Raw genomic sequence first — 72,089 nt, 5'->3', positions numbered from 1 at the left:
AATCCTCAGATATTGTTAGAGCATGAAAACAAGATTGTTGTGTAACGTAAGAGAAAACCACAATTGTATTAATATAATTGGAGCGTTAAAAGAATTGACAATGCTTAAGATGGAAGTAAGCTCATTAGTACACAGCGCAGCAAAATGCCAGTAAAATAAAGGCACTGATTGGTGTGTTTAGGAGCCTTACCTAATGGTAATCCAAACTACATTGCAGCGTGCATTCCGCGCAAGTCCCGACTATCGTTTCCAATGGAAAGGGGGAAGGGACTAACTTTCTCTTTTTCTCTTCTCTCCACCTCTTCCATTATCTCTGCCCACTTGTGTGCTTCACTGTTCTCCTTGCAACCAGCTACTTCCTTACTCACCCCTCCTGTTTCCTCCGCTTTCGTCCTGTCTAACTTCAAGGGTATTTGACCTCCCACCCACTTGTTCAATGCTATATTCGCCAGCCCCTCCCGTGTGCTTGCCTGGGTCTCGCTGTGCACCCCTTTTCCACCTCCTGCTGGTGTGACCCCTTTCTGCACGGTGGAGATGTGAATGTTGGATTTGTGTACGCCTCATCTGCTTTCAATTCTCGTATAGGGTATAGTCCCTGATCTCCAGCTGCAGCCCATTCGTTCCCATGTTCAGGAGGAGGTGGGGAAGCAGGGGGCCGAGGGCTTTTTGCCCGGGGTCTCATGTTGTCTTAGCATCCATTGACACCTCGCCACATCCCCTCCATCATCCTGAAACATTTTGTAGAGCTCAAGTATTGCCATACGATTGCTCAAATTTTTTCCCCTTATAAACCTCTTGTAAATGTGTGTGCAACGGTTGCTGCACATATTTGGAGAAGCTCCCGCCCTTTGGCCATGGTTTAGACAATTTACCTTCTGTGCTTTTAGTTCATTCCATGCGATATTTCCAATTCTTGTCCTTATATCGTGGAAGGGCCTTACATAGAGGCTGTAGGGGCGTGTCCCCCGCACCTTTTCCACAATGCATTGCTCTTTAATACTTACTTGACCTCAATTTGAGGCTTTTGACACTTCCGTTGTTATTCAGACATAAAAATACAGTTAACAGTCTTATTTTTCTCCTACTTTACAGATACCAGTTCTGGACACAAATATCACATGCCTCTCTGGCGCCCAAGCAACTTCTCAGGTGTGCTCCGCGCACTGCCCTTCTGCAATTTTCGACCTCCTCTAGCACACCCACCAATGTCACGCACATGGCACAGAACAGCTTGTTCCATCAATTTTTCATTGCCAAAATCGATTTCTGTGTAGTTAACCATTCCTCTGCTACCACTTGTTTGGGTATGCAGGAGGACCGGGGTGCACTGTTCCAAGCACCCAGGGCCCAATGAACCCTCCCCCAGTATACAGACGGAGGACTCAGCCAAGGCAAGTTAAAATTGTCCTTTATTTTCCCTAACAGACAGGGATCATACAGGAAATGCAAAGTCTCCAGTAATCACAGCTCCTGAGCCCATGTCAGGGACTTTTGCTGAGGTCTGATGTCACAAGTCAGGGTTCTTCCCCCAAAACCTATGAGCTTACACGATTGTGTGGCTGGTGTGGTAGTGCCTATAGCCGGCACCTATAGATGTTAGCTAACTGGCCCTCTCATCTCAGGTGACTTTTCCCTAGCCTTCCCCAGAAACTATCTATTACATTGTTGCAGGGTTGCAGGATTATCATTGGCCCTTTCCCTTTGCCATCCACCCCTGAATTAGTATTCCCTGATTGGCTGGAGCTGGTCTCCTCAGGCCTGGGACCCAGTTCTGTTCTCAGCGCTACATGTATTTTCTCAAGGTTATGAGAAAGACTATGTTTCCCCATTGTTGCCATTAGTATAACCACTTTGCCTTACAGAGAACCTGCAGGTTGCAACGTGGCAAAAAAACACATGTATCACTTCTTGTCTGCCTGGCTGGGAGCTGCTCCTCTTACCACCGTGGTAAATGGCTATTGTTCGGCTCAACCGGATCACGTCTGTTATGACTGCAAAACTGAGCTTTCTGGTCTGCAATTAGCAAGGATTTATTATTTTATTTTGCAGGTGGCTCCTTGTCTCTGGGGCCAGGAATATTCTGCTCATCTCTGACCTTGGTTGCGAACACCAGCCCTAGACTGTGCTGCAAAATCTGTTTTCTTTTCATCCCTTATTCTGAGGCCTGTGGCTTCATGTAATTCTACTATGGTTAATGCTATGATTTTTATGTGTCTGTAGTATAGTACTTTCCTTATGGGTTAGTGGTACTTGGTCCTTCCAGGTTCCTTATACGATCCTGTAGTTCCATATGGTTAGTTGCAATAAGCTTCTGCAAGCTTGGTCTGCATCTCTTGCTTTCTTGTGTTTCTGCATTTCTGCATTTGGCTAATGAGAGAAAATAATAAAGGCTTTCAACAGTATCTATATGTATCTGTCCTCTAACTACAGAACTGTGTAAGCATGTTCTTCGTGTGCGCATGTGTGTGTCCGTGTACCTTTGTGCAGGGATGCAAGTTTGCTTCATGGCTAACAATACTATGTTGTGGCGTCTCTTATGACGTCAGCATAGCTGGATATCTGTCATTAGTCAATCAGGTCCAGTGAGGCACCTGCATCCATGAGGACGTCAGCTGGATAAGGTTTGAATGATTGTCTGAGAGAATATCTGTTTGCATGTGTGGATGTCACTGGCCCTCCTGGGGGCTGTCAAAACAGTGACTGGCATCTTGCATTTCTGGCTCTTCGGGCGGTCATGCTTATGGGGGCCCAGAGGGGCATTCCAGGGACCCTCTCTTCAAGACTCATCCAATTGGACGGACAGTTGTCCTGACTATTACTGAAACCTCCTAGGATGGTATACAAACAGGGACATTTTCCTGACCATCTAGTGAAGGAAGAAAAAAAGAAGAGACACAAAAATGTATTCAGAAACCAAAAATAGGCACATTTCCATGCGTTTACTTCCAGATCTACAATACAATTATCCGGGGTGATTCTATAAGACACTCCCTGACAGGCTGGAAAATCAAATGACGCCACTTTGTGACATGTGACACACAGAACGTCATTTATGGCCTCAGATACTATGTGGGACAAAGAACATGCAAAGCCAAGGAATGTTGGTGGAACATATGTCCAACCTACGTACTGGCAACAAGAAATCTCCTCTTTACAGATACTTTCATGAGCATAAACACAACATCTCACAACTGAGATGTGTTATACTACAGGTTGCACACTAATTTCCAGGGGGAAATGATATTAACAAAAAATTATCCCAAAGGTAGATGTTCTGGATTGACCAACTTGATTCTCTTTACCCGCTTAGAATGAATGAGGAATTTCCCTTTCATGCTTTCTTGTGATGTTTCTTATACAATGCGTTATTCATATTGTTACGTCTTGCAGAATTAGTATTTGATCAGGTTTGACAGACTTCATTATGTGGACTACTTCATTAGTAACGTGAGGTTCATATTTTATACAATGAGTGATTCACACTCCCACATCTTGAAAAATTGGTAGTTAATCAGGTTTTACAGATTTCATCATGTAGTAATATGAGGTTCCTTTTTTCCTAATGATATTGAAGAGTTAAGTTTGGAGTTACCACAATTTGTGATGCGCTTCATATGAGTCTAAGTAATATCATAATTTTTCGTTATCAATTAAACATGTGATATTGGGCCTCATTACAGGGTAGGCGGAGGACCAAGGTGCTATTAGCACCTTGGTCCATGCCGGTAAAATACCGGCACCGCCTTGGAGGAAAGGGGAATTACTGCTCTATTCCAAGGTTGGTGGGGCGGTAATTCCCCCTTCCCCCTTTGCCCTTCCCCATTCCCATTTTTGCCCCATAGGGCTCTATGGGAATGGGGAAGGCGCTAATTACGGTGCCGCAAATTGCGGTACCGTAATTAGCACCCTGGTCCCTTTGCGGGTTGGTTTTTAACGCCTGCTAAACAGCAGGCGTTAAAGTACCAACCCGCAAAGGGACCTCGTAGTAAGGCGGTAAGGGTTTACCAGTACCTGTGCCCTTACTGGTACCGGTAAACCCTTACCGCCGTCCGTGTAATGAGGCCCATTGTCTCCAATTGTGCTATATTTAGCAAGTTTATTTCAGGTTGATGCCCTGAATTAACCATATGAGATGTTTTAGTCTGTAAACATGAGAACGTATACTTAATTCACCTTCAGGGCATGTGTATGGAAACCATGGTTTCACAGTAAGACGACAGACACAAGTGATCACAGTTCAAGGGTGTTTATTGACTTAAAACGGGTTTGAAAAACACCTATCTAATTCTAAATTTACAGATGGGAGCAAGCAACGACCATCAAATAATAATAACGCAGTCCTAGTGTTGTCTTGTCAAAATCAAAGTGCCTATACTAATAAATCTATTGCTAATCCTTACCTCTAAATAAAAATAGTGTGTGATAGTGTTTATGACAAAAGAAAGAAGTGATTAAAAATGTTATGTCAGGATGTCCAGGCCATTGGTCTCCCTTCCACGCATTTTCAACACGGGATAAGGCGGTTCGCTCGAGCGTAGCACAGTCTATGTATTCTTTAGCACGGAGATACAGTTCGATCATTAGCATCAGGACCTCCTGAGTGCAAGTCTCTTTGCTTCTCAGAGTCTTTTCATTCAGAGGGCCTGATGGAAATAAACAAAGTGACAAGTTATTTTCTTCTGTGGATTTTCACAATTATTCACGTTAGGTGATTCACTATTCACCCGCATCCCCCTAAATTGGGCTCAGATCTCTATAGAACAATGTCAGTTTCCTTTGGATCCCCCGCATCCGGGCTCAGATGCCTTTTTCACAATGTTTGCAGGATATACTTTTTTGGATCACTCACGGTCCAAACCGCAATCCCCTCAGCCGGGCTCAGATCCCTTTTTAACACATTTAGTATCCCTCAGCTGGGCTGGGACCAATTTTAATCAAGCATCGAAAGACTTTCAAATGTGCACAGGGTTTGGTTAGACCCATTGCAGGACCACTTTGATTCACAACTTATTAAATGCAAGGCCTTTTAGTACTTGTAGTTTTCATAAAGCAAAGTTCACATTCAATGTTACAAGCACTCCAAGCCACAGAATGGACTTTTTGTTGCTTCAATTAACTCAGCGGCTGGGTTTAAGAGTCTCCCTTTATCGCATCTGTTTGATGTTGGAGTCAAAGGCTGTTACCCTTTATCACCTCAGTGCCTCCCCAACTCAGCCGTTCACCCAGGAGGGCCCGCTGGTAACCTTGGAGTATTGCATGCCATCTTTCTCCTTCTCTGCAGGGCTGTCTCGCATAGCCCCTTAGCTTCTAGGTGGTAGCGGTCTCTCGACAAACGGCTTTCACTCTCCAGCCTCCTGGATTCAGACCCCTGGTCTCTCGCACTCCTTCACCTCCTTTGCCTCTGCCCTGGAGGTACAGCCTTCTCTCATGCTCCGTCCGCTCTTGACTCCTCAGGGTCTCCCTCAGTTGAGCTCAGACTCCTCAGGGATATCCCTCAGTTGGGCTCAGACTCCTCAGGGGTCTCCCTCAGTCAGGGTCAGACTCCCCTTTCATGGTTATCAAAATAAATGTTTTTGGACTTCAAGTCCCATAATGCACTACTGCATATTTTGCTCAAACTTCCTTAGCTCCCCAAAACTTCACTCTCACAGTTTGGGAGCATTAGGTGCTAAAAGGGGATCTTCTGCTTTAGGTCAGGGTCCTACCTGCTCCTCAAAAGCCTGTCCTCTCTGGTTTGGTCCAGGGGAAGAGCTCTGATGTGGGTGCCACCAGGTGACCCCAGCTGCCCCTGGTTTGGCCTCCTGGATGCACAGTTTCTACTCCACACTGCAGTCTCCCCTGTGCTCACCAGTCCAGTATCTAAGCAGTTGGTCCTTTTCCAGGCCTTCCAGGTTTTCTCTGGCAAAAACAGTCTCCCTCTGGCGTCTCGTCACCCTTCACCTTCCCCAGCTGGCTAATATGGTGTTTCTGGCTGCTGCTTTTATACTCCGAGCTAGAGTTGAGTGGAGTCAGGTGTGAGTACTTATACCTCCCTGCATTACTCTGCCTGACTTCATTATCAGGACAACATGAAGACTGCCCATAGGAATCCATTGCCTATTGATTCCTATGGGTAATCCTCACGACTCCTGTTTGCCTCTTCTTTGTCCCAGTCTTTGGGAATGTCAATAGGGGAATGGGATTATGGGAATTGTGGTGTTCTACAAAAAAGGGATAACAATGTTGTAGATTTATTTCAGGAAAAGGGGTTTGAATGTAGGGTTGTCAAAAAGTGGGTTTTGAGGGGTAAAACTCATGTTGGAATTTAGGGATGGTCTTTGTTTTCCCTGATGGTTTTGCCTTTTCCTTACAGAAAGGTACTGGGGTATAATGGGACTCTGTTGACAATATCCCATGATAACTAAGGGGATGTCGGGTAGGAGTGTATCGGAACAGGAGGAATACCATGTCTCGCCTGAGGGAGTGTCTCCCATGGTCCCCAAGGACCCCTGCCCAGGTGATCCTCCCTCGCTCGTCCACCCCCAGGGTTGGGACCCAAGAGCGATGGCCCTACCCTGGCCACCTGAACAAAGGATCCCCAGGAATAGCCTGGGAGAAACGCTTCAGGTTTCTCACGCATGCTTATATCCGCCATGGGACTTCAATATTTTTAAAAAAAATAGTGTCTTCAAAAATGTTACATCATTATTCAATTTGTTACTGTAAGGGAATTACATATCATCATAGATTTTCAATGTACACTATTTGATTATACCATATCGTTGGTGGCGTATCACTGATACAAAATCATCTTATGTCACTATGACATCATTAGCGCTGTGATAACTCCTGGGCGCTACCAACAAATGAAATAAATAAATGACTCTACATGCTAGAAAATGCCACAATACCTAGGGTGGCCATTTTGGACGCACACGTTCTGTGGCATTCCCTTCAGATCGTGACTGTTTATACCCACTCCAAGATACATTTCAGGCCATTTGGTAACTAAATTCGAATAATGTATTAATGCCCTCTCCTTTTTTTAAACTCAAGGGCTTCATTTTTATGATGTTTCCACTTTTTCCATGCCAGATCATTTAGATGCGAATTAATCTACATTGCACATTTTCTAGACTTCCATTACCTCCAATTTGGAAGGCAAGCCATATTTGAGCGTACTCCCATCTGAAGCGTTGTCAATTCTTTTAAAGCTTACATTTTATTAATACAATTGTGGTTTTCTCTTACATTACTGAACAATCTTGTTTTTATGTTCCAATAATATCTGAGGATTTCTGCTATCTCTTATGGAAATAGAAATTCAAATACATCACTGAGAAAAGATGTTATCAAATTTTAAAAAAGGTAAATCAACTTACGGAATAATGCGAGTCCTACATTCATTTAAATATTGAGTATCCGCATACTTACTCTCCATACACAGAGGAGCAACTCCCCGCCAATGACCCGCACTCCAAGAGTTCCTTCATCCATCATAGAGAATACGAAGTACAAACACAACAGACATGTTAAATTCCAATCAATGTTATTTATTATCCACAATCAGATGGCAGTAAAAAAAGGAGACAGGAACAACTAACGATTTTTTTCACTCGGGTTTCGTTATGCATCCACTTCCCTGCTCCTGCAGACCTGTGAGGTAAGCTCCTGATGAAGGGATCGGCGTATCCTGAAACACATCATGACATTTCCTGGACCGTATTCTATTTAATGGACAACTCTGATGAAGATAGTTCACTTTAGATCTTTTTTGCATTACTATATGCTTTATTATTTACTTATGTCAATGTATTTAAAAAAACGTAATGGATTGTAGCATCGATAAATGCTAATATTTAAACCTTACTTGTATTCTCTAATTGGATTAACCTTTCTTAAGAATACCGTAAACATTTTTCTCAGAAAACTTGCCAATACCAACCCTTCATAGTGTGCAAGGGATGGGAATATCCTTCAATATAGGATACCTTCACAGGATTGTCGGTTTCTCCCCTACACCTTTATTTTCCAAAATCTTTCGTATTTTCTAAAGAATACCAATGGAAGCAAAGTGGTGTCGGTGGTGGAGTTGCTGCTCCTTTGTTTGCTCCGCTGTTGATTTTGCAGATAATTCCCTGGCTGCAGATGTTATCTTAAGCAATCTTATATAGCGTAACGTACACCAAGGGGCATCACAGCGCTATGGAGATCCAGCGCGAAGCAGAAGAAAAAAGAGAAATTCACAATTACTGGAATAGAACGGTGTTGAAAGACCAGATGATCTGTAATATTTTGAGGATTCAAAGGAAGCTTGTTCCATATTTGTGCAGCTGCGACAGAAAAGGCTCTACCACTGTGTGAACTCTAGGCACAGAAATATGAAAATCTGAGGAAGCGCGGAGCGGCCGAGCCAGCACATAGCGACAGAACCTTTGCTGCAAATAGTCAGAGCCTTGGCCATTAAAGGCATGGTGTACTGGACATAGCACTATTAATAAAAGAGGTAACCCGGTAGTTATTTGTCCACTACTGAGTGGAACCAAAAGACTACTCTGTCTATACCCGGGAGGGGCAAATACATCAATATATAAAGAGACAGAGCTCAATAAATCAGGTTGCACAAAACTGTGTGGTTCTTAAAATACTGTATATAAACTTTGATTAAATACACATCACAAATGTATGACTCAAACATCTACTATAAATGATTCCTATACAAAGCAATTGTATTGACTAACATATAAAAAGATAAACATCTAAAAAAAACAAAAGGATTTCATCAATTCCAAACAATTGGTGAGTTAACATGAGTTGTAAAGTACATTCAGCAAATTGCTAGCAATGTATCTGTTTCTAATCATTGTTCGATAACTCTAGTTGTTGTGTTCCTGTATATATCCAGGAAGTTGTCTCGACATGTTTCAGTTCTTTGGAGCTTTACTCAGAGAACATTCTTCAGGAGGGTTGTCCAAATCACGAAAATCCAGATTAAAATTATGAACTGTTTTATAAATAGAACAGTATATACACGTGCAACCTGTAGGTTAAAAGGAAACATAGACAGAAAAGAAACTTGTTCTATAGCTAAGGTACATCTGTCGTATTCCCCGAGGGGTGAATAAGAGAACCAGACGATGGGTTTAAAATGTACCTTTAGTGGTACTCGTGGGGGCTCACAACGTAAGTAAATCTGGTTGTGGTCAGCTACAAAAGAGCTGAAGACCTGTAATAAATACATGAAAAACCTGTATCAGTGTTTTTCAAAAGAGCTCAAAATCCTTGTTCGAGAGGTTTTATAGTTACAGAAGAAACTGGTACCGGGGTGGACAGTATGGGCTCACCTGAGTATGTAATGATCGGCAATCAGTCAATCAGTTTGAAGAGGGGAAGAACTGGATACATCCTTTACTGTTGCTCTTCTACTAATATGCACGCCGCTAGTATTGGTTGGGAATTCTTAAAGAGTAGACCAATATCCTCTCTATAAGCAAGAATGGAGTGAAATAGAGCTACATTAGTGCGTGGCTCTCACTTATCAGTGGCAATTTTATCTTCTAATGGTAGAGAAAGTTCCCAAGGTTTTAGTATCACCAGTATAGGTGGGCAATCACTATGTTACTTCTTACTTTATATGGCTGATATAAAGCAGATTAACCACGATAGTGAGCATTGACAGAGAAAGTTAGTGCATGAGCATCTATAAACAGGTTACTGCCAATTTGGATGCACGAATGTACCTCTAGAATATTATAGTTTGTGAGATGCGGAATGTCGCCCTGTCCAGACCCTCGAATCGTCGAGGGTTACTAATAATTAACCAACAAATGTTACAACCCTTAGGACCATTATACCAGATCGATAAAGATTTTATGGTCAGTAGTACGAGCAAGTGTGAAGATACCTCTCAGCTGGCGTCTTTATATTGCTGGCTTTATTGTCATGTCTAAACTGTTTGAACTTTCCGGTATAATTCACGTTCCTCGAGTGTTAGAGGGTCGGTGTCCTTAGGGTACGCTCGTTATTGGGAAAGCAATGACAAACTATGTCTCCGCTCACTCCGGCAGCATTTCGTTGTGTGGGGGAGAGTAACTTGAGGCTATGTGTATAGCTGTTGCTATGGTGATCGTGCGTGTGTACATCGTACTCGAGGCGTCGCACAGCGTGATTGGTTAATCTATCGGTCATGTTGGAACTGGTTAGGGTTTGTTATTTAGATGTATATAACGTTCCAGTTAGTAAATTTAATGGAACTTGAAGTATATATCTCTCGCCAAGTTCATTGGTCGCCATGGTGATCTCAAATGGATCTAGTGATGATATCAGCTTACGGTGTTCGGAGGCTAGTGAGTCATCCTAATTTAGACAAGATTCACATTGTTTTCTGCCTAGAGGAAATATCGGGGAGGTTCCTATCTCTTGTGGCAGGGTTACACTCATGTTATTTCATTAAAACATTTTTCTTGGCAGGTCGGATGGTTATCAATAATATATACATTAGAGCTACGTTGACATTCACATTCAGTTTTTATAGTATTGTGACATTTTACTCAAATAAAAAACTCATCCTCAAATTACATCTATTCCGTGTATTAGAATAAATTGTCTCGTGCATTAAAATAGAGGAAATCTCAGTTATTGATAAATGTTCTAGTTCACATTGACATTGTCTCAAGATCTTGTAGCATATCTTTGCCTAATATGTTTTCCAATATGCGCTAAAGGAATGCTTATACATTTATATTGACTCAAAAACAAAGGGATTATCTCGGCTGGCTATTGTGTTGAATTTAACTAATATAGGACAGAGGGCTGATTATTGGCAGATTGTATGCCATTCTACAGAGTCATTCATACCTTTTGTATCGCTCTGCATTCTATAAATCAATTCTTGTTCTTTCCTTAGGACTCTATTTTCTAATATATGTGGATTACCCCCTTTGAGTGTCAATAGTATCGTCCAGGTAAAGTCTTCATTTTCATGCTTTGCCTGGGTGAAGTGTTTAACCATTGGGGCATTCTCGGTTTTGTTTTTACGACAGCTTCGGTGTTCCATGATCCGTATCTTAACTTTGCGAATGGTTTTGCCCACATACATAAGGCCACATCTGCATTTTATTAGGTACACCACATGGTCGGTATTACAGTTTGTTAAGCTTTTCTGTATCCATGGTTTGGGCAGTCCTACATTGATCTCTTTGCTTTTGGAGTTGAGTTTGCAAACTCTGCAGGCTCCACAGGGGTAGTGGCCGCTTGTGGGTGGCAGGTCCCAAAGGGCAGTTAAGTTTGTAGTATTCAGAAGTTGTGGTTTTAGTCTACTTCCACTTATTCTATTACCAATTGTGGTGATTTTTCTGTAAGCAAACATTGGTATAGGTAGAGATGTTTTGGAAGTTTCGAAGATTTTCCATTGCTTGGTAATCACGTTTTTGATTTTGAGGCTTAGATCGGTGAATGTATTCACACATACAATTCTATAATCCTTGGGTTTCTTGGGTTTATCTTCTAGCAGTGCGTCTCTGTTATTGTTGAACGCCCGCTTGGCCGATCTCTTAATCAGTTTTTTAGGGTAACCTCTTTCTTTCAGCTTCTTGCTCAGCACTGCTGCTTCTGTTTCATAGGTACTGTTGTTTGAACTGTTCCTTTTCAAATGTAAAAATTGGCCAAACGGCAAATTGTCCCTTAGATGTTTGATATGATGGCTAGTATATTGAAGCAATGAATTCTTCTCGGTTTCCATTGTTTGGAATTGACGAAATCCTTGTGTTTTGTTAGAGGTTTATCTTTTTATATGTTAATCAATACAATTGCTTTGTATAGTAATCATTTATAGTAGATGTTTGAGTCATACATTTGTGATGTGTATTTAATTAAGGTTTATATACGGTATTTTAAGAACCACACAGTTTTGTGCAACCTGATTTATTGAGCTGTGTCTCTTTATATATTGATGTACTGGACATAGCGCCTTGAACTCAACTCGATGAGCCACCGGGAGCCAGTGGATGCTGCACTGTCCTGAAGACAGGGTCACGAAAGGAGAGGCCAAGAACAGCCCGTGCTGCAGTACTCGTAGTTGATCCAAAAGATAGAATGGTTGAGACAGACACAGCTCAATGCATAATACTCTATCCTGAGAGGGGAGGGTGTCGTTGTGTATTTTGGCTGGTCGCAGACGTGAACAAACACCCTTCATCTGACAACTTGTGTTCTTGCTGTCTCTTTATTCAGAAATCATCCATTTCTGTTTAGGATGAGGCAGTAGTGTAAGACAATGTCACAATGAGTTAGTTACTGATAATTACACAACAGAAACATAAACAACACATGCCCACGCATTTTAAAATTCAGATGTCAAAAGTTAAATGAACAGATTTTGTACATGTGATAAATGGTTTCAAGAGCTTTTAACAAATGAAATGTCAACCACATTAAGGTGTCCGGGTGCCAGGTCAGCACAGACTCTGCCATTTGCAATAAATAATAAATAAATAAATATAAATGTGGCACACAGGTGGGAAAAAGCGATGCACTAGGCATGGTGCACAAAGGGAGCTTTTACAGATAGCATTCAACAACTCTTCTCAAGTTTGCACAGTAGCCCCCACCTTCTACAACATGGCCAACCCCATAACAGAGAATTCCCTGTGATCTACTGGGACATGCATCACGGAGCCGCTGATTGGAGCCAGTGTCCCTGCATACATTGATACAAAGAATCTGGTGGAGAGCTAAAGCTTTATAGTCCCAGGTGCCAGACCTAAAAATGACAAACCAGAGCACTTATTGTCAAGGTAGAGAGTGACTTCATAACACAGAAGAGTCTTTTTGCCAACACTGTTGTGGTTTACTACATGATTGCCATGTAGAGGTGAGGAGCAGCATTGCAACAAGCTCCATTCTTTCTCACGTCTGTTGGACAGCGCTGCTCACAGCAGTGATGGAGGAAGAGAGAAGGCGGGAGAGCAGATTTCCTGCCCAGGTCTGCTCAGAGGCTGGCCAGCCCCCAGAGGGGGCGCTAGACGGACAGCCGCCATAGCGGGCTCTCCCTCTGGACACCCCTCCCAGGGATATCCAACAGCTCGCCTCCTCCTCCTCTGAGGAGGAGGAGGGGGCGTCCCCGGGTCCGGGGACCGCTCTTAGTGGGCTGGCCAGCCCCTAGCCGCCATAGCGGGCTCTCCCTCTGGACACCCCTCCCAGGGATATCCAACAGCTCGCCTCCTCCTCCTCCTCTGAGGCGGAGGGGGCGTCCCCGGGTCCGGGGACCGCTCTTAGTGGGGGGGTGTATTTGCTAATTATCTTTTTCTATTGCAGGTGGAGTGTCGGGGCAGTCCTAGCCGGAGAGGAGAACCTTGATGCTGCGGTTTCAGCCACAAGCGTTTCCGGAATGGCTGCATTGGAGCCAAAGCCGGTCGACAAGCACTGACTCCCCCCGTAGGAACAGTTGAGACTCCGTCATCTGAAATCTATGGTCCCAAAATATACTGACTGGCAGTTCATAACTAGAAGTGGACGGCCGCTACTTTGCAAATGGCGAACGGGGAGTGAAACGGGTCACCCTTGGACTAGAATCTTGTTTTTACCTATGTGGCTGGGACCGTCCCAATTTCTTTGCTCCAATAAATTGTGATCTTTGCGGTTCCAAACTTTACAACTGTTTCTGTGTTTATTATTTTGAGTACTGAATTCACTCCGGTCTCCATGCCTTGACCATATTGTAAGGGGGGTGGGGCCACAGTGGGGGATCGCCAGGCTTTGTGCCTCGCAGCCAGTAGGGAGGTACGTTCTGAGGGGAATGCCAGAGGGGTGCAAGCTGCATTAGTCACCCGCAGAAGCGAGCTAGAAGCGGTCCTCGCAATCTTGTTGTCTGTTCGGGCTCCTGCAATTCGTCTGCCGGGGGGTCACGTTTTGTCTGCGTTGGTTGTTGAAGTTGTACCGGTTTAAAAACCTCCCTCCTCTGAAGAAACTGATAGCCTGTGCAAACAAAATACAAAAATACAGATAAGCACAAACCCAAAGATAGCAACCCGTGCTATGTACATATCATGTCTCTGTGGGTCTGAGCTGGGCACCTCTCTTCTAAATCGTATAGATGCTACACATGTGGCTACTCTCACCATATGGGCAACTCTCTACCATGCAAGAGACTGCCCGGGCTCTAACAGTGTCTCTACCATGTGTTGGACTTCCTAAACTTCTCTCCAGCAGTCCGTCTTCGCTTCAGGCACCGCTCAACCATGCATGAGAGTTCCTGAGATGCCCTCCAGCAGTCTCTCTGGTCTTTAGGTACCTCTCAACCATGCGTTAGAGTTCCTGCGCTTTCCTCCAGCAGTCTCTCTGGTCTTCAGGCACCTCTCAAGCATGCGTCTGAGTTCCCGAGCTTCCCTCCAGCAGTCTCTCTGCTTTTAAGGCACCTCTCAACCATACATGAGAGTTCCTGAGCTTCCACCCAGCAGTCTCTCTGCACATCAGGCAGCTCTCAACCATGCATGAGAGTTCCCAAGCTTCCCTCCAGCAAGCTCTCTACTCTAAATGCACCTCTCAGCCATGCATGAGTGTTCCTGAGTGTCCCTGCAGCAGTCTCTCTGCTCTTCAGGCACCTCTCAACCGTGCATGAGAGTTCCCAAGCTTCCCTCCTGCAGTCTCTCTACTCTTGATGCACCTCTCAACCATGCATGAGAATTCCTGAGCTTCCCTCAAGCAGTCTCTCTGCTCTTCATGCACCTCTCAACAATGTGCGAGAGTTCCTGAGCTTCCCCCAGCAGTCTTTCTGCACATCATGCAGCTCTCAACCATGCGTGAGAGTTCCCGAGCTTCCCTCCAGCAAGCTTTCTACTCTAAATGCACCTCTCAACCATGCATGAGTGTTCCTGAGTGTCCCTGCAGCAGTCTCTCTGCTCTTCAGGCACCTCTCAACCGTGCATGAGAGGTCCCGAGATTCCCTCCTGCAGTCTCTCTACTCTTGATGCACCTCTCAACCATGCGTGAGAATTCCTGAGCTTCCCTCAAGCAGTCTCTCTGCTCTTCATGCACCTCTCAACAATGTGCGAGAGTTCCTGAGCTTCCCCCAGCAGTCTTTCTGCACATCATGCAGCTCTCAACCATGCGTGAGAGTTCCCGAGCTTCCCTCCAGCAAGCTTTCTACTCTAAATGCACCTCTCAACCATGCAGGAGAGTTCCTGAGCTTCTCTGCAGCAGTCTCTCTGCTCTTCAGGCACCTCTCAACCGTGCGTGACAGTAACTGAGCTTCCCTCACGCAGTCTCTCTACTCTTCATGCACCTCTCAAACATGCGTGAGAATTCCCGAGCTTCCCTCAAGCAGCCTCTCAGCTCTTCATGCACCTCTCAACAATGCATGAGAGTTCCTGAGCTTCCCTCCAGCAGTCCCTGTGCGCTTCAGGCACCTCTCAACTGTGCATGAGACTTCCTGAGCTTCCCTCAGTAGTCTCTCTACTCTAAAGGCACCTCTCAACCATGCGTGAGAGTTCCTGAGCTTCTCTCCAGCAGTCTCTCTGCTTTAAAGGCACCACTGAACCATGCATGAGAGTTCATGGGCTTCCCTCCAGCAGTCTCTCTGCACTTCAGGCACCTCTCAAACATGCATGAGAGTTCCTGAGCTTCTCTCCAGCAGTCTCTCTGGGCTTCAGGCACCTCTTAACCATGCGTGAGAGTTCCTCAGCTTGTCTCCAGCAGTCTCTCTACTGTTCAGGCACCTTTCAACCATGCGTGAGAGTTCCTGAACTTCCCTACAGCAGTCTCTAAGTGCTTCAGGCACCTCTCAACCATGTGTGAGAGTTCCCGAGCATCCCTCCAGCAGGCTCTCTACTCTAAAGGCACCTCTCAACCATGTGTGAGAGTTCCTGAGCTTCCCTGCAGCAGTGTCAGTGCGATTCAGGCACCTCTCAACTGTGCATGAGACTTCCTGAGCTTCCCTCCAGCAGTCTCTCTACTCTTCAGGCACCTCTCAACCATGCGTGAGAGTTCCTGAGCTTCCCTCCAGAAGTCTCAGTGCGCTTCAGGCACCTCTCAACTGTGCATGAGACTTCCTGAGCTTCCCTCCAGCAGTCTCTCTACTCTTCAGGCACCTCTCAACCATGCGTGAGAGTTCCTGAGCTTCGCTCCAGCAGTCTCTCTCTGCTCTAAAGGCACCTCTCAACCATGGATGAGAGTTCCTGTGCTTCCCTTCAGCAGTCTCTCTGCTCTTCAGGCACCTTTCAACTGTGCATGAGAGTTCCTGAACTTCCCTCCAGCAGTCTCTCTACTCTCAAGGCAACTCTCAACCATGCGAGAGAGTTCATCAGCATCTCTAGAGCAGTCTCTGTACTCTCCAGGCACCTCTTAACCATGCTTGAGAGTTCCTCAGCTTCCCTCCAGCAGTCTCCCTGCTCTTCAGGCATCTCTCAACCATGCATGAGAGTTCCTGAGCTTTCCTACGGCAGTCTCTCTACTCTTCAGACACCTCTCAACCATGCATGGGAGTTCCTGAGCTTTCCTTCAGCAGTCTCTCTGCTCTTCAGGTACCTCTCAACTGTGCATGAGAATTCCTGAACTTCCCTCCAGCAGTCTATTTGTTCTTCAGGCACCTCTCAACCATGCGTGTGAGTTCCTGAACTTCCCTCCAGCAGTCTCTCTGCTCTTCAGGCACCTCTCAACCATGCGTGAGAGTTCCTGAGCTTCCCTCGAGCAGTCTCTCTGCACTTCAGGCACCTCTCAACCATGCAAGAGAGTTCCTGAGCTTCCCTGCAGCAGTCTCTCTGCTCTTCAGGTACCTCTCAACCAGGCATAGAGTTCCTGAGCTTCCCTCTAGCAGTCTCGCTGCACTTCTGGCACCTCTCAACCATGCATGAGTGTTCCTGAGTGTCTCTCCAGCAGTCTGTCTGTGCACATCTCCACCATGCGTGAGATTGCCTGAGATTCTCGCCAGCAGTCTCTCTACTCTTCAGACACCTCTCAATCATGTGTGAGAGTTCCTGAGCTTGCATCCAGCAGTCTCTCTGCTCTAAAGGCACCTCTCAACCATGCGTGAGAGTTCGCGAGCTTCCCTCCAGCAGTTTCTCGGCGCTTTAGGCAACTCTAAACCATGCGTGAGAGTTTGCAAGATTCCCTACAGCAGTCTCTCTGTGCTTCAGGCCCTTCTCAACCATGCATGAGAGTTCATGAGCTTCCCTCCAGCAGTCTCTCTCTACTCGCCAGGCACCTCTCAAGCATGCGTGAGAGTTCCTGAGCTTCTCTCCTGCAGTCTCTCTCTGCTCTTCAGGCACCTCTCAGTCATCCATGAGAGTTCATGAGCTTCCCTCCAGCAGTCTTGCTGCAGTTCAGGGACCTCTCAACTGTGCATGAGAGTTCTTGAACTTCCCTCCAGCAGTCTCTCTGTACCTCAGGCACCTCTCAACCAGGCAAGAGAGATCCTGAGCATCCCTCCAGCAGTCTCTCTGCACTTCAGGCACCTCTCAACCATGCGTGAGAATTCCTGAGCTTCCCTCCAGCAGTCTCTCTGTGCTTCAGGAACCTCTCAACCATGCAAGAGAGATCCTGAGCATCCCTCCAGCAGTCTCTCTGCACTTCAGGCACCTCTCAACCATGCGTGAGTGTTCTCCAGCTTCCCTCCAGCAGTCTCTCTGCTCTTCAGGCACCTCTCAACCATGCGTGAGAGATCCTGAGCTTCCCTGCAGCAGTCTCTCTGCTCTTCATGCAGCTCTTATCCATGCGTGACAGTTCCTGAGCTTCTCTCCTGCAGTCTCTCTCTGCTCTTCAGGCACCTCTCAGTCATCCATGAGAGTTCATGAGCTTCCCTCCAGCAGTCTTGCTGCAGTTCAGGGACCTCTCAACTGTGCATGAGAGTTCTTGAACTTCCCTCCAGCAGTCTCTCTGTACCTCAGGCACCTCTCAACCAGGCAAGAGAGATCCTGAGCATCCCTCCAGCAGTCTCTCTGCACTTCAGGCACCTCTCAACCATGCGTGAGAATTCCTGAGCTTCCCTCCAGCAGTCTCTCTGTGCTTCAGGAACCTCTCAACCATGCAAGAGAGATCCTGAGCATCCCTCCAGCAGTCTCTCTGCACTTCAGGCACCTCTCAACCATGCGTGAGTGTTCTCCAGCTTCCCTCCAGCAGTCTCTCTGCTCTTCAGGCACCTCTCAACCATGCGTGAGAGATCCTGAGCTTCCCTGCAGCAGTCTCTCTGCTCTTCATGCAGCTCTTATCCATGCGTGACAGTTCCTGAGCTTCTCTCCTGCAGTCTCTCTCTGCTCTTCAGGCACCTCTCAGTCATCCATGAGAGTTCATGAGCTTCCCTCCAGCAGTCTTGCTGCAGTTCAGGGACCTCTCAACTGTGCATGAGAGTTCTTGAACTTCCCTCCAGCAGTCTCTCTGTACCTCAGGCACCTCTCAACCAGGCAAGAGAGATCCTGAGCATCCCTCCAGCAGTCTCTCTGCACTTCAGGCACCTCTCAACCATGCGTGAGAATTCCTGAGCTTCCCTCCAGCAGTCTCTCTGTGCTTCAGGAACCTCTCAACCATGCAAGAGAGATCCTGAGCATCCCTCCAGCAGTCTCTCTGCACTTCAGGCACCTCTCAACCATGCGTGAGTGTTCTCCAGCTTCCCTCCAGCAGTCTCTCTGCTCTTCAGGCACCTCTCAACCATGCGTGAGAGATCCTGAGCTTCCCTGCAGCAGTCTCTCTGCTCTTCATGCAGCTCTTATCCATGCGTGACAGTTCCTGAGCTTCTCTCCTGCAGTCTCTCTCTGCTCTTCAGGCACCTCTCAGTCATCCATGAGAGTTCATGAGCTTCCCTCCAGCAGTCTTGCTGCAGTTCAGGGACCTCTCAACTGTGCATGAGAGTTCTTGAACTTCCCTCCAGCAGTCTCTCTGTACCTCAGGCACCTCTCAACCAGGCAAGAGAGATCCTGAGCATCCCTCCAGCAGTCTCTCTGCACTTCAGGCACCTCTCAACCATGCGTGAGAATTCCTGAGCTTCCCTCCAGCAGTCTCTCTGTGCTTCAGGAACCTCTCAACCATGCAAGAGAGATCCTGAGCATCCCTCCAGCAGTCTCTCTGCACTTCAGGCACCTCTCAACCATGCGTGAGTGTTCTCCAGCTTCCCTCCAGCAGTCTCTCTGCTCTTCAGGCACCTCTCAACCATGCGTGAGAGATCCTGAGCTTCCCTGCAGCAGTCTCTCTGCTCTTCATGCAGCTCTTATCCATGCGTGACAGTTCCTGAGCTTCCCTCCAGCAGTCTCTCTGTGCTTCAGGCACCTCTCCACAATGTGTGAGAGTTCCTGAGCTTCCTTCCAGCAGTCTCTCTGTGCTTCAGACACACCCTCTTTCTGCCGCCTCTAGGACCCCCTAGTTTTTTTTTTGGTGTTCTGGACAGAGGGCCATTCTGAGCCACATTTCCCACACAGTTCCCTGGTTAAGCTGCTGCTTGGGTCCATCTCGGGATAAGCTCTGAGGTGCTTTCTCCAGCTCCCACCCAAGTCCTCCTTTGGCCGCACTCTAATGCTCTCTTGTGATGATGCAGCGGTGCACAGGGGCCACTAATTATGCTTGCCACTGTTGACATCTCTTCCAGGACGAACTGGAAAGAAACAGACATGTTGTCAGTGGCTTGCACCGTTAGCCTATGTCTGATAACCTAAAATGGTAGTGTTTGCTGCGGTCTGAGTGACCTCAAACAAGCGGGGGCTTCCTCAGGAGGAAGCTCTTCCCGAGGGGTGTATCTGGGTCTGAGGGAGGAGAAAGAGAAATAGCCCAGTGCCAAGGTAATGGGCACCTCTTTTCAGAGCCTGACACTCCTTCCACACTAATGCCAGGAGTGGCAAGGAGAGGCCGCTCCTCTGCAGACCTGCCCTTTGACACAGTCAAGGACTCTGCAGGAAGGGACAGCTGGAGCTGCAGAGGGGGGGTTAAAAAGAATTAGTTGCAGGATCTTACACCTTATCCCGAGCCAAAAGAGCTAGAATATATTGGCTGCTGGGTGGGTATTTAGTCCCAGGTGGCAAGGACAAAGTGGCCTCGTGCAGCAGAATAGTGAGGGAAGTGTCCAGGCACACTCCTCCCCTGAAAGTGCCATTTTCCATGGCTAGAAAGGAGGGCTGATGACAGATGCATGCTGGGTAGTCAGACACACTGGGAAGCCTGTGGTAACACATAAAGTATTAAACCCTTTGGAGACCCTTCCCCTTCATGCAATGAAGTTTTCTTTTTCTAGTACCCCTAAATCTATGAGCTGATTGTCTCCATGACCCTGTCTGTCAGGGGTCTGCAGCTAGATTCGTTACCGCCCCCAAGCTTCCCAGAAGTGCAGTCTTCTCTCTTGCCTTCCTGTATAGGTCTCTATGGTCAATGAGGGAAAGAATGTACACAGATAAAGAGGAGTTAGATTTCCTCTTCTTACCGCAAGGACTGCCAAAATGAGGAGAATTGCACAAAGGGCGGCCAGCACGCTGATGCCAATGATTGCCCCGACGGGCATGCCCTGCCCTGTGCCAAGTACTCCAGACACTGTGAATGAAAAGAAGAGACAGTTAGTATTTCACACTGGGGCAGAGACTCGTGGTACTCAGGTATAAGGGTCCATTAGAGTTTTTTCTTCTGTGCACGGAGTATGAAACCCTGGAACACAGAGCATCTGATCCCTTTTGTGTATAAAGGGTCTGTCTAGTCTCCCCCCATTTCACGTCTTAGACCCTTCCATGCACCTCTGATTGTCCGCCCCTTCCCAGCATTCCCTGCACCTGGCCCAGAGGGCTTCCCTTAGTGTCTCAAGCCCACAACCTGCCAATGAGCTGCAAAGACTGCTGGGGACGTCTAGCTGGCATCCGATTGGCACCTCTGTGGAGTGTCTGAGTGGCATGCTGGGAGCCAAGAGGCGCCTGGGAAGACGGAAGTGGCATACGGTGGCTCATGTGGGCTGTGTGCCGCGCGCAAGGGTTATTGCTTCAGATTATGAGAGAAAGAGACTTAAGAAAGGGTATGAACCAAAACAACACTTAAAAGTGAACCCAACAGCGGAAGTAGGGGTCCTCCCCTGGTTGGAGCAGCGTGAGGCTGCTGCTGGGTGGGGGTGAGCCCATTCTGGGCACAGGTGGCCATACTGTCAGCCCCACTGCCACATGTAGCAATAAATAGCTATATGTAGCATAATGTAGTCTACCTGGAAAGTTCTGGCAAGTTAAAAAGACAGTAATATTGAACCCATGGTGAGCATTGTCAGATAAGAAGCACACACCCTTTCCTACTTCGAGGCAATGTAGGGGAGCACTCACCCAACTCATGCCATCACCATATCACATACAAGACCAACACTACATCATAGCAATACTGCTCAGTGTGTAATAGCAACACACATTAAACATGGTAATGCATCCATGCTTCAGAAAATAAGCCGGTGCTTACTCCTGGGCAACAGAACGCCACTGGGTGGACGACACGTTAGTGTGTTGTCTCACTTCATAGCTTATCACATCCCAAGGCTACCTGTGTACTCAAGAGCACACTGGATTAGACACAGAGAATGCTCTCAGGGGTGGCCCTATTCTGTGAGGGACTCCCACCTCCCCTGGGACCGAATGCCACATTGAGACTGAGTCCTGCTATTTCTTCTCACCTTGGGTCATTTCCCCGAAGAGCCCTTGGCACACACACTTTCTAGGCACTTACACTCCGCCTCGAGACTGAACTCACATTGTGGCGAGAAGTAGTTAAGGTTTGCATCAGGGCCTGCTGTAACATGCATACTTACCACCAGTCGTAGTGGTGTCTGAGCTGCTTGTAGCAGTGCTTGCAGTAGTGCTTCCTGTAGTTGCAGTGGTGGATTCAGTGGTAGTAGTGGTAACACCAGTACCGGCTGTAGTGGTGGACCCACCGTTTGCTACTGTTGTTGCAGCAGTGCTGACAGTAGAGGTCAAAGTAGTAATTGCTGTAGTGGTGGCAGTAGTGTTGGGAGCTGTTGTTGCTGTAGTAGTAGTTGCTGTGATGGTGGCCGTAGTGGTGGGAGCTGTTGTTGCTGTTGTAGTGGCGGCAGTAGTTGTGGGAACTGTTGGTGTTGTAGTGGTGGCAGTAGTGGTGGGAGCTGTTGTTGCTGTACTAGTGGTAGGAGTTGTTGCTGTAGTAGTAGTTGCTGTAGTGGTGGGAACTGTTGTTGCTGTTGTAGTGGTGGCAGTAGTGGTGGGAGCTGTTGTTGCTATAGTAGTGGTAGGAGTTGTTGTTGTAGTAGTTGCTGTAGTTGTGGGAACTGTTGGTGTTGTAGTGGTGGCAGTAGTAGTGGGAGCTGTTGTTGCTGTAGTAGTGGTAGGTGTTGTTGCTGTAGTAGTAGTTGCTGTAGTGGTGGCAGTAGTTGTGGGAGCTGTTGTTGCTGTTGTTGATGTAGTAGTGGTGGGAGCTGTTGTTGCTGTAGTAGTAGTTACAGTAGAGGCAGTAGTGTTGGGAGCTGTTGTTGCTGTAGTAGTGGTGGCAGTAGAGGTCAAACTTGTGATTGCAGTGGACACTACAGTAGTAGTTGGTGCTGTAGTCACTGTAGTGGTGGCTGAAGTCATGGGAATAGTGTTACCTCCAGTTCTAGTAGTAGCAGTGGTGGCAACAGTGGTGGGAGCTGCTGTTGCTGTAGTGGTGGGAGTTGTTGTTGCTGTAGAAGTAGTGGCAGTAGTGGTGGGAGCTGTTGTTGCTGTAGTGGTGGTGGTAGTAGTGGGAACTGTTGTACTAGTAGCAGTGGTGGCAGTAGTGGTGGGAGGTGTTGTGGCTGTAGTAGTAGCAGCAGTGGTGGCAGTAGTGGTGGGAGCTGTTGTTGCTGTTGTGGTAGCAGCAGTGGTGGCAGTAGTGGTGGGAGCTGTTGTTGCTGTTGTGGTGGCAGTGGTGGCGGGAGCTGTTGTTCCTGCAGTAGTAGCTGTGGGGGCAGTAGTGGAGGGGGCATTTGTTGTTGTAGTGGTGACAGAAGTGGGAGATGTTGCTGTTGTTGTGGCAGTAGTGGTGGGAGCTGTTGTTGCTGTAGTAGTGGTGGCAGTCGTGGTGGAAGCTGTTGTTGCTGTAGTATCGGTGGCAGTAGTGGGGGGAGCTGTTGTTGCTGTAGTTGTAGCAGTGGTGGTAGTAGTGGTGGGAGCTGTTGTTGCTGTAGTAGTAGCAGCAGTGGTGGCAGTAGTGGTGGGAGCTGTTGTTGCTGTGGTTGTGGCAGTAGTGGTGGCAGTAGCGGGGGGAGCTGTTGTTGCTGTAGTTGTAGCAGTGGTGGTAGTAGTGGTGGGAGCTGTTGTTGCTGTGGTTGTGGCACTAGTGGTGGTAGTAGTGGTGAGAGCTGTTGTTGCTGTAGTAGTAGCAGTGGTGGCAGTAGTGGTGGAAGCTGTTGTTGCTGTAGTAGTAGCAGCAGTGGTAGCTGTAGTGGTGGGAGCTGTTCTTGCTGTAGTAGTAGCAGCAGTGAGGGTAGTAGTGGTGGGAGCTGTTGTTGCTGTACTAGTGGTAGGAGTTGTTGCTGTAGTAGTAGTTGCTGTAGTGGTGGGAACTGTTGTTGCTGTTGTAGTGGTGGCAGTAGTGGTGGGAGCTGTTGTTGCTATAGTAGTGGTAGGAGTTGTTGTTGTAGTAGTTGCTGTAGTTGTGGGAACTGTTGGTGTTGTAGTGGTGGCAGTAGTAGTGGGAGCTGTTGTTGCTGTTGTTGCTGTAGTAGTGGTGGGAGCTGTTGTTGCTGTAGTAGTAGTTACAGTAGAGGCAGTAGTGGTGGAAGCTGTTGTTGCTGTAGTATTAGTTGCTGTAGTGGTGGCAGTAGTTGTGGGAGCTGTTGTTGCTGTTGTTGCTGTAGTAGTGGTGGGAGCTGTTGTTGCTGTAGTAGTAGTTACAGTAGAGGCAGTAGTGGTGGAAGCTGTTGTTGCTGTAGTATTGGTGGTAGTAGTGGTGGGAGCTGTTGTTGCTGTAGTTGTAGCAGTGGTGGTAGTAGAGGTGGGAGCTGTTGTTGCTGTAGTAGTAGCAGCAGTGGTGGCAGTAGTGGTGGGAGCTGTTGTTGCTGTGGTTGTGGCAGTAGTGATGGCAGTAGTGGGGGGAGCTGTTGTTGCTGTAGTTGTAGCAGTGGTGGTAGTAGTGGTGGGAGCTGTTGTTGCTTTAATAGTAGCAGCAGTGGTGGCAGTATTGGTGGGAGCTGTTGTTGCTGTGGTTGTGGCACTAGTGGTGGCAGTAGTGGTGAGAGCTGTTGTTGCTGTAGTAGTAGCAGTGGTGGCAGTAGTGGTGGGAGCTGTTGTTGCTGTAGTAGTAGCAGCAGTGGTGGCTGTAGTGGTGGGAGATGTTGTTGCTGTAGTAGTAGCAGCAGTGAGGGCAGTAGTGGTGGGAGCTGTTGTTGCTGTGGTTGTGGCAGTAGTGGTGGGAGCCACTGTTGTTGTAGTAGTGGTGGTAGTAGTGGTGGGAGCTGTTGTTGCTAGTGTAGTGGTGGCAGTAGTGTTGGAAGCTATTGTTGCTGTAGTAGTAGCAGTGGTGGCAGTACTGGTGAGAGCTGTTGTTGCTGTAGTAGTAGCAGCAGTGGTGGCAGGAGTGGTGGCAGCTGTTGTTGCTGTAGTAGTGGTGGCAGTAATGGTGGGAGCTGTTGTTGCTGTAATAGTGGTGGCAGTAGTGGTGGGAGCTGTTGTTGCTGTAGTAGTAGCAGTAGTTGTGGCAGCAGTGGTGGTGGCTGTTGTTGCTGTAGTAGTGGTGGCAGTAGTGGTGGGAGCTGTTGTTGCTGTAGTAGTGGTGGCAGAAGTGGTGGGAGGTGTTGTTGCTGTAGTAGTAGCTGTAGTTGTGGCAGTAGTGGTGGGAGCTGTTGTTGCTGTAGTAGTGGTGGGATCTGTTGTTGTTGTAGTAGTGGCAGTAGTGGGAGCTGTCGTTGCTGTGGTTGTGGTAGCAGAAGTGGTGGGAGCTGCTGTTGCTGTAGTGGCAGGAGTGGTGGCAGCAGTGGTGGGAGCTGTTGTTGCTGTAGTAGTGGCAGCAGTGGTAGCAGCAGTGGTGGCAGCAGTGGTGGTGGCTGTTGTAGCAGCAGCAGTGGTGGCAGCAGTGGTGGCAGCTGTTGTTGCTGTAGTAGTGGCAACAGTGTTAGCAGCAGTGGTGGCAGCAGTGGTGGCAGCAGTGGTGGCAGCAGTGGTGGCAGCTGTTGTTGCAGCAGTGGTGGCATCAGTAGTGGCAGCTGTTGTTGCTGCAGTAGTTGCAGCAGTGGTGGCAGAAGTGGTGGCAGCAGTGGTTGCAGCAGTGGTGGCAGCAGTGGTGGTGGCTGTTGTTGCTTCAGTAGTTGCAGCAGTGGTGGCAGCAGTGGTGGTGGCTGTTGTTGCTGCAGTAGTTGCAGCAGTGGTAGCAGCAGTGGTGGCAGCAGTAGTGGCAGAAGTGGTGGCAGCAGTGGTGGTGGCAGTGGTGGCAGCTGTTGTTGCTGAAGTGGTGGCAGCAGTGGTGGCAGCAGTGGTGGCGGCTGTTGTTGCTGCAGTGGTGGCAGCAGTGGTGGCAGCAGTAGTGGTAGCAGTGGTGGCAGCAGTGGTGGCAGCAGTAGTGGCAGCAGTGGTGGCGGTTGTTGTTGCTGCAGTGGTGGCAGCAGTGATGGCAGCAGTGGTGGTGGCTGTTGTTGCTGCAGTAGTTGCAGCATTGGTGGCAGCAGTAGTGGCAGCAATGGTGGCAGCAGTGGTGGCGGCTGTTGTTTCTGCCGTAGTTGCAGCAGTGGTGGCAGCAGTAGTGGCAGCAGTGGTGGCAGCAGTGGTGGTGGCTGTTGTTGCTGCAGTGGTGGCAGCAGTGGTGGCAGCAGTGGTGGTGGCTGTTGTTGCTGCAGTAGTTGCAGCAGTGGTGGCAGCAGTGGTGGCAGCAGTAGTTGCAGCAGTGGTGGTAGCAGTGGTTGTAGGAGTAGTGGCAGCAGTGGTGGCAGCAGTGGTGGCAGCTGTTGTTGCTGCAGTGGTGGCAGCAGTAGTGGCTGCAGTGGTGGCAGCACTGGTGGTGGCTGTTGTTGCTGCAGTAGTTGCATCGGTGGTGGCAGTAGTGGTGGCAGCAGTGGTGGTGGCTGTTGCTGCAATAGTTGCAGTAGTGGTGGCAACAGTGGTTGCAGCAGTAGTGGCAGCAGTAGTGGCAGCAGTAGTGGCAGCAGTGGTGGGTGCTGTTGTTGCTGCAGTAGTTGCAGCAGTAGTGGCAGCAGTAGTGGCAGCAGTGGTGGCAGCTGTTGTTGCTGCTGTGGTGGCAGCAGTAGTGGCAGCAGTGGTGGCAGCAGTGGTGGGAGCAGTGGTGGCAGCAGTGGTGGCGGCTGTTGTTGCTGCAGTAGTTGCAGCAGTGGTGGCAGCAGTGGTGGTAGCAGTAGTGGCAGCAGTGGTGGCAGCAGTAGTGGCAGCAGTGGTGGCAGCTGTTGTTGCTGCAGTAGTTGCAGCAGTGGTGGCAGCAGTGGTGGCAGCAGTGGTGGCGGCTGTTGTTGCTGCAGTAGTGGTGGCAGCAGTAGTGGAAGCAGTGGTGGCAGCAGTGGTGGTGGCAGTGGTGGCAGCTGTTGTTGCTGAAGTGGTGGCAGCAGTAGTGGCAGCAGTGGTGGCAGCAGTGGTGGCGGCTGTTGTTGCTGCAGTGGTGGCAGCAGTGGTGGCAGCAGTAGTGGCAACAGTGGTGGCAGCTGTTGTTGCAGCAGTGGTGGCATCAGTAGTGGCAGCAGTGGTGGCAGCTGTTGTTGCTGCAGTAGTTGCAGCAGTGGTGGCAGAAGTGGTGGCAGCAGTGGTGGCTGTTGTTGTTGCTGCAGTGGTGGCAGCAGTGGTGGCAGCAGTGGTGGTGGCTGTTGCTGCAGTAGTTGCAGCAGTGGTGGCAGCAGTGGTGGTGGCTGTTGTTGTTGCAGTAGTTGCAGCAGTGGTTGCAGCAGTGGTGGCAGCAGTAGTGGCAGCAGTGGTGGCGGCTGTTGTTTCTGCAGTAGTTGCAGCAGTCGTGGCCTCAGTAGTGGCAGCAGTGGTGGCAGCAGTGGTGGCGGTTGTTGTTGCTGCAGTGGTGGCAGCAGTGGTGGCGGTTGTTGTTGCTGCAGTAGTTGCAGCAGTGGTAGCAGCAGTGGTGGCAGCAGTAGCGGCAGCAGTGGTGGCAGCAGTGGTGGCGGCTGTTGTTTCTGCAGTAGTTGCAGCAGTGGTGGCCTCAGTAGTGGCAGCAGTGGTGGCAGCAGTGGTGGCGGTTGTTGTTGCTGCAGTGGTGGCAGCAGTGGTGGCAGCAGTGGTGGCGGTTGTTGTTGCTGCAGTAGTTGCAGCAGTGGTGGCAGCAGTGGTGGTAGCAGTGGTGGCAGCAGTAGTTGCAGCAGTGGTTGTAGGAGTAGTGGCAGCAGTGGTGGCAGCAGTGGTGGCAGCAGTAGTGGCAGCAGTAGTGGCAGCAGTGGCTGCAGCTGTTGTTACTGCTGTGGTGGCAGCAGTATTGGCAGCAGTGGTGGCAGCAGTGGTGGGAGCAGTGGTGGCAGCAGTGGTGGTGGCTGTTGCTGCAGTAGTTGCAGCAGTGGTGGCAGCAGTGGTGGTAGCAGTAGTGGCAGCCGTGGTGGCAGCAGTGGTGGCAGCAGTGGTGGCAGCAGTGGTGGCAGTTGTTGTTGCTGCAGTAGTTGCAGCAGTGGTGGCAGCAGTGGTGGCAGCAGTGGTGGCAGCTGTTGTTGCTGCAGTAGTGGTGGCAGCAGTAGTGGCAGCAGTAGTGGAAGCAGTGGTGGGTGCTGTTGTTGCTGCGGTAGTTGCAGCAGTGGTGGCAGCAGTGGTGGAGGCAGTGGTGGCAGCAGTGGTGGCAGCAGTAGTGGCAGCAGAGGTGGCAGCTGTTGTTGCTGCTGTGGTGGCAGCAGTAGTGGCAGCAGTGGTGGCAGCAGTGGTGAAAGCAGTGGTGGCAGCAGTGGTGGCGGCTGTTGTTGCTGCAGTAGTTGCAGCAGTGGTGGCAGCAGTGGTGGTAGCAGTAGTGGCAGCAGTGGTGGCAGCAGTAGTGGCAGCAGTGGTGGCGGCTGTTGTTGCTGCAGTAGTTGCAGCAGTGGTGGCAGCAGTGGTGGCAGCTGTTGTTGCTGCAGTAGTAGTGGCAGCAGTAGTGGCAGCAGTAGTGGAAGCAGTGGTGGGTGCTGTTGTTGCTGCAGTAGTTGCAGCAGTGGTGGCAGCAGTGGTGGAGGCTAGTGTTGCTGCAGTGGTGGCAGCAGTAGTGGCAGCAGTGGTGGCAGCAGTGGTGGCAGCTGTTGTTGCTGCAGTAGTGGTGGCAGCAGTAGTGGCAGCAGTAGTGGCAGCAGTGGTGGCGGCTGTTGTTGCTGCTGTGGTGGCAGCAGTAGTGGCAGCAGTAGTGGCAGCAGTGGTGGCAGCAGTAGTGGCAGCAGTAGTTATCTGCGCATTGGAGACATGAGAACCTGCAGAAAGAAAAACCAAGGATCAGTCAAGGCCCTGGGAAGTGTCCCAGTTGATAATCACGATCCTCGTGCAAGATTCAAGATGGAGAAACCCCTTGGCCCTGGGGTGATAAGACCCAATTCTTCCCGCCTGATCGGGTCTTAACGCTATATTTTCCTTTCTTTATTCTTCCATCTTCCCGATGTAATCTTTTTCTCTTCTCTGCCTTACTCCCTTCTTCTCGCTTGCATGTTCTCTGTGTCTCACCCTTTGACTCTCTTTCCCTGCTCCATTATCTCTCCCTGTCACTTCTTTTCACCTTCCTTCTCTTTTCTTTCTGCCCTGCATGTGCAATTGGGCTTGTACTGGGTGCTGTACAATGGCGGGCGAGGATTGCAACACACATTGAACTGGCCCCACAGGGCACACACTTCAGCTGTGGGTCTGGGAGGTACTGGCCCCAGTGGTGCTTTTCCCCTGATGAGTATTTGAGGGTCCTTAGTGTTTCCTTGGTGGTCCCTCAAGAGCTGAGTCTTGAATGCCTTCCAGAACTGCATGAGTGCTGAGGCTGCCCTCATGCAAAGGAGCTAGTGTTCCATTGGGTTAGTGAGCTGAGATGTTTGGGTCCCCAGGAAGTCACCCCTGTAGCTCCAGATACAGGTTAAAAATGACTGGGCGATGGTTGAACCTTTTTGGAGGAGCAATGGTCCAGTCTGGAGGTGCCCATCTGTACTTCTGGGTATACCTCTCTGAGAGGCAGGAGGTACACCGGGAGGCTACTGTGCTGGGCACCCCATTCTGTTAGTGGTAAGGCTGTTCAGTGTGTCATGGCCGACTGTGTCGAACGCAGCAGAGAGGTCATGGATGACTAGGAGGCGGGGTCTCCTTTGTCCATGAAGTGGAGAGTATAGTTTATGACCTGGATGGTCACGGTTTACATCCTACTCACTGTTCTGAAACCAGATTGGTTGGCATGGAGCAGACCTTGTTGGGTGATTGGATCAAGGCGTTGGATCACCAGCGCTTTCTCGATGATTTTTCAATAAACGGAAGTCTAGTGATCCGCCCATAGTCGGCGAGGTAATCCGGGCCTAGGGTGGGTATTTCCTGGGCTTCTTGAAGGATGCATTGATGAGTGAAGCATTCACTATTCAGAGGAATGGGAAAGAGTAGCGTCTGACCTGTTTGAATAAGTCAGCAGGTAGAGTTTCCTCCGGTACTGACTTTGGTTTTAGTGACTCCAGGCGTGGTCCTTAGATGTAATAGTCCTCAGGGGGGCCGTGCTTGTTTTTTGAGTGATGACAGTATTAGTGGGAGGGGGTGAGGGCGTAGTTTTAGAGGGGTCCATGCATTGTCGGATGCTGAGCATTTTACCGATGGAGAAGTTACTCATGTGTTACATTTTTCTGTGCACGCTGGGATTGCTGGATCATGTAGTGGGACAGGTCAGACCCTCAGCGTAGACCCCAGGGGTCCTAGATACAGACACCTCTACTTTTTGTTGGATAAATTCTCACATACACAGCATTCATCATGCCCTCACACCATGGAGCTATATAACCTAACTCTGAATCAAACCTCAAGCAGAAGATGTGGGGGTGCCTAAGGGCACTCGCCCTCTTTGCCCAAGTAATCGCCCGCTCAAGTGGGCACCCGTGCCCTAGTGAAGCTTAAAAGGGCTTACCTGCCAAGCAGATCCACAAAACCACAACTATGAGGCTGACCCTCCGCGCCATCCCCAGCATCCTGTGTCCTCGCTCCAAGATCGCCTGCGGTCTTCACAGCAAACCAATGCTCAAATTCAAGGGTCCACTCCCCGGACTGCGTGAACCCAGACAAGTTGCGCTGCTGTGTCCTTTTTCAAGCACCGTATGAGTATTTATAGAAGATTAAAGTCAATGGGTAGCTACTCCTGAACAATTTAATTCCAGTAATGAAGCTCAAATTAAAGCCTCATTATCATTTCGAAGGAGAGAATAGAGTCATCTGGGTCTGGCACATACCGGCTAGAGAGTGGAAATGACGCAATCCAGAGGAACGCATGTGAGGAGAGTCCTAATATGAAAGAAATCGACAAAATTGCTGAAAAGGGAGTCACTGCTGTCAGTTACAAAGGTCTCCCAAATCTATTCCAAGGTAATGACTTGTAATTGACATGGAAGATGGGCCTATTCTGTCACGTGCCCCATACACAGAGCCTTCCCTACAACTCTCTGCTTACTCACAAACACCTTGCAGGAAGTTAACCATATAATTCCCTGCAGGTTCAGGGCACTGGTGGAGCCTGAGCCCAAGCCAATGATGATGCTTCTTACTCCAGACACTTATTTTTCAGTTTAAGGAATTCCAAGCCAAGGCTCTGAATGATGTCATTGGTTAAAGTCATAGTTAAAGTCATGTGGCTTTTTATGTGAGCTGAAATAAAATAAAAAAATCTCAATTACCACTGATGTGTTTCACACAATTGTGGGCTCCTTAATATAATGTAAATGCAGCTTTTGCTAATGTATCACTAATACTACCCAGCTTGGAAATTACTGCACCAAATGTACAAAACAACCTCTAACAAAGGAATGAGACAAACGTCCTCTGGCAAAAATATGTAGAAAAACACCCACGAGTGAAAAAACAAGCACAAGATTCATCAACAAAATGGGGAGCAAAACACTATCCAGCAAAAACATGATCCAAATAGTAAGTAGCAAAAATGAAAACATCAGAACTTCTAACCAAAATGAGAACCACACATCCACTGTCAGAAAAGCAAACAACACATCCTTTAGGAAAGAAAGGAAACAAAACCACCTCTGACAAAAATTAGAGTAAAACACGGTCCAGCAAAAAATGACAAAGTGTTCTCTAGCAGAAGAGGAAACTTACAATGTTCTAAACATAATGCGAACAACACATTCAGTAGCCGGAAAGCAAATAAAATATCCTTTAGGAAATAAAGGAAACAAAATAAGCTCTGGCAAAAATATGAAAAAACAGCATCTATCAAAAAATAACTAAGGCCCTCATTAGGACCCTGGCGCTAAGGGGTTTGCGCCAGCGTTAGCTGCGCCGACCCCTTACCGCCAACTACGAGTTCCCATAGCGCCATGGTCATTTTTCCGCCCGCTTTTTGCGGGCGTAAAAATCCATGGCGCTATGGGACCTCGGTGTTAATTACGCCACCGTAGTGTACGGTGGCGTAATTAACACCTTCCCCACTCCCATTGAGCCCTATGGGGCCGAAATGGGAATGGGGAAGGGTAAATGGGTCAATGGGGACTTACCGCCCCGCCGACCTCGGAATGGGGCGGTAAGTCCGCCATCCGCCATGGCGTAAAGGGACTTTGCGCCATGGCGGAAAAGTCCGCCGATGGCGGAAAAAATCCGCCAGGGTCGTAATGAGGGCCTAAGTCTTCTTTAGCAGTAAATCAAACTTAAAATCTTTTAACCAAAATGGGAACAAAATATCTGATAGCGCAAAAGAGAGTGCACATCCTCTAGCCAAGAAAGGAAACCAAACAACCATCAGCAAAAACAAGACCATATCATTGCCTAGCAAAATAAAATAACACATTCTTCACTAGAAGAAAAAGAAACTTAAGATCTTCACGTGAAAACAAGAATGAGACATTGCTGGCAGAAAAGAGAACAAAACATCAAATAATAACGAAAGGAACAATAATGTTAAAAAGGGATCAAAATACCCTGCAGCAAAATATGAACAAAATATTCACTAGCAAGACAGGAAATGTAATATCTTCTAACCAACATGAAAGCAGCACATCTGTTAGCAGAAAAGATAAGTAAGTATCCTCTAGCAAAGAAAGGAAACAAAATGCCTTCTAGCAAAGAAGGGACCAAAAGATCCTGCTACAAAAATGGGAACAACATCTCCATTAGTGTAAAAGGGCAGAAAACATCTTCTACTGTATTTCGTTTAATGTGTTTTAGTTCCCGAGGAACATTTCACATTTACACACATCCTAAAAATACACACTTCGTTCCAGCACATAAACAATCATATCAAGGATAAAAAATCCACCTCAGTTATAACTTTCACAAAATGCAAATACAAAAGCCTGCACAAATGTACAACAAAACAAGATTTACAAAACTAATAACAGCAGTATTAATATCCAGTTCATTCAGATTTCAAATACGTTGCCAGAATCCCAATAGCACTAAAAAATCTATATTCCATACACATTTTCCAAACACTAGATTCCAGACTCAAGGCACTGATGAACATTCCATGAATAAGTGTTTTAAAGTTTCAACGGATTTATTACAGCGAAGGCAAGTTCTCTCAGTTTCCAGAATCCCAGCTCTCAAAGCTAAAATATCCTTAGTCGGAAATAGGTTCAATTTAAATCTTAAACGTGAACTCCTAAAACCATGTGATGGGTGTTTGATCAGATAAGGTACAACAATATCAAAGGCTTTATTATACCATCTGAAATGATCAAACACACAGTATTGCATCAATAATTCTCTATTCGAGATCCAGTCTGCTTCAAAGCATTTCTGTTGTGTCGTTCCGTGCAGGAGGTGCAACGCCTCCGCCATGAGCCAATCTCTTAACAGTCGGTCACAGCTGGTTTGCAATTAAGTAACACCTTGGCAAATAATTCCTCCTGAAGCATAATAAATAAACTCCCAGATGGGGTGACAAAACTTAGTCTTACAATAGCAACAGTCTCCAGCTAGAGCGTGCCTGTAGTGAAACCAGACCCAGTATGTGCCTGATCACGGCTATAAGGGTACGTTGAGGTAAGACAAGACCTTTTCTCTACACAAGTGCTTTCAATTTTGACCAATATGAATTAATCTCTAGGAACGCCGATCCATACATCAGTTTAGGAATCAATTGGTGTTGATACAGCTGAATAAACAATTTCTGCGTTTTGAAATCCCTGTGGTCTGAAATTGTCTGGAGGGCCTGCGAGGCTCCAGCATTCCCTTCACAGACCCCAGCGGGCGAGGGGTTGCCCAACGCTGCAGTTCTGGTGAGGCTATTCCCAGCATCGATGTTATCCAGGCTGACTCACATTCCTACTCAAGGGCTTGTTGTCTGCTCCTCCAGTCTTTTCAGATTGGCACCCTAGCTTAGGTCTGTCCCCATGACCCATCCTCTTGGCCACCATCTTGTCACAGATTTAAAGACACGACACACTCCAGACCTGGACTCTTTCTACTATAAACTTTTAATTTTATTGAATTCTGATTCAGCTTTGAGAAGGCAGCCAGCCCGCCTCACACCCCACTTGACGTACACCCTGTGTCGCCATGGGCCATGAACCACGCCGGTTTGTAATAATGAAATATTTATTTATTTTTAATTTTTAATGAAATCAAACATATTTAGTATTGGGCAGCAATCACCAGTGTGGTGATAGGTACACAGCAAAATTATAGGGTACGTTTAATTTAACCTTCTAACATCAGACACATCGATGCAAAAATGAATGAAAGATAGATTACTTTTAGGGTAATACTTTCAAATGGCACAACTGTTAGGCATTCCCCCTGCAACACTCCCTCAAACCCCTGTTAACCATGTGTAGGTGGAGAGGAGTAGCAAGCAGTCAGGTATAATAGGGAAAAACCTACCACCCTTAAATGGGAGGCCAAAATCAGATTCAAAACCCTTGAAAAATTAGCAAAATGGCATTTGCAATTACTGAATAGTTATTTTACATGGGCGGTTGAATGGATAAGACAGGAATTAGTGTGGCTTTACTAAAGGAGCAAGAAAACTTACAAGCTACAAGGCGAGCTACTAAACAACATTCATATTGGTGAGAATATCGACTTTGGGAAGGAAACAGTGCAGCAAAAATCACACGTGGCAGAATTGAAATTTCTTAGTTTTCAAGGGTTTAAAGCAAGCAAACAACTTACAATGTGCTAAACAGTCAAAATTGGAAATTGGTTTTACGGATGAGGTACAAAGGCACATAACAGGTATGATACTAAAGTGACAGGGTGACTCTTGATGGGTATCAGTATGGGATTTTTTAAAGGAAAGGAAAAACAGATTTGAGAAGGGAAACACTTTCACGGGCAAACTCGGTTTTGTTAGCAAACTGATTTGTTCTACTGCAACTATATTTTAAATGGCTACATTATTAAAGAAAGACATGGTACACAAGGAGGTTAATTTGCAGGGTTACCCTATTCACGCCGCGTTCATCTCTATGGGAAATTAATCAATTTATTTAGACTAGTACTAAGGACTTACACAGGACAGGATACACAGAGGATTCTGACAATTTAAGAAGTTACTAGGGTACTTATAAGATTTCTTATAAGATGGGACAGAATGCAAGGTAACAGAGTGGTGTATGCAGCTTTTTGATATTGAAGAAGGGTGAGACTTACAAAATACACTTGGGTAGCGTAGTTTGGACAGCTGACCGGGTCTCTGGACAGCGGGACAAGGATCTTGTCACTGGGCAGCAGCGGGCAATCCTTTAAGGGAACAGTGGGGCAACCGGGGTCTGGTCACTGTGGACAGTGGGGTGCATCAGCTGGACAAGGACAGGTCTAGTCACTGGATTCTCCCAACAGGTCAGCAGCCTTTCCCCCTTTCTCCCTGAATTATTGGGATGTTTGTAGGATTTAATTCTGGATAGTGGTTCTGCCTGAATAGGAGGTTCTGCCTGGATAGGAGGTTCTGCCTCTGACCTGGCTCTGGAGTTGTGCAGGGTGAATGTTGAATGTCTGTATCTCTGGATTGTGAAGGTTGGATTTTTGAATGTCGGATTTTTGAATCTATTGACTCCCTCTATGCTTCCTCCTTTATACGCAGGATGACATCAGAGGATTTTTACTATGTGGGCGGAAATAACCTCGACATACCTCTAAAATAGGATAGGTGAGGCTGTGGATGTCATCGACTCCCTGCAAGCAGATTGGACCCAGGGAAGTGACATCAGTCTTAGGGTGTGTGTTTTATGATGTGCTTTGTTATACCACAGTTACTTTCGCCAAACTCAGTTATGAAACAAAACACTTATATTCACAATTGTTCTACTCATGAAAATCAGATCCCATATTTTATAAGGAAATTGTCATTTCGAACCCAAGTCTGTGCGATTCTGCTTTGTCCTTCTGGCAATCTTTCTCCATTTTGAAGGAAAACATTTCACCTAAAATTCTACAAATGGCTACACATGAGCCTATCAATTTCGGGCATATTTCCATAAAATCTTTACATCTGTGTCATGTACGCTTTCTTTAAAAATGCCTCTTTGATGCCATTCACGTCCCTACATGCTAGGATAACCCACATAGTCTCTTCTTACTGATACAATAATTAGATTAAAAACCATCATAATTTCACATTACTGCTTATTCATATTACTGAAATAGATGTCTTATGTAAAAAGTATTTTGATTCAAATGGGCTGGCTCTGTTCCCAAAAGTTGGCAGTCTTTCCAACCCCAATCCAAATGACTTTCCTTGGTCAGTTGAACAACAGGGTTACCATTATGCTCTTTGACCCCAGGCAATGGATGCCGAGGAAAGGTGTCAAAGGAATTCACACGTCCTTATGACAAGGCCATGTCCCCTTGATCCGTTGTCCCTGGCTGCAAAAGTGCTGGCCAGTCTGACAATGTTGATAATTCCCACACCTCTGGGCCTTTCATAATTGTAAAGGGGCTTCCTGATGTTTAAAGATGAAAATAGCACCAGGGCAAGGTCGTTTTCAATGCAGAACATTTTCTTTTGCAGTGTTTACATTTTTGTGTTGACAGCACAGCAGCGCTGAGCCATTCTGACTTTGAATTTCTCTTTTTGGGTGCACATGAAGAAAATAAATGCAGCTATTCTCGGGGTGACTATGCTCCATCTTGCCCCATTTGTGCCCAGCAGACACAGTGCAGCCATTATTTCGGTAACTGCAAACATGCAGTTTTGTGATGCAGGGATTTCTGTTGGGCTGGTAAATGTACCCCACAATCTACTCTACTCTGCTGGTTTCATCTCCCCATTCTGACATATGGCGATCCTGTGCCTGTTCAGGTGCCAGCCTCTCCTGCCTGCTCCTCCCTTCTTCCCTGCTGCAAGCCCTTCTGCCCGCCTGCCTCTCAGTCCGGTTATTCCTGAATTCATCTTTTTTTGTGCACTGCTCCATCTTCCTGCACCCACTTCCTGGGTTTCTTGTCACTCTTGTTCTGACTGCATTAGATCACTCTCTTTTCACACCTCCTGGCAAGCTCTCCTTTCAGCACCAGCTTCTGCTAGCTAACTCCAGGATGCAGGGTGTGTCTCCTTCCCTCATCAGACCACCAGTATCCAGGCAAGCTGCCACATACCGGGAGCTAGCCCACTTTCAGCATACTTATTGTTGAGGAAACAGGGCAGGAAACCTTGTGGTGTTGTTCGTATCTTCCACTGCAGTTACAATTGTGGTTCCTGCTGCCAGAAATCCTTACCGGTGCCACAATGCTGCCCTCGTCCTCCAGCCTCTACTGCATCTAGGATGGACTTCTCAACATGTCATTGCACTAGCACCTTCTCAGCCACCTCATGCTGAACCATCCTGGGAGTCCTGGCCCTTTGGGTCTCTATTTGGCCTTGAACCTATTGCTGGCTCACGCAGCTGTCATGGCGGGACTGTCAGTCACATTCTTTGGTTCCTGTGCAGTTCTGAGAGCAAGCAAGGGACCCATGCCTGAGCATATCCTATCTGGCCTAGGGGGAAAGACTGTAACCATAAATTGTGAAAGGTGGAAGGTTATGGATTAATCTTAGCCACTGGCCTTGCTCTGGGCAACTCTGCCAAGACAATCGCTACTGTTGGAGACAGAGGCTAACATGCCTGAAGGACAGTACATTAGTGACGATTAATTGAGATAAAGGGTACAGATGGAAGACCAGAAGGAAGCCAGTGATATTACAGTGGACCCCTGGATGTGCTGGAAAGCCATTTCCTCAGAAGAGGTAGTGCATGTTTCACAGCCTCACATCATCTGTTCTGGGGATACAGAATCCAGAAAACCTACTCACACAATAGAACCTGAATGAAAGGATGACCTGGGATGAGGGTACTCAAGCAGAGAAAACGGAAGGAAGCCTGGAGGTCAAGGGACACCTAAAGACTCAATACAGATAACATTCCTGTGAGGAGGGCCACATAATATCTGCTGTCTAAAAAAGACCCTGAATGAAGGGGGATAAATACACATTTTACTGATGTGAATCCTGGTCAACCAAAGTCTGGGAGAAACCTGGTATGAATCCTGACAAACCCAAACTTTTGGAGAGAGACCTGATGTGAATTCTGAGAAACTCAAGGTCCGTGAGGGACCTGGCATGAATCCTGATAATCCAGAGGTCTGGGAGAAACTTGATATGAATCCTGACAAACCCAAACTCTTGGAGAGAGACCTGATGTGAATTCTGAGAAGCTCAATGTCCGTGAGCGATCTGGCATGAATCCTGATAATCCAGAGGTCTGGAAGAAACCTGATATGAATCCTGACAAACACAAACTCTTGGAGAGAGACTTGATGTGAATTCTGAGAAACTCAAGGTCCGTGAGGGACCTGGCGTGAATCCTGATAATCCAGAGGTCTAGGAGAAACTTGATATGAATCCAAACTCTGATAAACCAAGGTCTAAGAGAGACTTGATGTGAATGCTGGGAAACTTGAGGACTGGAAGTGAATGCTAAGAAAACCCAAAGTCTAGGAAATACCTAAGACTATTGCTATGAGATGGAGGAAAGCCTGAAATTGCTTGAAAACCTAGGGAAGATCTTGAAGATGCATCAAGAAATCAGGAAGACCAAAGAATTGTCCGGAATGTGATTCACATGAGAAGAGCCTTCCCAAGAGACCTTTTCTGTGTTGGTTGTTTTAGACTAGTGTTGGACATTTCAAAATAGGATTTGTGAACTCCTTTTTTGGTCAATACTCGAAACCTTTGTGTTTTAGCTTAGAGATAGCCAAGTGGAAGAGGGCCCATTAAAATTAGATTTGAAACTTTCTGAAGCCATATTGTTGGACAATTAATATATAGATTAGGTTGTTCCAGGAGGGATAAGGACTTGTTAAGCTTAGGTTAGGAACTGTAGTATTTGGAGATACCTCCTAGAGTTGTTTAAGACCTGGAGAAAGGGAACACTTTGTGCTGCCCTCTCCCCGACACTTTGTGTTCCTTCTTAGTAGTATGTTTCCTTAGTCCTTTAAGGTGTTCATTCCAATTTCTTCCTAGATCAAGAACCTAATAAAGCAATCCTTTGAATCTCACCAGTTTGTGTCACATGTGTCATTGCCCGGCCTGGTCACAGGTGGTGCTGCATCTGGATAACCAACCCCTGCCTCCGGATAGCACCCCTCATGCTGTCACTCAAAACACAGTTTATAATCCCACTCCAGTTGAGCAGTTCCTTGATACCCAGAGTCAATACGCTAAATTCTTCAAGCCCAATTTTTATTGCATTTCTTGTGTGAGCAAGGCAAGGCCATCTTTATCACACAAACCAGACGGCATAACATGGGGTACTCCCTCCATAAAGTCAGGTAGTCGATTCCTTTGCAATTGTGCAGAGTTTAGCTCTGCCTTAGGAAGAGGTTCAAGCGTTATTATGCTAGCCAGTCCAGAGGGCTGCAGATGCTGACACTGCAATGGGCTAAGCAGGATTTGGTCACGTGCATCGATCATTTTCAGAAACAGGCCCCCATTGTACACTGGTCTGAAGAGACCCAAATCACTGGCATGAGAGGCAAGATGCTGTGAGGAGTGTGAAACCCAAGGACCTTTGGACATTCTACCTGCCTGCAAATTCAAAGTCCTCTTTAATTTGTGTGATCTGTTTAACAAATGGGGATTTACGGGCAGAATGGCGCACAAATCCCTATTTTACGGCGCAAATAATTCCATGAATCAGCCCCTCAATCTTAATTTGTGTTTTACCTTGAAGTCAAATAAAAACAAATACCCTTCTTGGATCTATTGATCAAAGAAGAGAACGGACATATATTAGTCGATCTATACCACAAGGAATCGAATAGAAACACCATCCTGCATTATGAAAGTCTTCACTCTGAAGCACTACGTAAAAATATACGTTATGGTCAATTCTTGAGGGCAAGATGCAATTCCTCTAAAACAGAGGATTAGTCTATTCAGTCCGCTATAATACAAAGCAGATTATTAGAAAGAGGTTATCCATGTAAACTATTGAAACTGTCTAAATACCAACATAGAGACAACTTTCTGGTCAAAAACACCAATACAGATAATATCAATGATTGCCTAGTATGCGCCACGACATACAATACTCATTGCAATGATATAAAAAAGCAACATCTAAACATTAGCATTTGCTACTACTGAATAACCCTGCTTTACAATGCCCAGTATCTGCTTTTAAAAAAGGCAAAATGTAAAGGAATGGATCTCCAAAGCCGATAGAGGCTCCACGGGTGAAGAACAACCAACGATTACTTCAGCATGGGCCAGGTGCCAGTCATTGGCCATTTCCCATGTGGAAGACGCTGCCACTGTAGTTCCATTTCAGCCTGTACTACTGTTGTTATTAGTTCTAAAAGTTGGTTTTTGAAAAAGCATACCACTTGCAACAGTAAAAATGTTGTATACGCAATAACTTGTCCTTGTGACAAAACATACATAGGTAAAACCTCGAGAGCCATCAAATTAAGAATTACGGAGCACAAGTCTAAAATCCGTAATAAAAACATTACTGCACCATTGGTAGCTCACTATATTGAGAAGAATTACTATTGTGACGATTTAAAATGGGGGGCCATCAATAAGATCAGGAGCAATGATGGACCAAGCATTGCTGCGAGGTTATCTCTGAGAGGACAGTGGTGGATCTATCATGTGCAGAGCTAGCGTAATGGTTTGAACGTACTGGAAGAATGGACCCAGTGATAGCAGCTAATCATTTCATTTGTACATGACTACATGATCTACAAACAGTGTGGTTGGAAGACTATATGGTGAATGTATGGTTTGCGAAACTAAAGCTACCCCTGCAAATTTGCTTGCCATCAACAAGTGATCATGTGTTACTAATATTTTATATTGTTAGTATTTGGATTTGCTTTCCGAGTATCTACAATATGTTAAGATCAGACAACTCGCCCTAATGGCATGACACGCTGATATAAAATGATGCGCCTTTGGCCAAAGAGGATATGGAATGCACATTGTTTCATTCATAGTCCCTGGTCTGTAGAAATGCTCTAGATACTTCACTGACCTGTGATTAATGCTCTGTTTTCTAGGTTGACCATCAAGGTTCAGCTTTGTGCTGGATTAGTGCGGGATACTAGCGGCCGGTCCTTTGTGTTATCGACCATTACATGAGGAGGCGATACCAGCACACTTGTTATATCCATGATTCGTCTTTGAAAAGGACAACCGCGAGATGTAGGCAAATTGCCGGTCACTAACAACTACGCGGTGCTCCTTGTTTGTTTTCTGACGCCCGGAACAAAAAACGGTCTAAGAATGTTGGTGTGATATATGAAGACAAGCACAATCATGATTACGTGAGATGGGTGACACCCGTTGGCAGCTAGCATGTACTTACCGGTGCCAGGAACCTTATGGCGTGAGAGGACAAGTAGAAAAAAGCATTCAATGCTTTCAAGTCCTGAGGAAGACAGACACATCTGTTCCCATTGAGGGTCTTAGATGTTGGTTCCGTCGAAACTATTGTTAAGGGAGATCTAGAAATCATAGATGGAGGGGTTTGCTTATATCTATACTCCTCTTTAATACCTGTACTTGACGATCACTTCAATGTCCCATATATTGTGAGCCCTATAAATGGCGTGTAAAAAAAGTGTTTATCTTTTTGGAAGTTTTTCTTCCACATTTTTTCTGAATTGAATGTCTGAGTTTTACTTAATGCATTATACAATTGTTTGCACATTTGCACATATGAATTTTGCACTTTAGTGGGAGAGTGTCTTTGCACATTAAAATGAACAAATGCTTTCTTCGACATAGGCATTGTCATGTTTTAGACATCTGTAGTATGCTAAAGAGAGATTGGTTTAATGATGTTTATAAATTGGTTTTATATAGTATGTACAATTTAAAATAAAGATTCTGTATTGCATTTAATAACACTTCTACAATCTGCTTACCTCATTTTGTTCCAAAACAGTCTAAAATGAAGTCAATTAAAATGACGTCTAAGTCCCATGAGGTATCACACTCTGTGGTGTATAAAAAAATACAATAGCCCAATACTTGAATATTTCATTATTTTTGGTTATTTACGCAACATGATCTTGATCTTTTCTTAAAAACACTTTAGGATTTGGGAAAAGGACCATCTGCCTGTTTCAGTTTTATTTGTATTGGGGGCGCTGCGTTTTGTCTTGGGCTGGCTAAATATGGGATGGGACCCAGATTACAGAACATGCCACCACCATTTCACGCATGTCCAATCTTTTTCTTAAAACAATGGCAGATTGGGTGAAAAGGTCAGGAATTCAGATTAGAGACTGCCAGGATAGGCTGCTGGGAGCAGGTGAAGTCGGGATGTTTACCCTATAAAACAACATCTGACAGAGAGATCACCCTGAGGTTTCCTGGCGAGCAGATTCCATGCGTGGCAGAGTTGACAGGCAGAGCTGGATAGGGCTCCATGTGCTGACAGGACTCCTGTCCGACTGTGGTAAGAATAATAATGTGACTTGCTGCGGCCCGGCATTCCTAACGCGCCTGCACACAAGTGCTTCTAGGCGCGATAAACAGCAGATAGTCCAATACGAGGACACAGGACACTTGCTTTTGTTACAAAAAAATGTGAACTTTGCCAATTTTTCCAAATTCGCATGTTCTGTCTGCTTGTATATTTTGGGGGTTGAATAAACAGTGTTTACCTATTTTTCACAGGTTTCCATTCTCTGACTTTTGCCAGTCAAGACTGGCCATGGTGCATTTTCGTTCATCTAGCTACTACGTGGTGCATTTTCGTTCATCTAGCTACTAGCTAGTCTCAGATGTGTGGAGCTGCATTGAATTGGGTGTGATGCCAGTCAGGGCACAGTGCATTCAATAGCCTCTGCTACCCTTGCACCTCAGCCAGTAAGCATACGTGCACCCAGACACGCACTGGCTGATGAAAGGGATTAAGCAGCAGCTGCATTTACATGTATGTCTATGTGCTGAACTAGAGTATTGCTAATATCGGGGATGATACTATTAGTAATGCTCAAATATTAGCTGTACAAGAGAATACACATTCAGACATTCTAAATACAAGAGTGAGGGAATTCGTTATGCCTTTTAATTCATGAGTATAGTGATGTCCTATATTGCAAGTGTAAATGCTTGTTGTTTTTAGTCATAAACTTGTGTAGGGAAGTTATTGGTCACATATGATATTAATAATTTACCCAGGGGTAATGCAAAGTGGTTCCTAGATGTTCTCAGGGTGGGCCCACAACTATAGTGGTGTCCATTAAGAAAGCTGTCAGGGTTAGTAGCTTCTCTTGCACTAAGTGCAGAGATCCAAGTCCCTCTAGGGTGTTGCATCGGGCACAGCACTGCCCCCTACCGCCAAGCCTGCCCCAACCCCCAGTGGGCGTTTAGACCGCATGTGAAGTGGTGGTTAGTCTCTGCAATGCAAGGCTCATGAAACGCGGGACACAGTGGTCTTCAAGCACAACCAGTGTCCTCATCAGATGCTCAATGGAGTATGAAGCCAGCACACAGGGGTGATAGTCACAGCAAAAGGAATGTGCAAGAAGAGAAACCTATCATGATCGCAGTCATTATATGTATCATAGAATGTCCTGTAAATACTCCTGTTCATCAAAGACTCATGATCAATCGGGCATGTCAGGAGGCAGCATGCACTAGTCTTTAACGGTAGAGGAGGTTGGTAAAGCAAATTGCCTGAGGAATCACAGATGCCAGCATCATTCAGGGGAAAAGGTTTGCACAGGGTTTTTTTTTTTCAATTGTGTTTGCCGAGGGGACATGCAAAAGGAGAGAGTACAGATATGGAAATTGTACTTACTCATTTAAACAAAACCGCATACACAAATACATGTTCACATGTATTTTAAACACGTCCACAACATGTATGCTTAGGGCGTATTCTGTAAGATTGAATGATGCATTTCTGTTCTCATCACTGTTTCATAAAGGGACATATTCTGAACTTGACCAGCCCTCGTGGCTCTTTCACCAGTGCCTGGTCTCCACTGTCGCAGGCCAGGTTCAGGGGAAAGCATCATGCGCCCACATCCCACGCCCCAAATAGAAATGTCCATGCAAAGCATGAGCATCTCTATCACTTCATTTACACTTCCACACCTGAAACAGGAGTGGAAATCTAAGCGCTGCATTTACACTTCTAGGTGATTTATTTTGGGTGGCAAGCAGCTTTTCTGTCCCCTTTGTACACAGAGTTCATGCAACTAAAGTGAGGGTGAGGGGCTGTTGGTGCAGAACCAGTTTACTCCTCGGGTTTGTAATCAGGTATTGCCAGAGGGTTGAATCCCAGCCACGTCCTTGAAGGAGAACATTTCAGAGTGGGTCTTTCTGCCCCAGGTGGCAGGTAGGTAGAACCTGTGAGGGGCTGGTTGCCCAGGAGACAGCCTATAAGGTAGGAGGACCCATAAGGCAGTCCTGGCAGAGAGAGGGATTGTTTCTGTGTTTCCAGCTACAGACAGAAAGACTTTCAGAGGAGCCGCAGCAGACAGCCAGGCCTCACTCTGAAGACTGAGGCGAGGAGAGGCTTTGTACAGTACCAGATGCACCGCCCCACCCCCTTTTTGAAGACCCCTCTGGAGCCTTCTCTGTGTTGCTTGGGAATAGCGGGGCACCTACACAAGGGTTCCCTGTACCCCAACAGTTCAGGGGTACATTAAACACCAAACACACGCCTCTACAGGAGAAGAATATGGATGCCCTAGAGAGATATCTGTTTCTTACATCCTTTTCTGCTAGACCCTCATTTTATGGTGCCCCTCTTCCTTTAGCCTCTCTTGCTACTGACCTGAGCATGTTACTCCCATGCAATGCTTTTCATTGTTCATGTGGTGCCTTAACAACCAGGACCTATTCATTAACAATCATAAATATTAAATAAAAAATAACACATTGCTTTTCTGAAATAGAGACATCTTACATGAGCATTATTCCAATATCTGAAAAGTGCAAAGTGGCCCGCGCAGGTGCATCGACGCCCCTGACTATCCGTCTGCTTGCCCGCTGTCCGTGGAGGTGCGGGTTAGTGCGATGTGCCGGCAAGGCCACTCTGGGCTAAACATTCTCAGAAGGCTCCTCCCTTCCTTCCCCTCTCAGTTTAGGGCCCATGTGCTTGCTGCACCGGTCTCATCTGCTCTCGATTACTGCAATGCACTTTCTTTATGCCAGCATGCGTACCTTATCCATCGGCTGCAGGTCCTTTAGAACTCTGCAGCCAGGGTTACACTCAAGCAACCCCCATCCTTCGCCGTCTACGCTGGCTTCCTGGTGCCAAGCAGGTCTCCTTTAAGTCCACCTGCCTAGTTCATTGTGCCTTCTATGGGAATGGTGCAGAATACCCTCAGCAGAAATTCTGTCACTCTGTCCTGACACTGACACTGAACATTCTCAGAAGGCTCCTCCCTTCCTTCCCTTCTCAGCTTAGGGCCCATGTGCTTGCTGCACCGGTCTCATCTGCTCTCGATTACTGCAATGCACTTTCTCTATGCCAGCCTGCGTACCTTATCCATTGGCTGCAGGTCCTTTAGAACTCTGCAGCCAGGGCCATACTCAAGCAACCCCCATCCTTCGCCGTCTACGCTGGCTTCCTGCTGCCAAGCAGGTCTCCTTTAAGTCCACCTGCCTAGTTCATCGTGCCTTCTATGGGAATGGTGCAGAATACCCTCAGCAGAAATTCTGTCACTCTGTCCTGACACTGACACTGAACATTCTCAGAAGGCTCCTCCCTTCCTTCCCTTCTCAGCTTAGGGCCCATGTGCTTGCTGCACCGGTCTCATCTGCTCTCGATTACTGCAATGCACTTTCTCTATGCCAGCCTGCGTACCTTATCCATTGGCTGCAGGTCCTTTACAACTCTGCAGCCAGGGTCATACTCAAGCAACCCCCATCCTTCGCCGTCTACGCTGGCTTCCTGCTGCCAAGCAGGTCTCCTTTAAGTCCACCTGCCTAGTTCATCGTGCCTTCTATGGGAATGGTGCAGAATACCCTCAGCAGAAATTCTGTCACTCTGTCCCGACACTGACTTGGCGCTCGACCCATGCCTGCCAGGTGGTTGTCACTCGCGTTAATTTTATGTGTAAAGGTGGTCGAGCCTTTTCTGTGGTGGCAGCCAAGCTGTGCAATTCGCTCCCTCTGACATTGCAGAAAAACGAGGACTACCTGTCCTTCAGCTGAGAGTTGAAAACCTTTCTCTTCTAATTCCTATCTCCTGGGTGCTTTCCCGAGTATTGCTTAGCTCCACGATGCTTTCGGGCGAACAATGCACTCTATAAGTACAATAAATAAATAAATAAATAGCGCATGACTGAGCCTGGGCTGTGCAGGCAAAGTGTGTGTTCAAACATCTCCAATTCAAGTACCTCCTAGCTTAAGTCATTCAAATTATTATGACAAAATGAAAGCCGCACTCCGGTCTCAATAGTTTCCACGAGCTTGGTCGTCTTCTTCAGGGCAATGGTTTCGGGGATTCTAAAAGATAACCATATATATCTTAGTCATTTTAAAACTCTAGCTAATCTAAGACATAATATGTGAATCACAGGATACGGGGCAAGGAAAGACAAATACCTGATGTTATTATTATTATTATTATTATTATTAATATTATCACTTTAATCTATCGACTGCATTAAGTCCAAGAAATGACTTCATGGATGACCCCATGCAGTGGTCTCCACCAAAGCAGTATCCATAACTTTCTGTAGATGTCAGCTGTGAATTAAACCATGAGGACCAATTATTGAAAATTAAATTGGTGCACTTACACCTTTCGGGTGACTATTCTGAATAGATCACCCGGCGACTGAGACTTAAATGCGAGATTTACTTATTGCCTGTGTGTGTGGCAGCTATGTTTATTACTCGTGAATGCAATGAAACCTGAGGCCTTCACGGTCAGCGGCGCGTCTTCTGGATAATCAATAGATTGTGCAGTGATTCTGCTCTTCAGAGATAGCGCCAAGCTGTCAACCTTATGCGTATTACTGTGGTGACGCTACACAGCAAAGGGCTGAAGATATCTCATTTGTGAGAAGTGAGTTAACTCACCCAATTGGTATATGTTATGTGAAAAAGCTGAAACCATTTCGATTTGGATGCGCAGCAGAGAACGCGTTGCTTGGTGGAATGACTGGCAGGCATCTTACGCTGCTCGGATAACTAGAATCCTGTTCAACGCCTTAGCCACAAGACGCCAAAGTGCCACGTAGCGGTGCAACCACTCGAATGTTCATTGTAAATGCTGTCGTACATACATGGGCTCTGATAATTCCTTTAATTGCAGGAGCTTAATATGAAACTTAAAAGATGTAATGAGGAGAGTTCCTTAATCTTAACAGTGGTGCGGTGTAGTAACTGCCACCTGCAGATGTAGTATATTGGCAAAACAATTCAAAATGAATTGGAGTTACCTGGAGACAAGAAGATGGCAACCTCGGTTAATAACTGATGCCCATTCTTCATTGTCATTCAGACCTGTAATGTGAGTTTTCAGAGAAAATATCCAAACTGCTCGTGCGTGGCTAATTTAAAAGCCACTGAGCTGATATTGTAGTCCTTCTTTACTTGTTCTAACATGAACCACGTGAGGCCATCCGCAGTGTGCTGGAGTTCAATAAAGTGTGATACCAATGGTGCAGAGGTGTTCCCAGTACGTATGCGATCTAAGCTCACTGATCATCAGACGTACTTGTCATCGAGTCTTCCCTACATGACATGTGTTGCAGGGACATTGTCTGAAGTATATTACATGATGGGTTTTGCATGTTTTAAAAGCCTTTAGTTTCCATGTTTTATCTGCAAGGGTAGATTTGTGGATTCTAGAGGTAGACTTGCGTGTGGTGCATCCACCACATGGGAAAGGACCCACTATCGGATCCAACCCCAGCGGACTCTCTTTCTCTTGGTATCTGATGCAGTGGACTAGTGATTGTTCTAGATGTTTACCTTTTATTAAAGCCAACAATGATTTAGGCAATGCAGGTTCATAAAGATGTAATAATCCTCTTAATGTACTACTGTGAATTCTATTACTATTCGGTCCATATGTAATGGCTCAGACTAATCTCTTATCGTCTGTTGTACTACTGTGCTCCAAGAGTGTCTCACGATGGCAAAATCCTGCTCTCCTCAGTGGCCATTTAAAGAGATTTTTGGAATACCCTTTGAGTAATAGACACTTCATTACAATGTCTGCTTCTTTGTAGAAGTCTGAAATGTTAGTACGGTTGCGTCTGGGGTGTTGACTCTTAAAATGAAGGATTGTATTTCTTTCAGTTGGCTTGCGCTACAAAGAGACCACTAATTATCTTTGATTTACTTTAATTAAAAGATTCAATTAGGCAATTACTTTTTGGCTCTGTGCCATGGTAAAGTGGCAGCTTAAAGGTGCCAGGGCTCACAGCAAAGGAAAAGAAGCTAAAGTGTGCACGTTTAAAGGCATAAGTGAGTGAAACAGAAGGGTGCAAGAAGCACGAAAAAGCAGGAAGATGCAAGAGGCACACAAGGAGCATGGAGGGGAAAGGAAGAGCACAGGTGGGTGCAACAAAGTGAAAGGAATAAAGGGCAGTGCAAGTGTCCATGAGAATCACCTGAGGATCAAAGGTACCAAGGAAAGTGCAACGAAGAAATAAGGAGATGGGCAAAGGATCAGAGTGGTCGCGCTAAGGAAAAGCAAAGAGCCTGGCGTTTTCTAAAGCCTCTGAATCTACCCCACGGGAAGAGTGTATGTAAGAAAAGCTGTAAAAAAGGAAAAGGCACAACCTGACTGGCTGAATCTGTGTTTGAAACTAGAGGGGCCTTAGCTTGGGGAAGGGTCCCCTGAGAAACCTAAAAGGAACTGTGATATATTTTGTTTTGTGTTGAAAGTTGCAAAAGGCCTGTGCTTAGGGAAGGGAATCCTGAGAGGCCTACTTAAGAAATCAAAGTGCATCGGGGAAGAGATCTGCAGCCCCAGACCAACAACCAGTGCTGCAGGAGCAGCGCGGATGCCACGGCAGACAAGGTAAGACGTGTTGGGCTTAGAAATGAAATTTGCTACGAAAAATGAAACATGAGCGGCGAGCGCCCTAATCACCATGTATTTCGCAGGTGATCAACTGAGGGCTGCCTGCTGCTACTGTAGTCACTGACTCCATTTAATCAGGATATTTATTTGTCTGCCCAGTAAGGTAGGTGAATGTAAGCATTTCATTTTGTGCTCCAACATGGCGGCTGCATCCTCATGCTGAGGAGTGCTCACACAGCCTTTCTGCTTCATCAACCATTGGTCAGGCCACACACAAAGAGAGCCAATTGCTTGTGCTGGCAGGCGAAAGCTGGCCCCCTCCCTGGGCCCACCCCTTAGGCTCCTGTCTGTGCCTGTCAGGGCTGAGAAGGCCTGCAGAGCCTTAGATTCTCATCTCAAACTATGATCCGTCCACCGGACTAATTCCTGACTGCATCACCACTTCTGTTTCAAAGGCCTCCCACGATCCCTGCAGTCATGAAAGTGAGTTTGGCTGATCTCCATAACTTACTCCCATAAGGCTTTGCCAGTACTCTTCACCCCTCCATCCTCATCTAACTAACTTCATCCCTTTCACTGCATTGATTACTCTCACTTGTGTTTTGCTTTTCCTGTGCACCATCTGCATTGTTTGCTGCCTTCATTTTTAATATCAACTTTATGTGTATAGCTACATCTCTGTGCCACTCTTCCAATGTGAATCTATTCCTGCTGTGTTTCACTTATTCTCTCCGACTAAATCTACTAGGCCCCCTGGTGAGTTCAGCCAGAACTGTGCAGTGCTGCCACTCCTCCCTCATTCTTTCACTAAAACCCCTGCTGCCCTCCTATGGCTCACTCCATCCCTCCTATATTCTCTAACTGCTACACTATCACCTATCCCCCATCTCTCTCCAAGTCCAGCAAGAAAAATTGCAAAAAATATATCCTGAGTGCAAACCCTGGAGTTCCCGTTGCAGGCACCCATGTCAGCGCTTCCTCTAGAGAGGTTGTCACTGGTATCCTTTTCTATGTCCCCTCTCCTGATCTCTGGACTCCCCATCTCATCTCCACCCTCTCTGCCTCCTCACACTCCTCCATTAATGGTGGCACCAAGTGGGAAGTCCTCATGGCTGGTTTAGCATCCTCTCATTGCTATGTTAATGTCCATCACACTGGCACCATTCTGGTTCAAAGTCCACAACCCAATCTCCTTCTCTTTGACCGCATCTTGCCTTCTCTCATTAACTTCCTTCCTTCTCCTGTATCTCCCCCATCTCTCACTCTCCCTCCTCTGAATGGTGTACCACGCCCATGTACCCCACCTCAGAAAACCTTCAAAAGCGCTGACCACCTCCACCTGGCGACTCTTAGTGACACCGAACTTGCAGCCTTGAAACGAAAGTGCAGGGCAGCAGAACAGAAGTGACAAGCCTCAGACACATCCTCAGACAAACTGGCCTGCCGCCTGCTACAAAGGCAATACAGACTCGCCATCCGTGCAAAGAGAAGAGCCCACATTCAGGCACGGGTCTCTGGCGCATCCAATAACACGGCTGAACTTTTCAAAATCTGCAGGGAACTAGCCAACCCCTCCTCAGTCTCCTCCTTCCCAGGCCCTCTGCAATGTCCAGGCCTCACACTTTGCCACCCAAACTCAGGACATTCTGACTACCCTTTCTACTGAAGAGGGAAGGCCGGAATATGCCTCTGAACCTGGAAGACCTGCCACCCGGAGGAAGCACCAAAGACAACATGGCCGCCAGTCATACGAACTCATGCCTAGCCCCACTGCTCCCACAATGGATGACTACCGTGAGAAGTACCCTCTCAGCAGACCCTACAAAACTCGAGCAGTGCGAACATTGCCCAAGGTGGACGAAGACGACCAAGAAGGAGCTGGAGACAGCTACATGGACAGGATCGACTAAAGCACTGAGAAGCCATGCCTCAAGTCATTAGAGACACCACCACGACATAGCAGTGTTAGACATGAAGCACACATGCCATCCACACAGTCGGGACGCTCACACACCCAACTACATGAAGAACACATGTGTACAGTTCTATGAGCTAGAGGACAGTAACATGCACATACTGTCTGCACGTTTATTATTTGTGCTATTAGCTTTCCGCAAGAAACGAAGGAACGCAAGAAGCAAGAAGAGCACGGGTAAATGCATGCAGATGCTTACATGCAAATAACCCTATGGACTGCCAGGAGCACTCAAGGGACCAAACTAGTCATAACACACTAACCTATGGATACTCTGGGACAACACATAAAGTAGTAGCAAGACTATGGCTTAGAAAATCATAGCAGGCCACAAACACCCAGAGTAACTCGAAGCCACACCGAAATGCTGTGCAAGCAGAACTGCCACGGCGGAAACAAAACCACTGCCATGGTCGCAATGTTGCAAATGACATTCCACACCCTGAACCAAGGCAACACCAGCTGCAGCAGAGGATATGCACTGCAAAATACAGACTAATTCAGAGCTCTTGAGATCGAAAACGTGGTCTCCAAATATTTGACTCAGCCGAGCTGATAATGGGCCAAGACTTAGAGGCTGGGAAGGAGCAGCCGTCTCACGGCCAGACAGTGGTCGCAACAAGTTGTTACTCCCCAGCTACAGATGTGCGCTGGGAATGGAACGTACTCATGGCACTAGTGGTCTACACACCATTGTAACGCTGACACATAGTTGCACCTTGCTGACAAATAATTACACATGTATTACGAACAGGTGTCTTGCGGGCTGGGATCAGAGTTTGTCCGAGGCTTGGGGGCCTGCAGCCTGACCCAACGAAATCCTTGGCCCTAGGGGTGGGTAACTTAGGCCACTGACCAATCATTATGCTCCCATACTGTAACAATGTATTAGTATCAGTTTTCAGGGATAGTCCAAGCCTACCACCTGATGTTGTCTTGTCCAATCCAATACTTTCTATATGGGTTCCTATACTGGAACTACCACTCTGCGGCCTATCCAGAGTGGTGTTAGGTTTTGGGAACAAGCCCGGAGCATGACGCTAGTCATGACGCCACTGGTCACCAAAAAGGGCCTGCGAGCCTGAATACGGCTTTGACTTCCCTCCGTGCATGTAATTCCTGCGGTTTGTTGGATGTAATAAACCCCAGTTGCACCTTTCTACCTGTGTGGACCTTGCATTCCTTTGGGCAAAGGAAGGAGTTAGGCCTTCTGTGATTTCGGCGTCTGCAGACTTCTAGCACAGCTCTGCCTGCCTGGGGGATCACCCTAACAAGTTGGAGGCACTGCTGAGATCGTTTGTGACGTCAGCCCAGCCTGAAGCTGCCTCCTTAGCCGTCGGACCTCAGAGGCTGCAGGACCCTTGTGGGAATTGCGAGACAACCGGCCAGCGCAACCGGAGACACTAGACTTCCTCATAGCCTATCCCACAGCCTCCACCACACTCTCCCCCTCTCCTCCTTCCCCTCCACACAGAAACCGCTCTTCTAAACACCCGTGAAGAACTGCTCACATCTCTGGACTCCAAATCCCCAGCTCTCCTTATCCTTCTCAATCTCTCCTCTCCATTTGACACAGTTAATCATTCCATCCTCATACAAAGGCTCCATAGTACACTTGGTATCTTGGAACAGGCACTGGATTGGCGGTCCTCTTTCCTCACTTATCAAGTCATCCTGGGCCCCTTCTCCTCTCTTACTTCCATCTACACCTGTGGTGTCCCCCAAGGCTCTATACTCTCCCCCTGGCTTTTTAACGTCTTCCTTGCTCTCCTTGCACGCCGCATCTACACTTTCTCCTTCAAGGTCCAGTGTCATGCAGACAACACACAGCTCTTTCTCAGACTCCCTGCTGACCCTCCTGCACCTTCCATCATCCCTGACTGCCTTTCGGCCATCTAGTCCTGGTGCACCTCCAATGATCTCTGCTTCAACGCCTGTAAATCTGAGATCCTTTACATTTGGACCTCTGCTACCTCCTTCTTCCCCTCTCTCTGGTGTTCCTCCTTGGGCTCTCCCCCTGCACCTTCAACTGAAGCCAGAAACCTTGGAGTCATCTTCAACTCCTCTCTTTCCTTCCTTCCTCACACTCTGGACATTGCCAAGAAATCCAGCTATGAGCTCTTCCCTCTCAAAGGAATTCTAACTTTTCTCACTTTCCCTCAGATGCTCAATGTGACTCAATCCCTGGTTCTCTCTAACTTGACTACTGTAACAGCTCCTCCTCAATCCTATCTCTTCCACTCTGCCACCCCTCCAGCTTATCCAGAATAGGGCAGCAAGACTAATCCTTGGCCTTAACCCATGGATCACATCTCTTGTGCACTAAAAGTCTTCACTGGCTATCGGTTGCTGCACGGATTAAATGCAAAACCCTCTGCATCATCCACAAGGGTGTCTGGGCACAGGGTCGACACTATCCTCAGCTTTATCTTACTAAATACTCTCCCTCTAGACCACTTTGCTCCCCTGGCACCAACTCTTTGCGTGTAAAGCATTTTGCTAAACAGAGGGCAGGGGGCCGCTCACTTTCCTCTGTGGGCTCCCTTCTTTGGAATAGCCTCCCCATGCGCCTTGAGCAGGATCTTCTCGAAATCCAGAAGCTCCTTAAGACTTTCCTCTTTTTCTCCTCATTCCCTGCTTCTCTCGTCTGTTAATCCCACAGTTGCTGAATCAGTCTCCTTGGCCCTTATGCATCTTTGGGGCCTTGACCTCCCACAACAATTCTTCCCAGCTCCTGTCTATCCACAGCACTTGCATCTGCACTCCCTCCGCTCCGGAGACTCGCACTTACACCTCCCGTAAACGGCCCAGGTCGTGTACAACATCTATATTCCTAGCACTTTGTCCATGGCTCACCCAAGGGCTCAGACTCCCCAGCACTTACCACTCTCCCCTCTTCCTTTCTGCACTTGCACGTTCTGAATACTCACATAGCACAGTAGGTTTGCACCCCTCTCCCTTCCGCCTCTGCTCTTAAATATTGTATTGTGATGCTGTAATGTATTCCCCACTCCCCCTCACCCCCGTGGGCGCTTTGAAACAGTATATTCTTATTGTATAAGCGCCTAACAAGCAAACAATAAATAAATAAATAAAGCTGGAAGGGGCCTGAGCTTGGGGAAAGGGAACCCTAAGAGGCCCGGGCAAGTTGGAGGATTATGGGTTTACCTTATAGCATTGAAAGGATTGACGCGGGGGCAAGAGAAGCCTGAGAAGCTTAAAAAGGCAACTATGATACATTTCTTTTGTGGTGTTTGGAACTTGAATACGTCCATGCTTGGGGACGGGAACCCCAAGGAACTCAGACACTAAAGGTGTTTTAATTCACAGCAAGGCCCATGTGGGGAAAGCCTTGCAAGCAGCCCTGTTTGATTGAACTCTTTTTTGTAAGCTTAAAACCACGCCTGGCAAGAAAGCCGCCGGAAGCCAACTCTGGTTTTCCTATTTTTTCTGTTGAACCACTACTTTTCCTTTTTGAAAAAAGACCCCCTAACACATTTTTCGTATAGAGTGAGGGCAAGCATAGGTTTAGACACAGGCAGGCCTTTGGCCTTTTATTTGGATTTACAGACATTGAGGGCCCCTAGAAGCATCATTTTAGGGAAACATCCCTTTAGAGTTAGAACTGGTTATTTATTGCACCAACCCTGAAACTTTAAATAAAGTTGTTGATATCGTACTTTCTGAGTCTGTGTCTCTCTTGCCAACAAGCCTGTCTCACACTGTACATAAGCATTAGGGCTCATCTGTGCAACATTTAAAGCATCAGCAGTCATAAATAATGGATGAAATGATAGGTTTCTGTTAGGTTACATTTTCAATGAGCAAAACAAATGTCATTCCCCATGATGAAATATATTTATACATTTTTGATCAATTATTGAAATGACAAATTATCACTTTCACAATGATCAATATATATTTTTTACATTAAAAAGGCTAGGATGATAACACAAACATCCAAAGAAACGCTAAACATGGTCTATATGCAGACCATTACTCAAATGTCATTTTAAAATGTTGAATCATTTTCCAATTTTAAAAACACAGATTGCATATTTTCTTTTTAAAGATCCATGTTTACTATAGGGGTGATGATTGTATTAAAATAATTGTCGGTGCTTTGTTTTGGATATTTAACACAAACTAATAGGAGCCACTTATGAAATAGAAAACTGAAATGACTCCTTCCACTACCGCCAGCTGGGGGTGGGGGCTAATGAAGATGAAGAGCTGGGTGGGAGGGGGCAGGGAAAGCACTATGAGAGGAAACAACTGTAACAGAGAGGATGGGCTGGGGAAAGAAAATGCCAGCCTGGTAACTGCCCTGTGCTCAGTGTGAGAGGATTCTGGGAGCTGCTGGAACTATGGTGCCAGCTGTACTGACACCAGATGCAAGGAAGAGACCATAAACACACTTTCCCACAGGATCAGGAGCTGTCTGGGTCACTGTGTCATTATATTCCTAACACCCTAAATATGAGATGGTTCTGTGAATTATTGGAGGAACAAAAACATGTAAGTTTGGGGGTTCTCTGTCTTCATTTGAAGAAGCGATGTTACATGTGTGTGATATTGCGTTTGTGTAATACATGGTACGACATTCAATCATCCCCACGTTTTTTTTCTGCTTCACTTCCCAAAAAACATCGAAAAATATGGGGTGTGGAGGGGCATATAAGGGGTAGGGTGGCGTGTATAGGTATACATAATAGAGGAGTGGAGATTGGGGGGTTCCCCCCCAAAATAAAAAAGATCGATTTTTGAATGAACATAGAAGCGTTATACACGACACGAAGTTATTCAACAGGAGCAGTGCACTCCTGCTTTGATTGGTGTCCTTTTCCCGTTTGGACCTTACAAACTGCACGTTTTTACAAACTCCTCTCGTTCCATTGCTTCAATTGTTTAGTTGGGAAACTCAAAAACCTTTTTCTTGATAAGATGGGTTGTACCTGAATAACAAGAGACAACAGAATAGAAAAATAAAGACAAATTCACAAAAGCATGTTCTTTGGATCAGAATTGATCCGCCGAGGCGAGTGGTGCCCTGAGCGGGTGTGCCATAGGGTACCACCGGCAGGAATCCAGTTCACCGGTGGGGGGGCTAGTCTCGTTGAACACGTCGCCCGTGAGTGCGGTACGGTTGCCGCCCCATGAAGTTATCTTAAAGCATAAGGCCACGACTCCAAAAATTCTGCCACCCAGAGCGAACAAAGACCGGGAGCCAGCCCCACATGACGTACCCATCCATGTGTTGATCCATGACGAACCTGCCCGGCAAGGCCAAAGTTCCCTTGCAGGCGGGTCTACTACAGACCGACCAACTGACAGGGAGACCTTACCCGGCCCAGATATCAAGACCCCGACATCCCCGGCCACTGACCCCCTCGTGTCTCGGAGCCCAGGAACAGCAATGGAAGACTCAAACCAGCCGCAGGCTCATTCTACTGCCCCTCGAACGGACCTATATAAGCACAAAAGAGAGAAGGCATTAGCCATTTATAAAAAGAAAGTTTTGCATAAAAAGAGAGGAAAAGACACAGGGGACATCAAGAACACAAAAGCGCAATTAAAAAAACAATCCGCATCAACCAAAAGAACCGATCTGGGGAAAGTTCCCCTCCAGAATCTGCTAATGTCAAATGCCTTAAAAGACTTTTTCGTGAAAAAATGTAAAAGAAAATTGGAAAATGAGGCAGAACTCTCTGACGCAGAGATCTTAGATGCAGTTCACGACATTTCACCTGCATCCAAACAACGGAAAACGGGGACCCAAGAGACTATCAACGATCACAACGAACATAAAGCCTCTGAGGCACTGCAATTATCCAACACAAACACCACTGACAATCCCTCAATTAAGGATTCCACCGCTGAGCTGGTGCAGGACGAACTGGCAATAAAAGTCACCAGTTTGAAGGACCGTGAGGCCATGAAACCTACGACCTCCTCTCTCATAACGCTTAGATATGAGCAAGCTCATTCCCAAACAGCCTCCTTCAAGAATAGGCATAACTACCATCCTTCAACAGATCATGTACCATCTGAACAAATTCCCTGTGACCAAATCCTGGACTCTCAACAGTACGACATAGACCAGAAGTAACCAGACACCACAAAAGCAGTGAATTTAGGTCCAAGTGAGCAGCAGGAAAAATTGTACACTTCTCCGGAGCAGCCACTATCTGTAGCAGATTTAAACAAACTGAAAGACCAAGTAACCGGGCGGGATAGGCCACGACCCCATCACGATCAACGTAAAGAGGACCATAACCTGAATAAAAACAGAAGAGCGAGTGAAATTCTCGCAAACGCACACAAAGATTCGCCTACAAAAAAGCCAGACATGCTATCAATAATGTCCACAATTACCATCACTCTGGCACCTTTTGGAAAATTATACGAGTCCATAAACGACTCCATGAAGGACTCACTAAAAATAACAGCGATGATGCACTCCAAACTAATCTTCCTGGAAGGTTTTATCACAGCGCTAGAACAAAAATCGGCAGAGCGCAAACCACAATGGGACCTCCGACTTATGAATTTGGAAGACAAGTTTAAACATTTATCGGCAACCTGTCCACCCAATCTATATCAAACAAACTCAGTAAAAGAAAGGCAAACAACATTCCAAGATACTTCTGTACTAGATAATACTGCTTTGACAAAAAACACCAAATCTCTACCACCACCTGTAGTGTTCTCTGAAACTCAACCGCCCGACTTAGAGAAGAGCAAGTCCGTAACAGGTATAGTAAGCATGGAACTCCAGAAAAACAAAGCTATAAGAACACCAGCCATATTCAAACTAGCAAGGACTCCAGCAACACCTCAGACCATACCAGCGAAAAAAAACGTACAAAAGTTAACTGACACACTGAAAACTCAGGAAAATAGAGTCCAAGACGTGATTGAACTTGACAAATCAACAGGAACTTTGAATGAGGACACAAACAACTCGTCGCTAATGAACTTGACAGTACACTTAGACCATGTGGAAGAAGTGGCAGTGTTTACTGACCAAACACAAGGAATGGATACCCCAAAACAACATGAGAAGCATCAAGTTGAGACTACAACCTCGAACCAACTCTTAATAAAATTGGATCAAACAAGACCATCATTAGAAACATCAAACAATCCAAGACAGGGAGATCCTGGTCACTCAGACAAGTCTAAGAGAGCCGTCGCCAAATAAAAACCAATCAAAACAGGTGACAAAGAGACCTCAAATGGTACCTAATGATCGAAGTGACCAGACAAAAGCAACAAATCCATCAAAAGGGCAATCACACCACACTGCGCCACTAAATTCCTTGAAGACAAATTGTACTCGTATCTTTAAGATGGAACAACTAGCGCCTGGCAGAAATTATATGGTGCTAAACAGGAAATCGGTGCTGGAAATACTGGGCAAAGTGGGAAAACTAAGGACACTAAAAACCGAAGATTTTGTCCTGATCGAACCCTATCATAACGACAAAAAAGCCAAAACCTACCTTCATACAAAGGCCTCAGCCCTTCAGGATATCAAAAATTAAGTATATTGTGAATTGGAACACATAGGTTTCAAAATATCAGAAGTCCCACATGACCCATCTTTGGACAGCAAACGAATTGCAAATACACAAAACCAAGAGGGGGCAACAACCCAATACAGGTCCAAGACAAAGGTTTACCATAACAACAAAAGAACAGAGGAGCTTCGGGGAATGCGGAATCAACTTTACTCATCTCGAAACAATTCCGACTATGTCGGACAGGGCCGCTCCCACCATTATCGAAACAAGAACAACGAAAACGGTAGAAGAGGCAGACTGTGCTCTGACAGAACACAGTTTGAATGACCAGATAAATAACAATAATCCCGACATTCGGAGAGTGTATCGTGTAGAAGGCCCAAGTTCACCACGCAAAACTTCAGCCCGATATGATAACACCTTGGACAAGAGACCCCACATCGATAAAGAACAAACCGGACCTTGGAACTGGCTGAAAGGCGTCCTAAAACCAAATGCATCAAAATAGCAATCAAGGAGCAAGAAAAAGAACAATGAAAAAAACACTGCTCAGGGCAGCAACTGGAAATCCACAAAACCTGTAACTATGTGCTTTTGGAACACACGAGGTCACGAGCATCTAGCAAATGTGAGACGCAAGATTTGGAAACTCTGGACATAATATGCCTCCAAGAGACTTGGCTGCAGGACAAACCGGTTCTTGACATACAGATATCACCCACCATGAAAGGATTATTAGGACGACCATCATCTGGTCTACTGACGGCAGTACGTTCTGGGTCAGGAATAAACATTGATAAAAAAGTAGTAGAGGCATATGGAATTTTGGTGATCTCGGCCTCTTGAAACCTATCAACCTTGGAGAACACAAGCAAAACTACAACAAAGCTGGGAATAATAAACTTATATTGGAACCCGCAAAAAACCACAAACGAGAATTTTTGTAGAGCAGTAGTAGACACACTGGACAAACTTCAAATCGAACTGGAAATTAATCATATTATCCTCTACGGGAACCTAAATGCAAATTGTGACACACCATCTGACACGACAAATCAGATCCCCCTAAGCTCCAACACGGGGGTAAGCGGAAAGTTGTGGCTGAACCTCATGAAGCAAAGAAACATCCACAACATAGCAGCACTCTGTGGAAATCGCCCACGCCTCTCAACATGGGAAAGAGCAAACTCGGCGGCAGCTTTAGATTACATCTTTGCGACCAACAACTTAATACTTCATATTGACCAATTTGAGGTTCTACGTACTAATGAAAGTGATCATAATATGCTTTGCATCACCTTGAACACCACCTGCCCCTATAAACTACTCTACAACTCGAACGTAGAACAAGGGGGACACCAGATGCGCCTTAAATTAACAGCGGCAGGCATAAGACACATCACGACAAGTATAATGCCAAACTGAAAACCTCCTCTCAGGAGGGCAACATAGAAAGACCAAACTATACCCCTCTCCTGACGATCTACAAGTCAAGAAAAGGCCAAGGAATGAAGGCCAGAGGACTTCACGAATATGACAAGACAGTAGTGGAGAAAAGAAGAGAACTACGAAAACTGAAGCGGCCTATATTTTCAATCAACTCTGAGGAAGGAAGAGAGACGCTGAAGGCCGCAACTAAGAGCTACAAAACCTGGCTACGAGGACACAGAGCGACCCTTTATCAAACTGACACAGAGAATATGCTAAAAATCTTAAACAATAAAAATTCTAGAGGCTTCTGGGCACTGATAAAGACAAAAGATCCCTTATCCAACAATCGGCTAATTAATGCCATCTCGGAAACAGATTGGATAGCCCACTTTTCCGCCCTCTTCGCAACATCGGAAGTAACGAAGATACCCTTTTTGGCTGTAAATGACTGGGAAGATCTGACTGACATCGAAGACATCAGAGCACTAATCTCTGAACTTAAAAGATCAAGAGCTCTGGGCCCAGACGGCCTTACCAACATTGACCTCAAGTCCAGTCCGGACGAGTGGGCGTGCTTTATAAGTAGAATTTTCCAAAGTTTTGCAAAGCATCAAAGCAAATCCCAACAACTTGGATGGAAGCAATGTCGTACCAATCTTCAAAAAAGGAAAAAGAGAGGACCCTCTAAACTACAGGCCAATAGCACTGACAGATATAATTGGAAAAATGTTTGCTTCATTACTACTAGTCAGATTCCAGAAGTGGACCAGAACATCTCCAAGTGCAGACTATCTCCAAACTGGTTTTCTGAAAAATGCAAGCAGTAGCATCAATATTCTCCTACTCAACATACCAAAAAACCATATTAAGTCGGGCTCGCCTAGAGTATTTCTAGCTGCCATGAACTATGGTCCAAACTCAGCACATGGAATTGTCCCCCAGACATCATAGAAACTGTCTTGCATACCAACGCAAAGATCAGAGTACGTCTGAGCCAACAGTGTCTACTCTCGGAGGAAATTAGATCAGAACGAGGAGTGAAACAGGGATGTCCCATGGTACCCTCTCTATTCATTGCATACATTGGCGACTTTCAATATTCAGAAAAATCTGTCAGATCCTTCCCGCCACAAATAGGCGGCCACTCAATATCTCGGATTCTTTGTGAGGATGATCTTATTCTACTAGACCAAACCCAGATTGGCCTACAACGATATCCAACTTGGAGAGGTACACTAAAGAAAACAACTTGGAAATTAATACAGCAAAAACCAAAGTCCTAATCCTAAAAAAAAAAACAACCACAAAAGAAACAAAGAGCAAATCCCACTGGTTTATTAACAACACAAAAATAGAACTAGTAACGGACTTTAAATACTTAGGAATAATGGTGGACTCAACAAACAATGAGAAAGCAATGATACAAGCACTTTGGAGTAAAACAAAATCCCTGACCAGTCAAACTAGACCCGTCGACAGAAGAGATGGCAAATTCTCATTATCACCAGCAGTCCTCTTTTACAAATCCAAAGTGGTCCCCGCACTTACCTATGGGATGGATGCAGCTCTAAACATTTCACCAACTCTCTGGCTAAAGATTGAAGGTTATATATGGAAATCACTCTGTCAGTCTAGAAAAATGGATACCTCCACTGTGTGACCACAAACGTATGTTGCTGGCCGTGGGCCAACCGTCTCATGCACGATATGACAGAATATAGGTTTTCGAGTTTGCCAATGAACGGCCATTTTGCTGTAACAGGAATCGCCATTTTGTTTTCTAACCATTGCTCATTGCTTTCTATTCTTATTGCTTCGCAGTACATTTTCCGCTTACACTGCTCGACTGTAAAACATTCTTGTCTGCACGTAAAAGGACATGGCCGAAGGGCCGCGAGGATAACAAGAGTTCGTTGAAACACAACGTAGGCAGCGCCAGGAAGAATGCCCGGCTCCCTCCCGAATGTAGCCTTGAAGCAGAGCTGCAGGGCATTTAATCATTTCGCAGCTGCCAGCCAGTCTCGTTATATGGTAGAATATGTTAGAATAAAGCAGCTAAAGGCTTGAATTATGCTCTTCTTATGGCCCCCCTGGACACGAATAGCACCTCATAGATAGCAAGGTCTGGAATGCAACTCTCCCCCCCGTATGTAGCTCGCTTCCAAGAACAGAAGCGCTGTGTTCTGTTCAATAACTGAATGATGCCTTCTCACTCACAAATTGCAAATTGTTACTAGAATAGATGTTTGAAGGTGTCATAGTTGTCGAAAATGTCCATCATCACACCAAGTTCAAAGAAACCCAATAAAGGGGGGTGTTAAACATGTCATAGCTGATTGTTTGATATGCATTTTGTATATATGTAACTGATGTACGTAATTCACTCTCTTGCGTCCCTCGAGGTCTAGAGATACATGTCGCGGGGCGTGAGACCGAGTTGGCCAACTGAGACGTATGCAATAAACCCTAGCTTTGGGAATACAACCTTGTGTCTGGCATATCTATCGTGTGTGGTGACTCGCCTTGTTTCCATAGACGTTAGGGACCCCTAGGGGCCCCTTTCAAGATGGTGCCTGAATAGGGACCCTCCCCCACTTGTTCCATTGCATAACGTTGTAATTGAGTAGGGCGGAGAACGGCGAGGACGGGACGATCGAGCCGGGATCAAGAGGTGTTCGGGGCGCCCTGTAGAAGTAATGAGAGACTCCTTTGCAGATCTGCACACATCTGATCCCTGATCGACGTGCCTGGCTAGAGAACAAGGAGGCGAGGGTCCCGAAACGAGGCGGAAGCCAAGAAACGCAGACACGACGTCATTTGGTGCGTCAGTATACGGACGACTTGATTTATCAGGTGAGTCATTCCCCGATTCAAAGTAATCCTGATATTGGTTGAGAGTTGACTTTGCAAAATCATACGCCCTAGGTAAGGTTGATTAACCAGGGGGAAGGTTGAAACATGCCTGGGGTATTGTCCACCCTAGCAGGGTTTTTCCGCTGTAGTAGACAATCTTTGGAAGATGGCCAAATTCTACCACCTGGGGGAACACCGGCGTATGAGATGTATGTGAAGTATGGAGTGGGTGCGATAAAATTCTGTGAGACTTGGCATAGGCAAACCAGAAAGCAACAAAACTATCAGTGGCCGATTAATGGTAGTTTTGAGATAGCGAGAATAGATAACTTGGAAAGGGTGTTGATAAGAAAGAAAGCGCGTCCTGCAGCATTTGAGACTATTAAAGACTGGAGGAGGGAAGCAATGCTCCGATTTAGAAGTAGAGTGAAGCACGCGTGCAGACTTAAATCGAAAGGTGAAGTAGCGGAAGAGAAAGAAGAGGAGGAGTGGACTGAGAGTCTAAGAAGGGCAGGTAGGCATGACCAGTTGAATATAGAAAAAATATATCCACAACGAGAATTACACATAGCAGATGAATTGATAGAAAACATATTCACCCATACAAAACAAGGCCCAAGATCAGAAGTGAGGCCAGACATGTCGGTAACTATTGCCCAAATCCCCCCCGTAGCCCAAGCTCTCCCTCCGGTAGCTCAAGCCCTCTCACAGCCACAGACCGCGCACGTAACACTTCCTATTAGCCAACCAGGCCCACAACAGACACTCCCTGTTCCCATCGTCCCATCCGCACCTCCCGCCTTAGACACAGACTCGGTACCGTCCGTTCCTCCCAGGGTTGAAGTTGAAACCACGCGAGCAAGACGCGCGACTGAACAACGGGGATGCACGAGGGTAACTCGCAGCGCGATCAGCAAAGAAAGAAAGGTGGAATTGCAGCAACAGGCAGAGATGTATATAGACGGGAATGATGGGACGACAACATTGGCTTCGATATTTGACTTCCGAAGAAGCAACGAAAGGCAGGTAGTCTCGGAATGCATGGGTGAATATTTGGTGGAGAAATGGAAACAGTTAATTGGGAAATTACCACCGCAGCGATTGTTAGATTTGAATGCATTAGCACGCTGTAGGGAGAGGGATGAAGAAGTGAGAGAACATGTATATGGACTTTTTGAACTTAAAGATGAATTAGATAATGATTATGCCGAAATGTTTACTACACCTGGGTACTGGGGTAAGGATATCGGGAAACATCGGAAGGGGAAAAAGGGGGCACATAATAAACGGCAGCAGTTACCATCACCGGGGCAGAAGGAAATGGTGGACGAATTATCGCTGCTAAAACAGATGGGGCAGACTTGAAAGAATGCCTATTGAAAACACAGGTACTACTTCAGCAAGTAGTAGGACACAATAGAGGGAGAGGGAATGCACAAGGAAGGAGTAATTCGAATATGCATGGGGGAACAGTGGGACCCAATCAGTGTGCATATTGTAAGGAGGAAGGACACTGGCGAGCGCAATGTCTGCATCTACAGAATAGAAATGGTTCTGGTCAGAGGAGACAGCATAGAGGACACCAAGGAGCGAATGGACCGAATAGGAATAGTATTCAGCAGCACCACAATAACGGAGGTAATCAAAACCAAGCCCAAACCCAAAATGCCCCTAACCAGAGCCTGGCACAGCAAAACCAACAGTATGGAAACCAGAGTGGGGGAAATAGAGGAAAGAGTGGGAACGTTTTCGATACACAGCCAAACACGTATTACAGTAACAGCAATGATTACACATCGGACGATGTGTTATTTCCCCAATAGGACAGCCCAGGACAGGGGTCGGAACCAGTGTCTATTCCTGTGAATCAGAGAGGACCCTACGTAGAAATGAGAGTCGGGAATGAGGAGCACCGCTTTCTTGTAGATGCAGGAGCGCAGAAGTGTTCAATAGACCACCACTTGGTTCCGGATATACCACTGTCAGGGCAAAAGAATGTTTCCGTAGGGTTCGCAGGTACACCAGTCATAAACCCAGTGTCCAAACCAGTCACAGTTACTATAGGACCATTTACTGAACATTGTCCTTTCCTTTTAACAGAAAATTGTGGGGAGAACCTGTTGGGATTACATTTGTTGAAAAAATTAGGTTCCGTTATACATTGCACGGCAGACGGGGTGTTCCTAACGATTTGGCCACATGATGCCCCTGTGTCAGAATTCATATCCGAAACTTTACCAGGAGAACTAAGTAAAGTGCCAACCTGTATATGGGCAATGCATGACAATGATTTAGGATGCTTGAAAATAGAGCCAATAAAGATAATTTTGAAAGAAGGTGTTACCCCCTACTGTGAATTCCCCAATATAGAATTTCAGCTGAAGGTGAGAAAGGATTGAAGAGTATTGTTACAGATTTGGTGAAATTAGGGGTAATTGAAGAAATTACAGGCAGTACATGTAAAAGCCCGATTCTTCCAGTTTATAAAAAAGGAGGCAATGAAGTACCATACCGTTTTATAATTGATTTGCGCGCATTAAACAAGGTAGTAGATCCACAATTTCCTTTAGTGCCAGATGTCACTACAATATTGACAATGATACCTGTTTCAGCAGAATATTTTAGTGTAGTGGATTGGATTTAAAAAACGCGTTCTTCAGCATTCCAGTGGACAAGGACAGCAGATATTTGTTCGCGTTCAAATTAGGAGGACGATCATTTACATTCACGCGGATTCCACAAGGTTACACGGAAAGTCTGAGTATTTACAGTAGAGCATTAAAAGAGCAGCTAGACATGCTAGAATTACCAGTGGGTTGTGTAATCTTGCAATACATAGACGATCTATTGTTAGCTGCAGACACAGAGGAGATTTGTAAAGGAAGCACTGTATTACTACTGTCACACCTAGCGGCACATGGCCATAAAGCTAGTTTGAAAAAATTTCAATATAATCGAAAGGAGGTGGCCTATTTGGGCTACCTACTTTCGAAAGAAGGGAGAAGGCTAACGCCAGAACGCATAGAAAGTATTTCTTGTATGCCTATTCCAAAGAGACAGAAGGGAGTCAGAGCCATAATAGGCATGGCTTCATATTGCCGAAGATGGATTGGTAATTTTGCGTTAATTGTGAAACCGATGGTGAATTTGACTAAAAAGATGCGGTTATGCCGTTACAGTGGGATGAGGAATGTCAGGAAGCATTTGATCAATTGAAAACTGCATTATGCTCGGCTCCAGTTTTGGGTACGCCGAACTATGAGAACATTTTTAGACTGTTTGTGTGTGAAAGTGAAGGATGTGCATTGGCGGTTTTGACACAGGAACAAGGTGGGAGAAATAGGCCGTGCGGCTATTTTTCTTCTGCGCTGGACCCTGTAGCGCGCGCACTGCCACAATGTTTGCGATCTGTCGCGGCGGCTGCTGCGTCAGTGAAACAAACGGAAGGGATGGTATTGGGGCACACTTTAATTCTGATGGTGCCACATGCCATAGACGTTCTATTAAATAGGACACAGACGCAACACCTCACCTCTGCTAGATTGACAAGATATGAGATTATCTTGTTCGCGCCCCATATCCAAATTATGAGGTGTAGCGGTTTGAATCCTGCAGAATTAATGCCACTACCCATAAAAGAAATTGGGGAGAATGAATCACCCCCCCCCACGATTGCTTAGTGGTCACTGAGGAAGAAACCAAGGGGAGAGTTGATTTAAGTGATACCCCACAGAAAGAGCCGGATGGAGAGTTATTTTGTGGCGGCTCATGTTTTAAATTACCAGATGGCACGACAACTGCCGCATATACTATCACTACCCTAGAGAGCGTTGTAGAAAGCAAAAGAATTCCCTACAATTCGGCACAAGCCACAGAAATAATAGGATTGACCAGAGCCTGCGAGATTTCTGAACAGTTGAATGTGAATATATATACTGATAGCCAGTATGCTTTTGGGGTGGTTCATAACTTTGGTCGACTCTGGGCTGAGAGAGGTTTCTTGACATCACATGGTTCCAGAATCAACATGGCCCTTTGATTGTACGATTACTGTCTGCACTCACGTTTCCAAAGCGCCTAGCAGCGAGGCACATAAAAAAGTAACATGCAAAATAGGAGAGGGAAACGCGTTTGCAGACAGAATTGTGAAACAAACTGCCACTAATTTATATACCAAAATGATTACGGTTCAGACTGAGGAAGTACCCTGTATGATAGAAAATGGAGTTGCCACTGTCAAAGAAATGCAGGCCGAAGCTACGGCCGATGAAATACAAGGGTGGGCAGAGGGCTCTGCTGAGTTAGATCTGGAAGGTTGTTGGGTGGACAAGGGAACTAGAAACTGGATGTTGCCAAATTCCTATGTGACTGCAATGGTCACAATGGCCCACAGCCCTACCCACATCTGTGCAAAAAAAATAATACAGCACCTATCTACAGTATGGCAGAATGCAAACATAAAAAAGAATGCAGAGAGGTTGGTACAGAACTGTATCACGTGTTTGCAACACAATGTAGGAAAGGGAACAGTGACTCCAATGGGCAGTTTTGGCCCGCCCTCTATGCCATTTGAGGTGATCCATTTTAATTTAATAGAGATGGAGAGATGCCAAAACTTAAAATACGTCTTAGTGGTGATCTATGCATTCAGTAAGTGGGTGGAGGCATATCCCTTGAAGGACTGCACAGCAATGAGCACGGCATAAGTAATGCTTAAGGAATACTTTTCCAGAGTTGGCTTGCCCCGTGCCTTATGGTCCGATAATGACCCACATTTTGTGGGTGCAGTGGTGTTACAGATATGTGTGGGTCTTCAGATTGATAAGAGATTCCATAGTTCAAGGCATCCGAGTTCTGCCGGTCTTGTGGAGAGGCACAACGGGATACTTAAATCAAAGATTAGCAAGATTTGTGCGGGAAGCAAGTTGAGTTGGGTGGATGCATTACCAATAGCGCTATTATGCATGCGTACGTCTGTACATGCTAAAACTGGGCTCTCCCCGTACGAGATCGTAATGGGAAGGCCGGCAAATGTATGGTGCGCACCACAGCCAAAACGACTTAGTGAGGTAGAACATCCTGTGCTTAGTACTCATTGTGGCCTTTTAATGCAGAAATTGCGTTTGATTCATCAGCAGGTGCAGGAGGCATTACCAGTGAGATACACCAGTCGGGGCACGCGCTGGAGCCAGGAGACTGGGTTCTGCTAAAGAATTTTGAAAGAAAGTCATTGTTAGCACCCAGGTGGCGCGGGCCCCATCAAGTACTCTTGGCGACGCAGACGGCGATACGGATGGATGGACGGAAGTCGTGGATCCATGCCACCCATGCCAAAAAGATTCCAACTTCAATGAAAGACTTACCTGACCCAGATGACCGGAAAGAGACAGCGGTCCCAGAAACTGAAGAAACTGTTGCCAGTAAGCAGCCACCAAATCTACCCAAACAAGAAGTGAAACTCGAAACAAAGCCTGAGACGATTCCCAAAAAGGGGGAAGGGCAAAGAGTGCCCCAATGTTGCCCAGCAGAATCGACATCACTGTTGGCCAACACGAAATCTGCCTTGCAAATACCAGCAGACACAAAACATGTACCTCTTTGGTGCCCACCAGCACTTGCCAGCACGCCAAAGACCGAATCTGCATCACTGGCGTGGCGCACACCAGCACCTACAGTAGCGCCACAGGCTGACTTTGAGCCTGAATCTGGAAGTGCACCGGCACTGTTCACGGATCACACGATACCAGGAGTGAGGCGAAGTGATCCACAGTTCTTTGGTGTTTATGTCAACCTCTGGTTCTGCTCATGGACAGAGAAGGAACTAGAGGTGTAGAGGAGAGAAGCGCGAGAATTGTGAAAGTCGTACAATTCAAGACCCGCGGCTCCTCAGTGCGATCATAAAAGTACATGTGTCAGGAACCAGAGCGGACAAGCTGGGCGAACATGGTACTAAGGCAAAAGATAACTGATCAAGAGTCCTTTGAGCAGTATGAGAAAGGACAAGTGATCTTGCCTAAAAATGAATAAGCAAATCCAGGCTATAAAGGACTGGCAGAACTGAACTGTGACAATTCCGTTTAATTTATTAACATCAGAGCAAGCGCGACGAAGAGAGATATCCACGACGAACTGTAATAAGGAAGAAGAAGGACGATGAGAAACATGTCGGGACTGGTCTAGCCTCCTCCTGCACCACCGCTGAGAATGAGCAAATTATAAAGACTGTAATCTTAAGAAAAACGCATGGTAAAACGAATTGTATGCTGGGACTGACAATAATGATGTGCTTTATGAGCGTGGTAGCACCAATAACGACAGCCTTAATATTATGGTATGTGGAATCGATACACCCATTAGAAATGTTTTTACCAATAGTTAATATATCCATTACTGAAAGCCCGGTTCAGGTGATTACTTATACTCTGCCCCCAATGGAAGAAAGACATAGGGAAGGTTTCGGGAATAACAAGTTGTTATTAATCATGAACATGACACATGCAATTCTGAAGAAAACAAACTGCTGGGTATGTGCCCATTTACCACAGCATGCTGGGAAAGGAATAGGGTGGTATGTGCAGCCATTACCATTAATTTCTGAATGTAGTGCATCTTTAGGTGCAATGTTCTATGGGAAATGGAATGAGAGTAATACGGGTCAATTAGACAGCACCAACATGAATGAGTTTGAGGAGATAATAATGAAGCCCGTGGGTTGTTCCATTTTCCATAAAGCACAATTAATAGCCCCAGAGCCCACGAGGAAAAGTACACAAAACATAACACGACAAAATAGACGAGATAGATTGTCCCCACCAGAAAATACATCTGTAATGACGTTTCGTGTAAGAACAGAAGGGGACAAAGATGCAATCCCCCCATCTTACACAGTGAATTATAGCCCAAGAACTGTCCCTTTTTGTCTAAAAAATAAAGGCTCTTTTTCAGTCGGAACATATACTGGATGCATGAATACAGTGGTATTAAAATGGGAAATAGAACCAGTATATGTAGGTGATCCAGTTTATTTTATATGTGGAGAGTAAGCATATCCTTGGTTGCCCAGAAACTGGGGAGGTACATGTTACCTAGGACTACTGTTCCCAGGAGTATTCCTCTTAGAAACAGCAGACATGGCCAGACTATCCAGAACTAGAGTCAAAAGGACTGACAAGGGTGTTTTGATAGCAACTGATGTAGCGAAATCATTAATTCCATTCTTAGGGCAGATAGTGAACTCCTATAATATAAGGCGACTGTCCAGAATCCTAAAAAATACCATAAACACAACTACAGATATACTATTTAACATGACGTTGGAAGAAAGAGGAATCAGGTTAATGACGCTGCAAAATAGAATGGCTCTCGATGTAATCCTGGTTGATCGTGGGGGAATTTGCAAAATAGTGGGATCAGCGTGTTGTGTTTATGTCAATGACTATTCCCCTACGATCTTTGAAGCGATAAAGAAAATGCATGTCCTAAGCTCCGAACTCCCTACTGAAGAAGGAATCTGGGGAATAGGGTCTTGGTTTTGGGGAATGCTGCGTTCTTGGGGATGGAAGTTGATTTCAATATTAGTAGTGGTGTTTGGAATAGTCCTAATGTGCTGTTGTTGCATACATTGCCTACCAATTGTTTGCGCTGAGGTAACTGAGGGATGTACGGAGGGATGCATGCATATGATGACAAAGAAAAAACAACCTCATGGTCGAGCTGACCAAGACACAAATGAGATGAAAACAGTAAAAGAGTTGATGGCTATAGATATTGATGAAGACGATGATGTTTACGATAGCATGCAAAATTCAGACATAAGTACTTCAGACTCATCATCACTAGACGAGGTTTCAATAAATAGATGAGACATTTGGCATACGGCCAAAGGAGGGTTTGTCAGTCTAGAAAAATGGATACCTCCACTGTGTGACCGCAAACGTATGTTGATGGCCGTGGGCCAACCGTCTCATGCACAATATGACAGAATATAGGTTTTCAAGTTTGCCAATGAACGGCCATTTTGATCTAACAAGAATCGCCATTTTGTTTTCTAACCATTGCTCATTGCTTTCTGTTCTTATTGCTTCGCAGTACATTTTCCGCTTACACTGCTCGACTGTAAAACATTGTTATCTGCACGTAAAAGGACAAGGCCGAAGGGCCGTGAGGATAACAAGAGTTTGTTGAAACACAACGTAGGCAGCGCCAGGAAGAATGCCTGGCTCCCTCCCGAATGTAGCCTTGAAGCAGAGCTGCAGGGCATTTAATCATTTCACAGCTGCCAGCCAGTCTCGTTATATGGTAGAATATGTTAGAATAAAGCAGCTAAAGGCTTGAATTATGCTCTTCTTACGGCCCCGCTTTGCTGAGCCCTGTTAGAGCGTGTCGGCTCCCAGGACACGAATAGCACCTCATAGATAGCAAGGTCTGGAATGCAACTCTCCCCCCTGTATGTAGCTCGCTTCCAAGAACAGAAGCGCTGTGTTCTGTTCAACAACTGAAAGATGCCTCCTCACTCACAAATTGCAAATTGTTACTAGAATAAATGTTTGAAGGTGTCATAGTTGTCGAAAATGTCCATCATCACACCAAGTTCAAAGAAACCCAATAAAGGGGGGTGTTAAACATGTCATAGCTGATTGTTTGATATGCATTTTGTATATATGTAACTGATGTACGTAATTCACTCTCTTGCGTCCCTCGGGGTCTAGAGATACACGTCGCGGGGCGTGAGACCGAGTTGGCCAACTGAGACTTTTGCTTTGCAATAAACCCTAGCTTAGGGAATACAACGTCGTGTCTGGCGTACCTATCGTGTGTGGTGACTCGCCTTGATTCCATAGACGTTAGGGACCCCTAGGGGCCCCTTTCAAGTCCTGGGTCTTCCGAAATCTACCCAAATCGCAGCAATTAGGCGAGAACTGGGTCTGCAGTCATTGGGAGCTCTGGTGGAACAACGCCAAATGCAATTGCTACAGAAAATCTTAAACCCCGACAACCTGCCTATTTACAAAATTATCTGAAATGAACTTCAGAGTGGAAGATCAAAAGCGCTTAATCAATGGAGGCAAAGCTTAGACAGTAAGCTGAAAGAAATCGCCTGCTCTCAAGAAGATTTGAATACAAACCCAGAAAGAATAAAGACAAAACTGGGGCTCAGTGATTTGATAGCAACCTGTGAAAAAGTAACTGCAAACAAGTTGCTGAAACATCTACCACCAACTACCAACAAATTGAAAGTGCCAGTTGCATATTTCTCTAAATTCCCGAACAAAGCTCTGCAGAGAACATTTATGAGAATGCGTTTGAATCTAGTATCCACACAAGAAATCCGCGCAATTTGCGCACTCTCAAAGTCAAACAAATGCAGATTATGTGAAGATGAAACAGAACCAGAAACGATAAAGCATTTGTTAATAAACTGTCAAAAGACCAGTCACCTCCGGAACGCTTCCCCAACTCCACTATTTGGGGATGCTACGATTAGAGAAAAAGAAATCTGGTGGTGCCGCTTGATAGCAGGGGAGGCATCCAGATTCATTATAGCAGCAATGAAAGTGTTTGAAGCAGCTTTGAAAATGCTTACAGCCAATGCGTCAAATTGCTCAACCGTCCACTTAAGTGACCACCCTCCTTTACTACACTCTGTTTACCTTAATTAATCACAAAATCTAGGAGGAACTATTACTGTGTGGCTGTTTCTGTTCTGTGTGAACACGACTTTGTTAATTCAATTTTATTTTCAAATGCAACTTTATTTTCAACCTCTTTTCTTTTTCTCTATCCTACGCTACTGCTGTTACTAAGGCACTGTACAAAACAAAACACTTCCTTGTAAAAATCATTTTCTTTT

Source organism: Ambystoma mexicanum, chromosome 13 (genome assembly GCF_040938575.1).
Source record: "Ambystoma mexicanum isolate Mex_15411 chromosome 13, UKY_AmexF1_1, whole genome shotgun sequence".
Lineage (NCBI taxonomy): Eukaryota > Metazoa > Chordata > Amphibia > Caudata > Ambystomatidae > Ambystoma > Ambystoma mexicanum.
The sequence above is the reverse complement of the archived record's forward strand: the minus strand, read 5'-3'. Positions refer to the sequence as shown.